A 59801-nucleotide genomic window follows, 5' to 3' on the forward strand; every position below is an offset into this window, starting at 1 on the left:
GGCCACCTACTTCATCACAAAAATCAACACAATCAGGTCTGAGCTCCCCAAAATCACCCCTCTGCCTCTCCCCTCCCCCCCACCAACCCTCTCCCCTACTTTCCCATCCTTCGCTGCAGTATCCTCAGAGGAGATCTCCTCCCTCCTCGCAAGTGCCACCCCCTCCACCTGCACCTCGGACCCCATTCCCTCTCACCTTATTAAAACCATCGTCCCTGCCCTCCTCCCTTCCTTAACTTCTATTTTTAACCACTCAATCTCCAATGGCTCCTTCCCCGCTACCTTCAAACATGCCCACGTCTCCCCATCCTAAAAAAACCCACTCTTGACCCCACTTCCCCCTCCAGTTATCACCCTATCTCCCTACTACCCTTCCTTTCCAAAATCCTAGAACGAGTCGTCTACAATCGATGCTTAGAATTCCTTAACTCCCATTCTCTCCTAGACCCCCTCCAATCTGGCTTCCACCCCCTCCACTCTACCGAGACTGCTCTCTCTAAGGTAACCCGTGACCTCCTTCTTGCCAAATCCAATGGCTCCTACTCCATTCTTATCCTCCTTGACCTCTCTGCTGCCTTTGACACTGTCGACCATCCCCTCCTCCTCCATACCTTATCTCATCTTGGCTTCACGGACTCCGTCCTCTCCCGGTTCTCCTCTTACCTCTCTGGCTGGTCATTCTCGGTCTCCTTCGCTGGAGCCTCCTCCCCCTCCCATCCTTTAACTGTTGGAGTTCCTCAAGGGTCAGTTCTTGGCCCTCTTCTGTTCTCCATTTACACTCACTCCCTTGGTGAACTCATTCGCTCTCACGGCTTCGACTACCATCTCTACGCAGATGACATGCAGATCTACATCTCCGCCCCTGTCCTCTCCCCCTCCCTTCGGGCTCTCATCTCCTCCTGCCTCTGGGATGTCGGCCCACCACCTAAAACTCAACATGAGCGAGACCGAGCTCCTCATCTTCCCTCCCAAACCCGGTCCTCTCCCAGACTTCTCTATCACCGTGGATGGCACGACCGTCCTTCCCGTCTCTCGGGCCCGCGATCTCGGTGTCATCCTTGACTCGTCTCTCTCGTTCACCCCACACATCCTATCCGTTACCGAGACCTGCCGGTTTCACCTCTACGATATCGCCAAGATCCGCCCTTTCCTCTCCACCCAGACGGCTACCTTACTGCTACGGGCTCTCGTTATATCCCGGCTAGACTACTGTGTCAGCCTTCTCTCTGACCTCCCTTCCTCCTCTCTTGCCCCGCTCCAGTCTATTCTTCACTGCGCTGCCCGGCTCATCTTCCTGCAGAAATGATCTGGGCATGTCACTCCCCTTCTTAAACAACTCCAGTGGTTGCCTATCGACCTCCGCTCCAAACAAAAACTCCTCACTCTAGGCTTCGAGGCTCTCCATCACCTCGCCCCTTCCTACCTCTCCTCCCTTCTCTCTTTCTACCGCCCACCCCGCACGCTCCGCTCCTCTGCCGCCCACCTCCTCACCGTCCCTCGGTCTCGCCTATCCCGCCGTCGACCCCCGGGCCACGTCCTCCCGCGGTCCCGGAACACCCTCCCTCCTCACCTCCGCCAAACTGATTCTCTTCCCCTCTTCAAAACCCTACTTAAAACTCACCTCCTCCAAGAGGCCTTCCCAGACTGAGCTCCTCTTCTCCCTCTACTCCCTCTACCACCCCCGCTTCACCTCTCTGCAGCTAAACCCTCTTTTCCCCCTTTTCCCTCTGCTCCTCCCCCTCTCCCTTCCCATCCCCTCAGCACTGTACTCGTCCGCTCAACTGTATATATTTCCATTACCCTATTTATTTTGTTAATGAATTGTACATTGCCTTGATTCTATTTAGTTGCCATTGTTTTTACGAGATGTTCTTCCCCTCGACTCTATTTATTGCCATCGTTCTTGTCTGTCCGTCTCCCCCGATTAGACTGTAAGCCCGTCAAACGGCAGGGACTGTCTCTATCTGTTGCCGACTTGTTCATTCCAAGCGCTTAGTACAGTGCTCTGCACATAGTAAGCGCTCAATAAATACTATTGAATGAATGAATGAACATAGTAAGTGCCATGGGAAAAAGAAGAGTCAATGCCACGGGAGAGGGACAGAGAGCCGCAGCCTGACAGAACCATGCCCTAGTACCAAAGAGCTCGGGCTTGGGAGTCAGAGGACCTGGGTTCTAATCCCGACTCTGCCCTTTGTCTTCCGTGTGACCTTGGGCAAGCTTCTTAACTTCTCTGTGCCTCAGTGACCTCATCTTTAAAATGGGGATTAAGACCGTGAGCCCCACATGAGACAACCTGATTACGTTGTAAACACCCCGTCATTTAGAACAGTGCTTGGCACATAGTAAGTGCTTGACAAATCCCGTAATTATTATTACCACCTTGGGGCGATAGAGGAGGGCAGCCTCCCAGACCAACGCCTGATGCCAAGAGGGAATGAAAGAGGCACAGCTTCGCAGAACAATGGCTAGTACCACCATGGGGAGGTAGGGAGGAGCGGCAACCCAGAACAGGTCTACGGAGGATGGTTCTGGTTCCAGGGGCCAGGAGAATCTCTCCATAACAACTGCTCAGTGCTTCTCCTTGGCCTTGAAGATCATCCCTCTATCAGTGGGGGCACATTCAACTCCCAGATTTACCCCACTACTGACTGGGCTGTATTGCCACCCCAAAGGGAAGAGTGCGTGTGTATGTGTGTGACTAATATGGTGAGAAGAGTGATGAGGCAGCTGCCTCTTATGGGAGAAAAGAGACTGGGGCTTTGTGCAGGAAGCTAGTTCTGTCTGATTTGACTGTGGAACTGAAAAGACCCAGGGCCCTTAATTCTATAGAGACGTCAAGCACAGCCTCGGGCCCCAGAGAAGGGACCTTTCTGGGCTCAACGCAGAAGCCTGTGGGATCTAATAATGTCAGGAGGAGGACAGATTGACTATCAGTATCTCTACCCTATTTTTAACTGAGAAGCAGAGTGTACAGACTCCTGCCGGAGAGCACTAATAATAATAATGATATTTGTTAAGCTCTTACTATGTGCCAAGCACTGTTCTAAGTGCTGGGGTAGATACAAGGTAATCAGGTCATCCCACATAGGGCTCACAGTTTTAATCCCCATTTTACAGATGAGGTCACTGAGGCACAGAGAAGTTAAGCAGCTTGCCCAAAGTCACACAGCAGAGAAATGACAGAGCCGGGATTAGAACCCATGTCGTTTGACTCCCAAGCCCGGGCTCTTTTCATTAAGCCAGGCTGCTTCAACAAGAGTACGGGCTGGGAGGACAGAAGGCAGGTATTGTACTAGAAACTGCATTTTATCCAATATGCACTTCTGCACCTTCAATCAATCAGTCGGGTTGATGGAGCACTTGCTGTGTGCAGAGCGCTGTACTAAGCACTTGGGAGAGTACAGTATGACCGACACATCCCCTGCCCACAACAAGCTTACAGTCTAGGGGGAACTCTACAATATCGCCAAGATCCGCCCTTTCCTCTCCACCCAAACGGCTACTTTACTATTACGGGCTCTCGTTATATCCCGGCTAGACTACTGTGTCAGCCTTCTCTCTGACCTCCCTTCCTCCTCTCTCGCCCCGCTCCAGTCTATTCTTCACTCCGCTGCCCGGCTCATCTTCCTGCAGAAACGATCTGGGCATGTCACTCCCCTTCTTAAACAACTCCAGTGGTTGCCTATCGACCTCCGCTCCAAACAAAAACTCCTCACTCTAGGCTTCAAGGCTCTCCATCACCTTGCCCCTTCCTACCTCTCCTCCCTTCTCTCTTTCTACCGCCCACCCCGCACGCTCTGCTCCTCCGCTGCCCACCTCCTCGCCGTCCCTCGGTCTCGCCCATCCCGCCGTCGACCCCTGGGTCACGTCCTCCCGCGGTCCTGGAACACCCTCCCTCCTCACCTCCGCCAAACTGATTCTCTTTCCCTCTTCAAAACCCTACTTAAAAATCACCTCCTCCAAGAGGCGTTCCCAGACTGAGCTCCTCTTCCCCCTCTACTCCCTCTGCCATCCCCCCTTTACCTCTCCGCAGCTAAAGCCTCATTTTCCCCTTTTCCCTCTGCTCCTCCACCTCTCCCTTCCCATCCCCACAGCACTGAACTCGTCCGCTCAACTGTATATATTTTCATTACCCTATTTATTTTGTTAATGAATTGTACATCGCCTTGATTCTATTTAGTTGCCATTGTTTTTACGAGATGTTCTTCCCCTTGACGCTGTTTATTGCCATTGTTCTTGTCTGTCCGTCTCCCCCGATTAGACTGTAAGCCCGTCAAATGGCAGGGACTGTCTCTATCTGTTGCCGACTTGTTCATCCCAAGCGCTTAGTACAGTGCTCTGCACATAGTAAGCGCTCAATAAATACTATTGAATGAATGAATGAATGAACTGGAGTTCCTGGAGTTACAGAATTGGGGGTGCAGGTGGGAGGACAAAGCAACCCTTTTTACTAGAAACTGAATTCTCTACAGTGTGTAATAATAATAATGATGATAGTATTTGTTAAGCGCTCACTGTGTGTCAAGCACTGTTCTAACCGCTGGGGTAGATACAACCTAATCAGGTCAGACACAGTCCCTGTCCCACATGGGGCTCACAGTCTTAATCGCTATTTTATAGATGAGATAACTGAGGCCCAGAAAAGTGAAATGACCTGCCCAAGCAGACAAGCGGTAGAGCCAGGATTAGAACCCGTGACCTTCTGACTCCCAGGCCTGGGCTCTATCCACTACTCCATGCTGCTTCTCTACTGCTTCATTCTCTAGAGAGCAAGCCCCTTCTGGGGATCCGAGGAGGGGATGGGCAAGCATTTGTAGGGCAGAGTGTGGCCGTGAGCTTAGCTTAGAGAGCTAAGTCAGTTTAGTCAGCTTAGAGAAGCACCGTGACTCAGTGGAAAGAGCACGGGCTTGGGAGTCCGAGGTCAGGCGCCAGATCTCACGACGCCAGGTGTGCTTCGGCCGGCACGGCCCGAGAAGCTTCGGTGCCGCCCCACTGCCGTCGGCTGCCCCGTCCCAATCCCCGTCGTCCATGTCCGGCTAAACTCTGAGACCCTGGCGGGAACACCACAGCCCTCCTTCCCCTGGCAGTGCCCAGCTCAGGGCTGGGTGACCAAGGGGCAAATCCGACCGTCTCCTCCTCTCTAAGGAGACCGCTTGATGCGTCTCCCCGGCCGGAGGACCTATTTCCCAGTGAGGTGTGTCCCCGGACCTGCCCTGCTGCAGACAGATGGAGTCACCTGCCATGTGAAAGGGAAGGTGGTGTCTGCTTCTGTTTGCGTAAAAGATGGGGTTACCCTAAGGGGGAAGAGAGTGAGGAGGGGGATGTCGCTCTTGGCAAGCAAGCTGGTTCTGGAAATAAGAGTTGGGGGTCTGTGCAGGAAACTGGTTCTGTCTGAATTGACTGTGGGTACAAGAAGGTTTGAATTGGGGGTTCGGTGCTTCTCTGTCCCACAGTCAATTCAGACAGAACCAGTTTCCTGCACAGACCCCCAACTCTTATTTCCAGAACCAGCTTGCTTGCCAAGAGCGACATCCCACCGAACCCCCAATTCAAACCTTCTTGTACCCACACTCTAGTCTGCACAGCCTCAATCCTCCTGTCTCTCCCCACTCCGGTCCATACTTCACTCTGCTGCCTACATCATTTTTCTACAGAAATATTCAGGCCATGTTTCCCCACTCCTCAAGAATCTCCAGTGGTTGCTCATCCACCTCCGCATCAAACAGAAACTCCTCACCGTAGGCTTTAAAGCACTCAATTTCCTTGTCACCTCCTACCTCACCTCGCTACTCTCCTACTCTAACCCAGCCCACACCCTTCAACTCTCTAGTACCAGCTTTCTCAATGTACCTCGACCTCGTCTATCTCTCCTCTGACGTCTTGCCCACATCCTGCCTCTGGCCTGGAACGCCCTCCCTCTGATCTGACAGACAATGACTCTGCCCCACCACAGAGCCTTATTGAAGGCACGTCTCCTCCCAGAGGCCTTCCCTGACTAACCCTCTTTTCCTCTTCTTTCATTCAATAGTATTTATTGAGCGCTTACTATGCGCAGAGCACTGTACTAAGCGCTTGGAGTGTACAAATCGGTAACAGATAGAGACAGTCCCTGCCCTTTGACGGGCTTACAGTCTAATCGATGGGCTTACATTCACTTCTGTGTCGCCCTGACTTGCTCCCTTTATTTGTCCCCCCTCTCAGCCCCACAGCACTTAGGTAAGCTCATTTTGGGCAGGGGATGTGTCTGTCTATTGTTGTATTGTACTCTCCCCAGCACCTAGTACAGTGCTCTGCACAGAGTAAGCACTCAGTACATATGAATGACTGATTGACTGGAGAAGGGACCTTTCTCCATCTGATCCGGGCCCACGGAGAACGGAGGGGTCGGTCATCCCGCCAGTGCCTTGGCCTCCCCACGTGGGTGGGAGGCCACCCTGGTCCGGCTTTCCTCTCTCTCCCCGGGTCGGGTTCGTCGCCGAGTCCAGGCTGAAGGACTTGACTCACCCCATGCCCTTGATTTTCATCAAAGTCATACCTAGGGTCGAGCAAGCGGGACTCTCGGGGAACATACCCCTGTCCCATTTCCAGAACCCGCCAGTGTGGCCCCACCTACGCCTGGACATTGCTCCTAAGAATGAAAGAAGTTGTTTCTAAATGGGTGCTGGCCGGGGCGACCTGGCTTCTGCAGGTGTAGCCGGGACCGATGGCCGTTAGGCCAAGGAGGGCTTGGTCGTTGGGAACCTTTCATTCATTCATTCAATCGTATTTATTGAGCACTAACTGCGCAGAGCACTGTACTAAGTGCTTGGAAAGTACAATTCAACAACAAATAGAGGCAATCCCTGCCCACAGTGGGCTCACAGTCTAGAAGCGGGGAGACAAACATCAAAACAAGTCAACAGGCATTAATGGCATCAATATAAGTAAATGGAATTATAGATATATACACACCATTAATAAAATAAATAGAATTATAAATATGTACATATATACACACAAGTGTTGCAGGGCAGGGAGGGACATGGGGCAGAGGGAGCAAGTGGGGGTGATGGAGGGGGAACTGAGGAAAAGGGGGGGCTTAGTCTGGGAAGGCCTCCTGGAGGAGGTGAGCTTTCAGAAGGGCTTTGAAGGGGGGAAGTGAGCTAGTTTGGCGGATTTGAGGAGGGAGGGCATTACAGGCCAGGGATAGGACGTGGGCCAGGGGGCAATGGCAGGACAGGCGAGAACGAGGCACAGTGAGAAGGTTAGCAGCAGAGGAGTGGAGTGTGCGGGCTGCGCTGTAGAAGACGAGAAGGGAGGTGAGGTTGGTTTCCCAGAGGCCTGGGGTTTGGGTCAGGAGCCGTGGGACCTGCTGCCCACGTTGCTTCCGGATGGGGAGAACTCTGGACCGTTGGGTGATGCCAGAGTCCCCCAAGGCTCTGATGGAGGGCCGGCCTGGAATGGGTAGCGCTTTAGCTTTAGGAGGGAAGGGGGCCAGGGTGGAGGGTTCGTGTTCTCCCTGTTCCAGGGAGCGAATATCCCCGTGCTCCTCGTCTCTTGACATCCCCGGTGAAGCTTAGGGCCCGGCTGGACGACACGGAGGGGTGGCGGCCGACGGGCCAGAGAGCAGAGAGCTGAATGAAGGGGACCATTTCTTAATAAAGTGATGCATTCTTTGACATCTGTTGGAGGAAATGTGCCTCTTCAGGCCAGGGACATTGGACCCTGTGACCTAAGTGGGAGAAGCCTAGCCAGTGGGGAGGAGATGGAGGAAAGGGGACAGGCGGCCCACCGTTCGGGCCCTAATTTTCCCTTCTGCTCCCGTTAGCTCTGGGCTGAGGCCCTGCTTCTTCTGCGCTAATCCCTGTCCTCAGCCCCAGCCTAAGCCTCCCCGGTTTCCACCCCTGAGCCCTTATCTTCGACGTCCCCTTTCTCGGGACCGAGAGTGGTCGAGCTTTGGTCCCGGTCTGCCCCACCCAGGTTTGTCCCTGCGATAGCTTCAGCTCCCAACCGGGGCTGCTACTTATTGAAATTCCCGTTAACCGCAAAGTGAAAGATGGGCCTGAAACACAGCCAGCGAGGGTGAGAGGAAGTGGGCCACAGGCCCGGACTCCCCGGGGAGATGGCGCCGTCTCCCACTTGAGGAGTTGAGAGACTGGAACGGAGGCCCGGATGGGGTCAGACGGAGGAGAGGAAGTCTTGCGGAGAGGTGGCGGCCCAAAGCTGCAGGGCGAGACGTGATTCTCGCTGGAGCCCGACACCCACCCCTGCCCGAGCCCTCACCGGAGCCTGGCCTCCGATACTCCTGGAGCAAAGACTGAGTTCTCTGCTGGAGCCCGGCCCGATCCCCAAGACCCCTGAGACCTCACTGGAGATTGACCCCCAAGGCCTCTGCTGAAGCAACCCCTAGAATCCCACCAGCACGTGATTCTCCAAGACCCCCTCGGCTCCTGCCCCTTGAGACCCGCGTTGGACCCCCATCCTGCCTTTGGCCTGTAACACCCTCCATCCTCATATCTGACAGACAATGACTCTCCCCCTCTACAAGGCCAAAAATGAGGGGAGGCAGGAAGAAGCAGGGAGGCTGGGTCTAGGCCATGGCCCTGGGGTTTCCTTTGCTGACCCTGGACTGAGTCACCGGAGCCCGTCGCGATATCAGGGTTGCCCGCCGGCCTTCCGTAGCCCCAGCTGTCAGTCAGTCGTATTTATTGAGCGTTTCCCGTGTGCTGAGCACCGTACTAAATCCTTGGGAAAGTACAATGCAATAGAGTTGATAGTCATAATCCCTGCCCTTAAAGAGCTTACAGTCTTCAGGGGAAGGCAGACACTGGGAATAAGTTAGAGAGAGGAGAAATGGCCACGTGAGACTAGCAGTTGCTTAGAGGGGTACCATTCAAGTGCATAGGCCATGTAGAAGGGAGAACAAATAGAGGAAATGAGGGCTTAGTTGGGGAAGACTTCTTGGAGGAGATAATAACGATGATAAAAATTATGGTATTTTTTAAGTGCTTGCTATGTGCCAAGCACTGTTCTAAGCACTAGGGTAGATACAAGGTACTCATGTTGTCCCGTGTGGGGCTCACAATCTTAATCTTAATAACCATTTCACAGATGAGGTAACTGAGGCACAGAGAATAATAATAATAATGGTATTTGTTAAGTGCTTATTATGTGCCAAGCCCTGTTCTAAGCACTGGGGTAGATACAAGCAAATCAGATTGGACACAAGGGGTTCACAGTCTCAACCCATATTTTACAGATGAGGTAACTGAGGCACAGAGAAGTAAAGTGACTTGCCCAAGGTCACACAGCAGACAAGTGGCAGAGCTGGGATTATAACCCACGTCCTCTGACTCCCAGGCCCGTGCTCTAACCATTACACCACGCTGAAATGACTTGCCCAAAGTCACATGGCAGACAAGTGGTGGAGTCAGGATTAGAATCCACATCCTCTGACTCCCAAGTCCGTCAACTTTCCACTCAGCCACGCTGTTTAAATGCGATTTTAAGAGAGCTCTGAAAGTGGGGAGAGTGGTGGTCTGTCTGATTTGAAGAGCCAGGCTTCCCTGGCCGTCCCTTGGGTCCGGTGTCAGCGGCCTGGATGTGGGGTCTGTGAGGAGGGAACTGAGACGAGACAGGAAGTGGGGGTGGAGGTCAGGCTGGAGGTGAGACTCACTGGAGAGCTGTTTGGAATTTGTGTTTTTCTGGACAAACCCTTTCATGCTGGAGATACTAACCTATCCTATCCTACCCTATCTTTTCCACATCTATACCCTCATCCAGTGATGCAGCTGGGCCTTCCCTCAGGGACTCCTGATTTCTACCCCAGCTGCTTCCAATCAGAGGGATTAGTGAGCCCCTACTCCCCAGGCTTGCCCTATATAAGCCTAAAGGGCCTCATTCTTTTCAAGGATAGGTTTGGATTAGTGTGATTTTCTGGTCTAGTGAATTTAAGAGAAGAAGGGGGTTGTGGAAGGAGGTGCTGATTTTCTGGGGAGCCTTGAATCTGCTTTTTGGCTTGGTAGCTGGAGGTTCTTCTAGGCCAGATGATTTTCCCAAGGGTCTCCCTGTAGGGCTGTTTTGTGGGAGTAACTTCCCTTGCCTCTCTTCACCTTATTCATGTCTGGGTGACAGGTGGGTAGTGGGTTGAAGGGCCTAACACTATCTTAGAAGGCTTCCTGATCATTCATTCTGCCTCTCTTTTCTCCAACTTCTCTCTGTGCCTATGGAAGGTCTAAGGGATACTTTGCTCCTGTAGTCAATCAGTGGCACTGTACTAAGTGTTTGGGAGAATACAATACAACAGATTAAGCAGACATATTTCCTGCAGCCCTGCCTCATGCCTTCAGCACACCTGTCCTTACTTCTCTGCTGTCATTATGGTGTTGCCTTCCCTTACACCTTGTCTTTCTTGCACATCCAGATATAATGTTGGTATTTAAGTGCTTTCTAGGTGCAGAGCACTGTTCTAGGCACTGGGGTAGATACAGGGTAATCAGTTTGCCCAATGTGAGGCTCACAGTTAATTCCCATTTTACAGATAAGGTAACTGAGGCACAGAGAAGTTAAGTGACTTGCCCACAGTCACACAGCTGACAAGTGGCAGAGCAGGGAGTCGAACCCATGACCTCTGACTCCGAAGCCCAGGCTCTTTCCACTGTGCCACGCTGCTTCCCTGATATAGTTCTCTTTCAATCTTATAGGTCCAGCACCAGTTTAATGGGTGGGGTGGGGGGCTGTTCCAGATGATACAATTCAGGTAAGGGAAGGATCTGAGTAAAAAGGTACTTAAATGCTGTGGGGTGAATACTTCAGTTGCTTAATAGGTGGGATTAAGTGCATGGGTGAGCAGGAAGGGAAAATCAGGTGTGTGTTTGTGAGGGAGAGGGGGATCTTCAGGGTAAGGGAAGGCTTGTTGGATAAGAAACAATTTCAGTAGGGCTTTTAAAGATGTGGGAGATGGCTGCTATGCCCACTGGGTGGGATGGGGTTGGAAGTGTCAGGTGAGAAGTTTTGTGGGTTGGGTTGAGAGTGGATGTGGTTCAAGTGAGGCATAATGAGCAAGCTGGAGCTTTCAGGGAATCCCAGTTTAGAGCTGTCTAGTTGTGGATGTCCGAGGGGTCCTGTTGACCGAAGAGATGGACCACCTCATTTCCCCTCCCAGAAGCTTCTCAGCACCCTTCCTGGCCATGAGGACTGCTGTCCCTTCAGTGAGGATCCAGAGCAGCTGATCCCCAGGGAGAGGAAAAATCAGGAGGTGAGTTTCCATCTCTAAGGGAAGGTGAAGGGGGCATGTGTGTATGACTAGGTGTTACTGCCGGAGGAGGACAAGGTGAGCAGAGGGATCTGTCACTCTCAGTATTGGGGATGGTTCTACTCCTGGGGCTAAGGTTCTGTGGAGGGAACTGGCTCTGTTTGACTTGACCGTGGGACTGAGAAGACCCAGGGCCTTTAATTCTATAGATGGGTCAATCCAACTTGAATCCCCAGTCCTGTCCACAGTCACCCTGCACAGCCTCAGCATCTCCTGGGCTGGAACCTCTCTTCTCCTCAAAGTGAATGCCTCTGAGGGAGTTGCTGGGAGAGGAGGGGGCAGTGACTACTTTAAGAGTATAGCTGTCTCGATGCTTTCTAACTGGCTAGCTGGGAGTTTTTCTAGGCCAGAAAATTTCCCCAAGGGCCTCCCTGCAGGGCTGTTCTGTGGGGGCATCATCTTTCACCTATCCTGACCTCATTCATGCCCGGGTGGGAGTTGGATAGTGGGTTAAAATGGAGTACCACTCCATTTTAGAAGACTTCATGGCCACTCAAACCACCTCTTTGTTCTCCAGCTCATCTCTGTGGCTGTGGAAGTTCTAAGGGACACTTGGCTCCTGCAGTCAATCAAGGGTATTCGAGTGCTTATTATATGCAGAGCACTGTACTAAGTGCTTTGGAGAGTATAATGCAACAGAATAAGCAGGCACATTCCCTACAGCCCTGACACCACCTCAGCACACCTGTCCCTATTTGTTCTCATTAGGATGTCTCCTTCCCTTACACCTTCAGATAGACTTGTCTTCCATATTGTAACATAGTTCCCTTTCAATCTTATAGGTCCAGCATCACTTTAATGGAGGGTCCCAGTACAGATAAGGAAAGAATCTGAGTATGAGGATACATACCTAATTGCTATGGGTTGACTGCTTCAGGACTTAGTGGGTGGGACTAAGTGGATGGGTGAGTTGGAAGGGAAAATAAAACGTGTGTGTGTGTGTGTGAGGGTCACTCTGTCCACCATCTTCTCCGGGGGGAAGGAATCCTTCTGTGACTGCTGGTGGCTTCTGGCAATGTAGTGGTTAGGTGGAGGTTAGTGTATATCAGTGTGAAAACCCCATTCCTCACCAAGAAGATTTGAGTTGTCTCCATGGAGTCATCAGTGGTGCAGGTGGGAGGCTAAAGCAGGTATTAGAAAATTATCCCATGTGTAGCTGTGCTGGACTTTAAGCCATTTCTGGAGTAACTCAGTTGGATCTGAGACACAGGTAGTTATTTAGTGTAAAGTGAAGCAGCCTGCTCAAGCAGGGTCTGGTTATACATCTCTCCATGTTAGGGCCATTGTCTTGAGGGGGATGGAGGGTTCAGTGCTTGCAAAAAAAACTAGGTTGCCTGCAAACCCCCACTGCTCATTCTCTAGCTGAGACCCCTGGCTGTTGATAGGCAGGATGCCACACACACCCCTTCCCCCCAGCACACACCACCCCTCAACACTGAAGCAACATGGCTTAGTAGAAAGAGCACAGGCTTGGCAGTCAGAGGTCATGGGTTCTAATCCCAGCTCCATCACTTGTCCACTATGTGACTTTGGGCAAGTCACTTAACTTCTCTGTGCCTCAGTTACCTCATCTTTAAAATGAGGATTAAGACTGAGCCCCAACTTGTATCCACCCGGTGCTTAGAACGGTGCTTGGCACATAGTAAGGGCTTAACAAATACCGCTATTATTATTATGACTAATTCAGGTGCAGCTTTCAAGACCGGGTTCCACAGCTCCAGACAGACATCATTTGAGATGAGGGCTTAGTGTGGTAAGGTCTCTGAGAGGAGATGTGCCTTCATTAAGGATTTGAAGGGTGGGGAGAGTATTTGCCTGTCAGCTATGAGGAGGAAGGGACTTACAGGCCAGAGGCGGGTCATGGGTGAAATGTCAGTGGCGAGATAGATGAGATCATGGTACAGTGAGAAGATTACCATTAGCGGAGCCAAGTGTGTGCACTGGATTGTAGTAGGAGAATAGTGAGGTAAGGTAGGAGGCAAGGTGATTGAGTACTTGAGAGTATGTAGCATTCACGGGTGAACAGGGTGGTCCATGGTGTCAGATGCAGCTGAGCTGTCGAGAAAGACAAGACAGAACAGCATCCTCACAGGTTTTGGGAGCAGGAGGATGACGACGACAACGAGGTAATCTGTAGACTCAAAGGACTGGAGTTCCATCGTAGAGGGATTGAGGAGGAGGTTAAAAAGGAAGTAGAGGCACATGGTACGTGACCCATTCTGGGGTTTTGGACAGGAATAGTATGAAGGGCATGGAGTGAGCAATGGGTGGGATTGTGGGGTACAGAGCAGTTTTGTGTTTTTTTTAATGAAGTGTGGGCGTGTTTGAAAGCAGCAGGAAAGGAATTGATTTGGCACAGAGGAGCTGGTTGAAGAGGGTTATCAGGAAGGGAAGAAAAGTGTTCAGGGTTCAGGCAGTGTGAAGGAAGAGCCATCAGAGGAAAAGTTTGAAGGGACTGATTTTGAAATCAGGTGGAAGTGAGATAGCTGGGAAGGATGAGGGTGGATGTGAAGTGGGTGAGGAAGATTTGGGGACAGGGCAAATCCAGTGACTTCAGTGTTGCTAGAGTCTTTGGTAGTAGTGATTAGATACTTTCTAAATGCAGAGCATGGTATTAAGCACTGGTTGTAGCTTCAGTGACAAGGAGGGAGTTGAAGGACCTGGGGATTTAAGGCAAGAGTTAAAACTTTAGAACAGATGGTGAAAGCATTAAGCACTGGGAGAGGAATCATTGTTACGGAGCACAAGAGAACAAAGTTAAATTATTTCTCACTGGTTGATGTGGCCTAATGCCTAGATTCCCCACCCCCCCACCCCGCCCCCGACCAGACCCAGCAACACTTCATGGTATGAGTGGTCTGATGATGCTCCTGAAAGTTAAGAAGGAAATGGGTGGAGATGCAAACAATTCAGTTTTTCCAAAATAGAGACATTTCCCCAAATCCACTTATTGTTCAACAGGCATAAAGGAACAGCCACCAACATCTTGGATTCTCCACTCTTCCCTACACCTGCCTTTGGATCCCAGGACTCCCAGGCTGGAAGAAACCTGGATTCAAAGGGCAAGAAGCCTCCAGGGCAACAGTTGACTAAACAAGAGAGTGTTAAGACTTGAAGTACCTGGGAACAAAACTTTCTTTGCTCTCTAATAAGATTTAGAATGGAGGCTACAAGACTCCAGAGAAAAATGGGTGGGGACACACATACACTCAATCTGGATGCTGACCTCCTACTTCCCTGGGAACAACCCCTAGCAGATATGGACAGGTCCTTCTAGTGGGAGCTAGAGATGTGCAAGGCTGTTGCAGTAAAGGGACTGTTCACTATCCTGCTCTTCACACTGGACCAGTCTCTACCACAAAAAGTCCTCCCCACCCCTACAAGTAGCAGGCCTATAAGTCTGGTATTCCTGGGTCCTGGCATCTGTATATTGGACAGAAGTCAATTTCTATTTGCGTATCTGTAGTTTCAGCTCCCCAGCCTGTAGGCTTCACTCTCAAGGCAACTTCTCAACTGCACTTCATTGTATCTCTTATCATTGACATCCAACTCCTATTAGAAACTCCTTCACTCAATTTCTCAGAAGAGGATAAAGCAGACAGTGACAATCCCTGCCTTACTCCTGTCAAAACATCACCTACCAGGCTTCCCCAGAAGCCCATGTGAGAAACAGAAAAGTCCCTTCTTTGGGGACTGAGGATGTGCAGGGTGACTCTGAAGGCAGGACTGTGACCCGTCTATAGAATTAAGACCCCAGGGCCTCAGTCCCACAGTCAAGTCAAACAACCAGTGCTGTGCACAGAGCTTCAGACAAGTTTTCCAGAACCAGCTTGTGTGTCAACACGGGCATCTGCTTCTGCATGGTTCTGTCCCCTCAACCCAGCTAACCACCCCCCATCATTCACTCACTCACTCACTCACTCACTCACTCACTCACTCACTCACACACACACACACACACACACACACCCCCGCCCACCCCCACCCCCCAACACCTTCTCTTTGAGATAGCAGTGGAGCCCATGCTGCATCTCAATTGCAGGCCAAGTCTGAGAATTCACAGTCCAAACTACAGAGGGATGGTCTTCAAGGCTGGGGAAATGTCTTGAGCTACCTCTGAAGGGAGAGTAATAGCTACTCAGAGTCCCTTTTCTCTATCAAACCCTACCCCTCCCCACCACAACCTGGGCAATGCTAGATGTTGAGGCTGCAGGACTTCCTTCCAGGACTCAGAGCCATTGAGACCAGGAACTAGGGAGGCTCACTGCCGAGGCCTCCTCTGGCCACACGGTCCAGGGCCCCAGACCATAGGTGCGATGGAGGTGGGATGTAGTTGGAGCTCGTCTGCTGGTCCTGGTCACATCTAAAACCTTGGCAGGGATACCTGGATTAGTCATCTTGAAAGTTTGGGTTTCTCACCATATCCTCTGGCCACAGTTGAGGACTACATCTAAATCACCAGGCACTAGTTTCTCCCGGAGAATCATTGGTCTAGAAGCTGGAGAGAGAGAAGGTTTCAGATGTCTTTTTTTTTTTAGCAAGCATTTCAATTCTCCCTCCTCCCAGTGACCCCAACACCAGGAGAAATGAGGTTTATAGACACAATGAGTCACATGTAAGCTGAATGCAAAAGTCTGCTCTACTAATATTTAACCAAATCTGTTAGTCCAGGAGGGGTTTGTACTCCAGGAACTGGAGGTCCAAACCCAAACTGGACAAAAAATTTAGTTTTGAGGATGATACCTGCCTTCCATGCTCCCATTCCATACCTTGACAGGTCCATTCTTTCACTGATTCTATCGTAGTTGAGCACTTGCTATGTGCATAGCACTGTACTAAGTGCTTGGGAGAATACAATGCAACTATAAACAGACACATCCCCTGCCCACACTCCATCTCAGAATTCCACTTTTCAGAGACAAAGAGAATAGACAGGCTGATAATTTTCCTGCCTGATTCTGGACACTAGCCTCCCAGAAGCCACCAAAGGCAGACTCAGACAGGTTCCTTTCTCCAGGGCCCAAGATGTGCAGATTGACCCTGCAGACAGGACTGTGGGTACAGGGAGGTTTGAGCAATCTATAGAATTAGGAGCCCCGGGTCTTCTCAGGTCCACAGTCGAGTCAGACAGAACTAGTTCCCTGCACAGAGCCCCAGACCCAGTTTCTAGAACCAGCCACCATACCAAGAGTGCCTTTCGTAACTACCCTTCCCCCAAAACTAACACCATTATTCATATTCTCTGTCTGTCTCTGTCTGTCGCTGTCTGTCTCTGTCTCTCACACACACACACACACAAATATCCTTCCCTTTGTGGTGGCAACAGTTCAATCATATTTATTGAGCTCTCACTATGTGCAGAGCACTGTACTAAGCGCTTGGGAGAGCATAATTCAGCAACAAATAGAGAAAATCCCTACCCAACAATGGACTCAGTCTAGAAGAGGGGAGACAGACATCAAAACAAGTAAACAGGCATCAATAGCATCGATATAAATAGAATTATAGATCTATGCACATCATTAATAAAGAGAATAATAAATATGTACATATATACATAAGTGTTGTTGGGTGGGGAGGGGGGTAGAGCAGAGGGAGGGAGTCAGGGCAATGGGGAGGAGGAGTAGAGGAAGGGGGGGCTTAGTCTGGGAAGACTTCCTGGAGGAGGTGAGCCTCTCACTGGTGGGGTAAGATTGACTTGCCTGTGCCCACACTGCACGGGGATGGTCCTCAAGTTCAGTGTGTTGCATTGAACACTGTTTGGAGAGAAATACCTGGTGAGATTCTGCCCTTGGTCACATTACCCCAAGCTGTGCATTGCAGGGCTTCTTTCTGGGTCTGAGGTGGCAAGACATGGAGCTGGTAGGGGTGTGGGGCAAAACCTTGGGACTTACCACTAAGATCTCCTCCGGGTGCCCGGTGGAGGAGCCTGGAGCGTCGGTCTCATGGAAGTCAATTGTTACTGGAGCTTTTCTGTCAGTCTTGGCTGAAAACCACATGGGGTTGAGAAAACTGGCTTCAGTAAACACATGTGGATCAGTTATCTTGAGTGGCCAGGTTCCCCCATCCTGCCTTCTGAGGTGCTCATCTGTTGCCAAACACATCAGTCTGCCCCCTATCCTGCTCCTGACACTAGATTCCCAGAAGCTACTATGGCCAGGCCTAGTGTTCTGGGTTTGTTTTTTCTCCCCTGAGGCAGAGGATGTGCAGGTTGGCCCACTAGACAGGACTGTGAGTGCAAGGAGGTTGGATCCAGGAGGTGGACCTGAAGAAGGACCAAGATGAAGACCAGGATCAGGAGGAGGAACAGGACCAGGACAAGGAGGAAGACCAGGAAGAGGAGGAGGACCAGGACCAGGCCAGAATTAGGAGGAGGATCACGAGGACCAGGAAGAAGACTGGGACTAGGACCAGGACCAGGAGGAGGTCCACAGTCAGGACAAGGAGGAGGAGCAGGACTTGAACCAGGACAAGGAGGTGGAAAAGAGCCAGGAGGAGGAGCGCCAGGACCAGGCCATGGAGGAGTGCCAGGACGAGGCAGAGGAGGTTGACCAGTAACAGGACCAGGTGGAGGAGGAGGGCGGCCAGGACCAGGCAGAGGAGAAGGGTAGCCAGGACCAGGAGGTGAAGAAAGGCCAGGACTGGATGGAGGAAGAGGGCCAGAACCAGACGGAGGAGGAGGGCCAGGACCAGGTGGAGGTGGATGGCCAGGACCAAGTCAGGGAGGAGGAAATGGACCAGTTGGAGGCCTAGTGGAGAAGCAGTGTGACATTGTCCAACCCGATTTCCTTGCTTCCACCGCAGCACTTAATACAGTCCCTGGTCCATAGTAAGCACTAAACAAATACCCAAATTATTGTTACTATTATTATAACAATAACAAATACAATTGATTAATGATATTGCTGAGTTCTTTTTGTAGGTCAGCACCCTGCAAGACAGCAGGATGGCCCATAGGATAGAACAGGGGCCAGGGAGTCAGAAGGATCTGTGTTCTAATCCCGGCTCTGCCTCTTGTCTACTGTGTGACCTCGGGCAAATCACTTAACTCCTCTGGGCCCCAGTTCCCTCATCTGTCCCTATGGGACAGGGACTGTGTCCAACCCGATTAGCTTTTATCTACCCAGCACATAGAAAAGTGCTTGACACATAGTAAGCGCTTAACAGATACCGTCCTTATCAACCACGAACCACAGCATACTGGATTATTTAGTAGAACGATATTACAGGGAAAGACGGACCTCGGTTTGCTCGAGTCTTACAACTCAAGAAAACCCAGAATTGCCGGTCAGTATATCCCCCTCAGGTGTTAAGTAAACGTGTTGGGAGAAGAGGAGGAGGGCCTTCTTCCCAACTTCAGCTAGATGGAGAAAAGTTATTGAATAAATGCATGAGACTGGAGTGCCCCCTTGTGCTTGCATGAGCGTGCAGAGTTAAGGTTTAGGTTGTAATGGAATGGCAGTTAATAACTGTTTTGGGGGTGGTTCCATAGGATGGGCCTTGTGGACTCACTTGCAGCAGCATGAGAAATCATCTGCTAATTGCCGCGAATCTGTGACTGAGGCAGAGAAGCCATGAATCCAAAATTTGGGTCTTGATACAGGTTATTTGTTTAAGGGAAAGTGCCTCATTGAAACCAATCTTTAAATTATTTATTGTCAATTGACTTTTACAGGTTAGGGAAGTCTGTAGGGTTTTCGACTCTTTTGCCTGCAGAGGAGAAGCAGGCTGATCGAATGCAAAGAGCACGGGACTGGGAGTCAGAAGACCTGGGCTCTAACACTGGCTCTGCCACTCATCTGCTGGGTGATCTTGGGTAAGTCACTTTATTTCTCTGTGCCTCAGTTACCTCATATGTAAAACGGGGGATAATTTTCTGAGTTCCATGTGGGAAATGGACTGTGTAACTACCCTAGTGATTAATGCAGTGCCTGGCACATAGTAAGCGTTTAACAAATACCATTAAAAAAAAAGATAACTCTCACCCTCCACTGTTTCATTCTGGGACACGCCTTCAAGTGATGGATAAATGAGGTAAAAGAACCTAGGAAATTTGTGTTAGACACAGGAGGCCTGCCATGTCATGTGAATTCAACTGGAAAAAGAGAGATTAAGAAAAACTTTTGGTGAGAGAGGAAATTTGGGTAGATGAACACAAAGCGTGTTTACCATTGTGTATAGGGATGTGTCTGTTGTACTTTCCCAAGGTCTTAGTTTGGTGCTCTGCACAAGGTAAGTGCTCAATAAATACGACTGATTGATTTGGGTAATAGAAACAAAGACTTTGAACAATGCCTCCAGGGAGAAAGGTACACTCTACTGTTTAGAAATTCAGCATGATCTGTGGGTTCTTCCATGAGGATCTTCCATGAGGGAGTTAAGTGTCCCCCACCCCCTACTCTACCCCAAGAGACAGGGGCCGGTTCTAATTCCCACTTGCATATTCTTTCCCAGAACTTAATATAAGGCTCTGCAGACAGTAAACTGAAATATAAATGATAAATTCTGTCACTGCTACAACTGAGAATTTTTGCGTATTCCATGACCGGGGAATCTGCGATCTTATCACGAGCAGGATTTATGGGACCTTGACTTTGAGGGTTTGTGTGTGTGTGGATGGGGGATATTTATGACCAGTGTTTGGGGAACAGGGTGGGATAAAGAGAGAGGTACCTAAGCAACCCTTTTCATGGTCCCTACTGCGATGCTCTTACTTGCTCTGACATTCTTCTCTCTCCCATCCCCACAGCACATGTTTATATATCTGTCATTTACTTATTTATATATCTATTTATTTCTATCAGTGTCTGTCTCCCCCTCTAGTCTAAGAGCTCGTTATGGGCAGAAATGTGTCTACTTGTTGTTATACTGTACTCTCCCAAGCGCTTAGTACAGTGCTTTACACACAGTAAGCGCTCAATAAATACGATTGAATGGATGAATGGTGTTTCGGTTTCCAAGTAATTAACCTGGTTCAGGATCCCCTCTGGCAGAATAGATGTTGGTTGGATTAAATCTCTCTGTGGCTGTATCATTTTAAGGCATGCAAGAGCTCACTATTAAATACTTTAGAACTGCTTTATCGATCTCCTAATGGTTTGTGCTCTTCTTGTTACTATCCCAGAGTTGGGGTGGGGGAAGTGATTATAACATAATCAGAGCAAGCAGATTTTCCCACCAACCAGGTCTGGTTTGGGGGAATAAGTAAGTGAAGACAGTGGCAGGGTGTGGGAGGGCAGATTGTAAACTAATGCCTGGATTTGGTGGAATATGAATAATGAACGGTGGCCAAAAGTCTCTCATTTCCAAGGTAGACACCCCCGATGTGAGCTGAGCCCCAAAAGTGCACCCCTCAAAGACATTGGTGGGGATTGGACAGGCAATTTTGCATCTCGCCACCAGGTGACAGGAGCAATCAATCAATCAATCTGGTATTTATTGAGCGCTCACTGTGTGCAGAGCACTGTACCAAGTGCTTGGGAGAGTATAATGCAAAAGAGTTGATAGACACTTTCCCTTCCCACAAGGAGCTTACAGTCTGGGGGGGAGAAAGACATTAATATCAATCATTAAATAGCGGGTATGTACGTAAGTGCTGTAGGACTGAAGAGGGGGTGTATATCAAGTTATTGAATCAATCATTAGATCACTCATATTTATTGGGCACTTACTAGGTGCAAAGTATTCTTACTAGGTGCTGGGGAAAGTACAATACACTAGAGTTGGTAGACATGATCACTGTATTTAAGGAGTTTATAATCTGAGTGAAAGAGACATCAAAATAAATTAAAGATGAGAGAGTATAAGAATATGAACCGCAGTGTTATGGGGCTGTGGGTGGGGTGAGTATCAAAGTGCTTAAGGGGTATAGGTTCATAGGTGATGCAGAAGGGAGGGCAAATGAGGTGTGGAAATGAGAGGTTAATCAGGGAAGGGTCCTTGGAAGAGATATCTTAGGAGAACATAGAAGATGAGGAGAGTGATGTTCTGATGGAGAGTGAGTTCCAGACAGGAGGAAGGATGTGAGCGAGGGGCTGATGAGATCAAGGTACAGGAAGTATGCTGGTGTTATGAGGAGGAAAGCATGCAAGCCAGGTTGAGGTGGGAGAGAAGCAAGATTAGGTGAAGAGGAGAGCTGATAGGGTGCTGAAAAGCCACTGGTAAGCTGATTCTGTTAATTCTGAGGTAGATGGGCAACCAACTGGGCTTTTTGAGGCGTGGGGAGACATGCAGAATTTTTTTTTCAAAAAATGATCCAGGCATCAGAGAGAAGTATGGACTGGAGAGGGAAGTGGATAGGGAAGTCAGTGAGAGGACGCTTCACGCAATAGTCATGGCAGGAACTGGCAATTACTTAAACCAGTGTGGTGGCATTTCAGGTGGAGTGGAATGGACAAACTCTGGAGATGTTCTGAAGGTAGAGCCAAAGGATTGGGTGACACACTGAATATGTGGGCTGAATGACAGAGATGAGTTGAAGATAATGCCAGAAGTCAGAGCTTGTGAGACAGGGCAGATGGTGCTGTGGTCTATGGCGTTGGTGGTGTTGGTGTATGGTGTTGGGAAAAAGATGGGGAGCAGAAAGTTTTGGTGTAAAGATATGGAGGTCTATTGAAGACATGTCAAGTTTGAGATGTTGGCAGGACATCCAAGCAGAGATGCCCTGAAGGCAGGAGGAAATGCAAGCCTGCAGAGGAGAGGGATCAAAGTAGAGCTGGGAATCATCCACATAGAGATGGTAGTTGAAGCCATGGGAGTTAAAGAGTTCTCTAAGGGAGATGGAGAATAGAAAGGGACGCCGAACTGAGCCTTGAAGCACCAACCCAGTTAGGGGGTGAGAGGCAGAAGAAGAGTTGGTGAAAGAGGCCGAGAAGGAGCAGATAGAAGGAAAACTACAAGGGGACAGTGTCAGTGAGGGCAAAGTTAGAAAGTCTTTCTAGGAGAAGGGAGCGGTTGACAATGTCAAAGGCAGCAGAGAGGTCTGGGAGGATTAGGATGGAGTAGAGTCCATTGACTTTGGCAAGAAGGGGGTCATTAGTTTCACTCTGACTCTGTTCTCAGTTTGGTCCCCAACGGTTTCTTTGCTTCTCACTGATTTCATATCTTTTAATAGTATTTAAGTACTTTTACTATGTGCCAGGCAACATACTAAGCACTGAGAAGCAGCGTGGCTCAGTGGAAAGAGCATGGGCTTTGGAGTCAGGGCTCATGAGTTCGAATCCCAGCTCTGCCACTTGTCGGCTGTGTGACTGTGGGCAAGTCACTTAACTTCTCTGTGCCTCAGTTCCCTCATCTGTAAAATGGGGATTAAGACTGTGAGCCCCACGTGGGACAACCTGATTCCCCTATGTCTACCCCAGCGCTTAGAACAGTGCTCGGCACATAGTAAGCGCTTAACAAATACCAACATTATTATTTATTATTACACAGTCCCTGCCCCACAAAGGAGTCAGTCTTAATCCCCATTTTCTAGATGGGATAACTGAGGCGCAGAGAAGTTAAGTGACTTGCCCAAGGTCACGCAGAAGACAAGTGACCACGAAGCAACATAGTCTAGTTGGTAGAGCACAGGCCTGGGAGTCAGAAGGATCTGGCTTCTAATCCCGACTCTGCCACCTGCCTGCTGTGTGACCACGGACAAGTCACTTAATTTCTCTGTGCCTCAGTTAGCTCATCTGTAAAATGGGGATTGTGAGTCCCCTGTGGGGCAGGGACTGTGTACATCCTGATTTGCTTGTATCCACCCCAGCACTTAGAACGGTGCCTGGCATATAATAAGCACTTAACAAAGACCACAATTATTATTTTTGAGTGGCAGAGCCGGGATCAGAACCCAGATCCTTCTGACTCCCGGGCCTGTGGGCAGGGAATGTGTCTGCTTATTGTTGTATCATACTCTCCAAGTGCTTAGAACAGTGGTCTGCAAACAGTAAGTGCTCAATAGATGAATGCAGACCTGGATTTTTATTACTTTGCCCATTTACATATTTCCTGTCCCAATCAGGCACATCATGGTTGCTGGGTCATCAATCCACTCCTGTAGCCAGTTGGTGGTCACCGCCATGAGAGTCTGCTCCTCCTCGGGGGGAAGGGAGTGATGGGGGAGAGGTGGACCAGTTCCTTCCATCCTGGATTTGTTGCCACAACATGGGCTTGAGGACTGGGTGGAGTCGAGCCATCGGGGCTGGATCCGCGCCGGACTCCAGAGTACAGGGGACGGGTCCCAGAAGGCGATGAGGAAGGGAGAGGGAGAAGGGGAAATGAGGGCTGAGTCAGGGAAGGCCTCTTGGAGGAGATGTGCCTCAGTAAGGCTTTGCAGATGGTCATGGGTTCTAATCCTGGCTCTGCCACATGTCTGCTGTGTGACCGTGGGCAAGTCACTTCAATTCTCCATGCCCCAGCTACCTCATCTGCAAAATGGGGGTTGAGACTGTGAGCCCCACGTGGGGCAGCTGCTACTGGGTTCAACTCGATTTGCTTGTATCCACCACAGTGTCTGGCACGTAGTAAGCGCTTAACAAATACCATCATTATTATTATTATTATCTAAGTCCTTACTTCCCCCATTTGCTCTCTCTTCTGTATCGCTCATGCATTTGGGTCTATAACTCTTAGGCATGTTGATTTTTCATCCCATTCCCATTGCGCTAATGTACTTAACCATCTGTAATTTATTTTAAGGTCTGTCTGTAAACTTTTTGTGGGCAGAGATCACTCTATTGTACTGTACTCTCCCAAGTGCTTAGTACAGTGTTCTGCACACAGTGAGTTCTCAGGAAATGCCACTGATTGGCTTTTATGTTTACCTTTCCTTACGTGTCTGTTGCCAACCCCCATCCCCTTCTCTTTCTTGCCACCATGTCTAAATTTCATCCATGGATTTATTTCTATTTCTACTGAAGTAAGACACAGTTTAGGGGTTTGAGTTGAGGAGTGAAGGGGAGGATTGGTTGGTGAAAATTAAGGGATATTTGCTAAATTGGAAGTGTATATTTCCAAATAGCAATGCCCTCATTCACATCTCTTGGACCCACGCAAGTGAACCCCAGAACCAGGCCCGTCAGGAGGCAATAAGCCTTAATTTCCGTCCACAAGGAGCTTATATCCCATCATCATCCATGCTAGGCCATGGATCCTCATTCACGATCAATTTCAAACCAGACAGAGAGGTAAAAGGCCTGGCTAACATTAGGAAATTGGCTCTTAAAGAAAGAAATGTTCTCTTTCAATCAGCCAGTTTTCCACCTTCATTTTTCTTATTTTCAAATAAGATGTCTCAGTGATTACCTGCTAATGAACCAGGATCAATGCTTTTCTTAAACAGATGCAGTTTCGCTTGACATTTTTTGGACAAAAGGAAATCGATGTATTTTACTTTACAAGAATGGATGGCAGAATATTTTCCACTCCCTCCAAACCTTGATCATTTTTGCTTTTATTGTCACTGTGTACCGAGATGCATTCATTTGTCTTCGTAGAGGATTTCATCGATTCTCATATCATTCTCATCCACCGGCACGGAGTCGCAGATTTGCTCTTTAAAAGCCAAAGCAACGGTGTGGGGTTTGACTTGGGAATGCTGAAAACATCGTCTCAGATAGGAATCGTAATAGCCTTTCCCCCTGCCCAGCCGGTTGCCTTGTTTGTCAAATCCAAGTCCTGGCATGAAGATGAGATCGAGGCCTCCTGTAGGAAAAGAAACCAACATTTAACCAGTCTCCTGTTTTCATGAGAGATTACGGTGCGGTCACAGTGGAATGCCATCTCAATTCTGGAGAACAGACTCTTTCCTCACACTCTCCACAGGGCTAAGGTTGTGGTTGCTTCATACCCAGACCCTCCCAGGGAGCATCAGTGGAACTAGATGCAGTGTGGCCTAGTGGAAAGGGCACAAGCCTGGGCATCTGAGGTCCTGGGTCTGTCATTTCCCTGTGGCGTGACTTTGGGCAAGTTTCAAAACTTCTCTGTGTCTCCGTTTTCTCATCTGTAACATGAGGATTCAATACCTCTTCTTCATCCTACACAGAATCTGAGCCCCATGTACGACAGGGATTGGGTCTGAATTAATTGTCTTCTATCTACCCCAGCACTTACTAATAATGATGTTGGCATTTGTTAAGCACTTACTATGTGCCAAGCACTGTTCTAAGCGCTGGGGTAGATAGAGGGTAATCAGGTTGTCTCACGTGAGGCTCACAGTCTTAGTCCCCATTTTACAGATGAGGTAACTGAGGCACAGAGAAGTGAAGTGACTTGCCCAAAGTCACACAGCTGACAGGTGGCGGAGCCAGGATTAGAACTCATGACTTCTGACTCCTAAGCCCGTGCTCTTTCCACTGAGCCACACTGCTTCTCTACAGAAGTATTACAATATGTAATACATATTAAGCACTTTAAAAACACCATAATTAGCACGTACTGACTTGGACTACCACTCCTCCCTGGAAACCTCTCCAAAGGGAAGGGGTGACTCTGGTGGAAGAGGAAGAATCAAACCTCATTCATTCCTTTCATCCTGAAACCCCTCTAGGAGGAAAGTTTTGGTTGGACAATTCTTTTGGCGCTTTTCACACAACTGCGAAGACATCGATGTGTTATTTTCATAGAAGATATTTTCAGAGAAGCAGCGTGGCTCAGTGGAAAGAGCATGGGCTTTGGAGTCAGGGCTCAAGAGTTCGAATCCCAGCTCTGCCACTTGTCGGCTGTGTGACTGTGGGCAAGTCACTTAACTTCTCTGTGCCTCGGTTCCCTCATCTGTAAAATGGGGATTAAGACCGTGAGCCCCACGTGGGACAACCTGATTCCCCTATGTCTACCCCAGTGCTTAGAACAGTGCTCGGCACATAGTAAGCGCTTAACAAATACCAACATTATTATTATTATTATAACTACAGGTACCCTGGTTTCCAGAAAGCCCAGTTGATTCCCAGGAAAAGTGCCATGTTCCAAGAATGCAAATCACATTAGAAATCATTCAATCAAATAGTATTTACTGAGTTATTACTGTCTGCGGAGGAGAGAAGCAGCTTGGTCTAGCGGTTAGAGCCCAGGCGTGGGAGTCAGAAGGACCTGGCCTCTAATCCCAGCTCTGCCACTTTTCTTCTGCGTGACCTCAGGCAAGTCACTTCACTTCTTTATGCCTCAGTTACCTTTAAAATGGGGATTAAGATTGTGAGCCCTGTATGGGACATGAACGTATATCTAACCTGATTAGCTTGTATCAACTCCAGCCCTTAATATAGTGTCTGGCACTTAGTAAGCCCTTAACAAATATCATTTAAAAAAAAAAGAGCGATATTCTTAGAGGTTGGGAACAGAACCATAGAAATAGTAGACTTGGTTGCTGTCCTCAAGCAGCTAGAACAGTGCACTAAACCAAGTGTGCACTCAAAAATGCTGCTATTTCTACAATAACCGAGTGGGGAAGACAGACATTAAAATACATTACAGGCTCACAGTAAGGGGAATCCAAGAACAAGAAGTCTTAAATGGAAAAGTCATTCCCTTTATTCATGCTTTCATTCAACTGTATTTATTGAGCACTTACTGTGTGCAGAGCACTGTACTAACCGCTTGGAAAGTTCAATTTGGAAACAGGTAGAGACATTCCCTACCCAACAACTGGCTCACACTCTAAAAGGGGGAGGCAGACAACAAAACAAAACAAGTAGACAGGCATCACTATCATCCAAATAGATAAATAGAACCATAGATAAATGCACATCATTAATAAAATAGAGCAATAAACATGTACAAATATATAAAAGTGCTGTGGGGAGGGGAAGAGGGTAGAGTAGAGGGAGGGAGTAGGGACGATGGGGAGGGGAGGAGGAGCAGAGGGAAAGGGAGGGCTCAGTCTGGGAAGGCGTCCAGGAGGAGATGAGCTCTCAGTAGGGCTTTGAAGTGGGGAAGAGAGTTTGGTAGATGTGAGGAGGGAGGGCATTCCAGGTCAGAGGTAGGACATGGGCCAGGGGTCGACAGCGGGACAGGTGGGAATGAGCACAGTGAGGAGGATAGTGACAGAGGAGTGGAGTGTATGGTCTGGGCTGTAGGAGGACAAGAGGGAGGTGAGGTAGGAGTGGGCAAGGTGATGGAGAGCTTTGAAGCCAACAGTAGTTTTTGCTTCATGCGAAGGTTGATAGGTAACCGCTAGAGATTTTTGAGGACTTTACAGAACTGTTCCCCATTTCTATCGGACAGCCTCCACCTCTACCCACCGGCACCAACCCTGCTCGACCCACTTAACTGATGTCACGGAGAATTCTGCTGAAAGCAGGCCACTGTCCACTTCCTGCTCTGGATGTCTATTTCTGTCAGATATGTCAGACAATTTCTGGGAACCCTGAACTGGAGAGTGAGCTGCTTTAAACGTGGGGGTGGCTTGAGGTGGGGGGGACCAGTCAACCAGACCTAACCTTCCTGAGACATCATCTCTGAAACACGGAAGACATGTCAACTCACCTGCCCACCTTTATGGGGCCAGAATTCTCAGTCTTCAACATCCTCCCTCCCCCCGACTCCTCACAAGTATTGTCTGGAGGGCAGCCCCAGTACCCCAGTACCTCAATCATCCCTTCCCTCAGCCTAGGAAGATAAAAAGCTGGCCTCTACCAGGAAAGCCCCTGCTGGTATGTGGCATTAACGAAAGGGAATCCCCTTTTGCAGGGGAAACTTCTGGTAAGCCCAAGAGTCAGAGCTGAAAACTGATTCAAGCACTAGAAATAGCAATAGCGGGGAAAGACCAGGACCATCTTTGCATCTTTCAGTTTCATCGGGCTGCACTGCCTTGAGCAAGTGCATGTCAGGGCCTTCCAAAAGTCCCTGTAGGCTGTAAGCTCATTGTAGGCAGGGGATGTGACTGTTTGTTGTTATACTGTACTCTCCCAAACGAACACAGTAAGGGCTCAATAAATACGACCGACTGACTAAAAGCCTGGTCTTTCTGCCAGAAGATGGGTTTTAACTAGGGAATTTGGCTAGAACACGGCAGGGGAACTGGGGAGGATTCCTTCAAAGTAGGGAGTCTATGAGCCGTTGGTGTCAACTGACCTCTTCTTTGATTGCTGTGGGTGCCCTTTGGTTCCGAGGCTGAATATTCATGCTGTTCTAGGGCAGTGAGTAAGATGGAGGTTAAAAACAACCCAAGAAAGGTCCCCAAGAGCAACACTCCAGGCGAGGGAGAAGTCGGCCACATTTTGTGCGATTTTGGGCTTCCTCTGACCTCACACTCTCCCCCTTCAACCTACCCTACACATTGCTGCACGGATCATCTTCCTAAAGCACAGCTTAGCCTACGTCTCTCCTCCCTCAAAACCCTCCAATGCCTCCCTGCTTCTTTTCACTTCAGAAAAAAACTCTTCTGTGCCCTTCACTCCACAGAAAATGCTCTCTCAAAGGTCACCAATGATCTCCTTTTTGCCATATCCAACAGCCTCAGGAATAATGAGGAATAAGGCAAAATCCAGGGCCTCTCCTCCTGACCTGCAGCGATGACTTGCTCAGGACAGATGGATAATCCCAATTTTCCAAGTCTTTTGGATCCTTAGTTTTTGATTTCATGAGTTTCCTTGTTAGAGAAGCAGCATGGCTCAGTGGAAAGAGCCAGGGCTTGGGAGTCAGAGGTCATGGGTTTGAATCCTGGCTCTGCCACTTGTCAGCTGTGTGACTGTGGGCAAGTCACTCAACTTCTCTGTGCCTGTTACCTCACCTGTAAAATGGGGATTAACTGTGAGCCTCACGTAGGTCAACTTGATTACCCTGTATCTACCCCAGCACTTAGAACAGTGCACTGCACATAGTAAGCGCTTAACAAATACCAACATTATTATTAAGAGTCAATTGATGCCTGACTTCCCATCATGGGACACTTTCTTGAGACAATTTGCAAAGAAATCCAATTGTTGTACCTCTCTATCCATGTGCCTCTGTTTAAAACTCATTCCTGATCCTTACACACTGGCTTGCTGTTAGATAAAGCCAGGCCTATCCCAGTTCAAATGCAGTGGGAAAAGAATTTCAGTTCTGAACTGTGACATCACACATGCAGACAGATGATTAAATAAATAATGAAAAAAAACCCCATGTGATCTAACCCTAAACTATTAAACCATCTCAAAGAATTCTTTTTTAAGATCTAAGGTGATTATTCTAACCAGGATGGGGGCATCTTTCAGACACAGGAAGGGACTAAAGCCAGGCCTGAGATAAAATATGCTTGTGGCCTAGTGGAAATGCAGTCTCACATTTCTTCCTGCCTTCAAGACATTTCTACTTGGATGTCCTCCCATCACCTCAAGCTTAACATGTCCAAAACAGAACTCCTTATCTTCCCACCCAAACCCTGTCCTCCCTGCCTTTCCCATCCCTGCAGATGGCACCACCTTTCCTGTCTCCTGGCTCGTAACCTTGGCATCATCCTTGATTCCTCTCACTCATTCAATCCACATATTCAATCCAGCACTAAATCCTGTGGGTCCCACCTTCACATCATCACTAAAATCCGCCCTTTCCTCTCCATCCAAACTGCTACCATTTTAATGTAATCACTCATCCTATCCTGCCTCATTTACTGCATCAGCCTCCTTGCTGACCTCCCAGCCTCCTGCCTCTCCCCACTCCAGCCCATACTTCACTCCGCTGCCCATTTTTCTACAAAAACTTTCAGTCCATGTTTCCCCACTCCTCAAGAACCTCCAGTGGTTGCCCATCCGCCTATGCATCTAACAAAATCTCCTCACCATTGGCTTCACTCCATCACCTTGCCCCCTCCTACCTCACCTCACTACTCTTCTACTACAACCCAGCCCACACACTTCACTCCTGTACTGCCAACCTTCTCATTATGCCTTGATCTCATCTATCTTGCCTCCAACACTTCACCCATGCCCTCCCTCCTCAAATCCAACACACAATGACTCTCCTCACCTTCAAAGACTTAATGAAGGCCCATCTCCTCCAAGAGGCCTTCCCTGACTTCTTCTCTTTCTTCTTCTCCCTCTCCCTTCTGCATCATCCTGACTTGCTACCTCTGTTCATCCCCCTTCCCAGCCCCACAGCACTAATGTACACATCAGTCATTGATTTATTTATATTAGTGACTGTCTCCTCCTATTCTATACTGTAAACTCACTGTGGGCAGGGAATGTGAATGTGTCTATTTACTGTTGTATTTTACTCTCCCAAGTGCTTAGAACAGCACTCTGCACACAGTAAGTCTACAATAATTACAGATGAATGAATAAAAGAGCACAGGTCTGGGAGTCAGAGGACTTGGGTCTAATCCTGGCTCTGCCACTCACCTGCTGTGTGACCTTGGGCAAGTAAGTTAACTTCTCTGTGCCTTGGTTGCCTCACCTGCAGAATGGGGATTTAATACCTGTGCTTCCTCCTTCTTAGAATGTGAATCCCAAATGGGACCTGATTATCTTGTAATAGTAATAATAATAATGATTTTGGCACTCGTTAAATGCTTACTATATTCTATGCGCTGGTGTAGGTAAAGTTAATTAGGTAGGACACATTCCCTGCCCCCAATAAGGCTCACAGTCTAAGTAGGAGGGAGTAGGATTTAATCCCCATTTTACAGATGAAGTAACTTTACATATGAGGGAGAGAAAAGTTAAGTGACTTGCCCAAGGTCGCGCAGCCAACAAATGGCAGAGCCTGAATTAGAACCCAAGTCCTGTAACTCCCAGGTCCATGCTCTTTCCACGGCATCATGCTGCTTAATATGATCCATACCCTCAAGAAGCTTTTAGTATAATAACAGAAGAGAACAGATGGACAAAGGAACCATAATTAATATGTATACTCTCTATATTATATATCAACAATTGTATTTATTGATCACTATGTGCAAAGCACTGTACCCAGAACCTCAGAGAGTACAAGACAAAAGAGTGGTAGACACATTCCCTGACCACAGTGAGCTTACCGTAATATCATCTTGATAGCGATGTTACTTATGATGAGATTTTGTCAGTGCTTCCAGTTGCGGCTCAGACCCTGTGTGACTTACAGTCCCTTTCCCTTCATTATGTTGCAGAGATCAACCCTTGCTGCTGTTCTTTTTGTTACCCACAGTGCCTCCTGCGGATTTTGTTTGACCCTCTTGGTACTGAGAATCTTCTCGAAGCATCTATTTGAAGACAGTTTCCCCTTTCTACCTGTGGCATACCAGCTAACCGGTCTTTGCTGTCTCTCAGGTATGTATGACTATACCACATCATTTGAGGTTTGTCTTTATTATTACTATGATAATTGTTAAGTGCATCCTATGTATTCTAAGCACTGTTCTTCTGACCACCCTATTTACGGTCATCCCGTTTCTGATCACTGGAGAGCAGCAATTTGGGTATCCTGCTGTTTACCATTCTCTTTCCATGTCTTGCTCAACAACGGTGTGATATGTTTTGATGCTACTGGACAATCAGTACCAGGACATTCTTGTCTGGGACTTCGTCTAGTTCAGGGTCATCTGCATGAGTCTTTGGGGGTGTGGTTCCAGAGCACAATCATCCAAATAGAAGAGTACCTGTATGAATGAACTGAGGACTTTCGGGGAGATCAGATGTGCACTGGACAGACAGCAGAAAAACAGGGTGGCCCAAACAGTTGCCTTTTGCCTTTCTGAAACCCCGTTAACTCGAGGATCTGTTCCCAGTGGCAGGAGGCGGTCAGCTAGTGAGCAGAAAGTGACAGAAAAATTTCCTGGATCTCCCAGGGCAAACTCGTCAATGCAGGAGCTTGAAGTACTAAGAGCCTGGGGCACACACATTGGGAACTTCAACGCTCACAAACGAGATGCAGCGGGGCCTAGTGGAAAGCGCATAAACCTTGGAAGTCCGTGGATGTGGAGTTCTAATTCTGGCTCTGCCATCTACCTGCTGTATGACCTTGGACAAATCACTCTACCTCTCTGGGACTCAGTACCTGTCCTCTCTCCTACTTAGACTGTGAGCTCCATGTGGAAAAGGTACTTTATATCTCAGCTCAGCCCCTGCACCTAATTCAGTGTCTGGCACATAGCATGTAATAATAATAATAATGTTGGTATTTATTAAGCGCTTACTATGTGCTGAGCACTGTTCTAAGCGCTGGGGCAGACACAGGGGAATCAGGTTGTCCCACGTGGGGCTCACAGTCTTAATCCCCATTTTACAGATGAGGGAACTGAGGCACCGAGAAGTTAAGTGACTTGCCCACAGTCACACAGCCGACAAGTGGCAGAGCTGGGATTCGAACTCATGAGCCCTGACTCCAAAGCCCGTGCTCTTTCCACTGAGCCACGCTGCTTCTCCATCCCAGTCACTAACAAATACCTAATGTTGCAAACCTGGACCCAGGAGCCAGAAGCAGCCATCTATTAGAGCAATAGATTCAGCAACTAATAATGTTTATTGCGTGCTTTGCTCTGTTTAGAACAATCAGTCAGTAGTATTTACTGAGCACTTACTAGGTACAGTTCTTGGGAGGGTGCACTACAACAGAATTAATAGACACATTTCTCCCCCATAACAATCTTACTGGCTAGGTGGGGACTTACAGTCTAGAATGCTGAACTAAGTTCTTGGGGAGAGTATAATAGAATTAGCAGATAAAATCCTTGCCATCAAGCTCACAATCTAGCTGGGGAGACAGACAGCAAAACAAATGACAGGCAGAGGGAATGATCTCCAGATACAGTTGGGGGACATCTCCCAAAGGTCTTATGGCTCAAGAAGCGGAATGCACCATTATTTTTTTCATCAAGTAACTAGAGAACCGACATGCCAGTATAGGAACGCATATCAGCATTTAATAGCTAAATATCCTAAATTGACATTAACTGACTGAAATGTAATAGATTGAATGTAGGCCATTAAGATGAGACTTACTGAAAAGGGAATTGGCATAACTAGACACAAACTGTTTGGAGTCAACAGAAAAGCAAAGAGGTCCTTGATTTAATGAATCAAATTGGAGAGCCACCCGTCATCATTAACGACAGCGACGGTATTTATAGAGCACAGTAGCAACCACTTGAGAGAGCGTTCAGAAGTGGTAAAATCTATGATCTCTGCCCTTACAGTGAGAATCTGACAAGGGGAGAAAGGCAAAATTGTTAGTTAGGATGAAGTAGATACAATGAATCAAACTGAGGGAATGGAAAGACAGATAAGTGAAGAAATAAGGGTTCAGACTGTAAAGTAGATTTTGGGAACTCATATGTAGCTAGCAATGTGGGTAGCAGTGAGTATGTAAATGCTGAGAACTTAAGTTTTCCTACTACAAGCCAACCTCTCCTCCTACAACCCAGACCACACATTCTGTTCCTCTAAAGCCAACCTACTCCTTGAACTTTGATCTCAACTCTTTCACCGCCAACCTCTTGCCCACGTCCTGCCTCTAGCGTGGAACGTCCTCCCTTTCCATATCCGACAGACGATTACTCTCCCTGCCTTCAAAATCTTATTGAAGGCCCATCTCCTCCAAGAGGCCTTCCCTGACTAAGCCTTCTTTTCTTTCTCTTCCACTCCCTTCTGCATCACCCCGACGTGCTCCCTTTATTCATTCCCCCATCCCAGCCCCACGACCCTTATGTACATATCCATAATTTATTTATATTAATGCCTGTCTCCCCCTCTAGACTGTAAGCTCATGGAGGGCAGGGAGTGTGTCTACCAAGTCTGTTGTATTGCACTTCTTCTGCTCAGTGCTCTGCACACAGTAACATCTTCCCCAGTGCTTAGTACAGTGCTTGCCACACAGCAAGTGCTTAATGAATACCATCATTATTATTAGTAATAATAATTAGATAGGCAGCATGGCATAGTGGAGAGAGCACGGAACTGGGAGTCAGAAGGTCAAGATTCTTTCTAATTCTGGCCCCGTCACTTGTCTGCTGTGTGATCTTGGACAAGTCACTTCCTTTCTCTGTGCCTCAGTTACCTCATCTGTAAAATGGGCACTGAGACTTTGAGCCCCACATGAAACAGGGACTGTATCCAACTCGATTTGTATCCACTCCAGAACTTACTACAGTGCCTGGCACTGTATAATAATGCAAATATATAATATACTTATATATATATATAATAAGTGTATAATAAGCACTTAACAAATATCATATTTTTGTTAGTTTTATATGCTGGCACAAATACCAAAGGATTGAAGCTGTAGGAGATGTTAAATGTGGAAAATAACAGATTCCCAAGTTCCAAGTTTAACAAAATGGATTTGCAGGCTGTCTTTGTCCATCATGCAAGACATGACCCAGATAAACCATTTAAAAATATTGGTTCTTCTCTCAGCCCTCTCTCCCTTTTCCCCTATTCTCAACTCACCAGGTGCAATCCAGATCTTCATACACTTCTTCTCCAGCTGACCCATGAAGCTTGGGAATAAATTCTGAATTAGACTGGTCTCCTGAAGAAGAGCTCAGTTTGGTTTCCTTTTTTCCCTAAAAAGGTGGCAAACACCTCTTCACTGGTCTACCTTTTCTGGGCCATACTTCACTCAGTTGCCTGGATTATTTTTCTCAAATGTCACCTCCCCCTCCTCAAAACCATCTCTGATTACCCATTCTTTTTCTTTATCAAGCAGAAACTCCTGTACATTTCCTCTAAGTACACAATCAGCTTTCCCATTCTTCTTTTTCACTCTCTTTTCCCACCATCCCCGAGCTTGCATACTTTGTTCCCCTTGAGCTAAATTCATCACTTGTCCTTGAATCTCCCACCTCTGGCCCCTAGCTCTTCCTACTGCTGGGAACTCCTTTCTCCTTCAAATCCAATCTGACCATCCTCATCTCGCCCTTATCTTCAAAGCCCTTTTCAAATCCCACCTCTTCCAAGAGGTTTCTGCTGAGGACCGTCTTTGCAACTGTAACTTCACACTTTGGCACCAAGGACATACTCACAAGCACCCTTAACACTTCTGCACATATCTCCACATATACACTCTATTATTTAAACAACTACTCATCCACATATCTGCCTTTCTATGCCTTTCTTCCTCCTTGTAATTTTTTTGTGTCCAGGTCCCCAACTAGATTGTGAGCTTTCGTGGGGTCGTGATAATGTCTTCTAACTCTACTGTACTTTCCCAAGCACTTTGTTCCATGATTTCTTCAGAGTTGGTGCTCAATAAATACTGCTGACTGATTAACGGAAGAGAGAAAAACCAATTACGTGAATAATTCCTAGCCCTCGACTCCTAATACTCGATCCAGAACGTCTTAAGGCCCAGCTGAGGGGTTCCAGTTGGAGATGACATTTGCTCCTTTATGCTGTCTGAATGTCCCATTTAGCACATTCGTTGCCAGTGGAAAATGTAAATGTAAATGATAGAACTCACCTGTACTCAATGCTTCCTCCCTCTCATCCTCCTCATCAGGCTGAAGAATATTCCAAGAAGTTTTAGGAAGTGAAGAAATTTCTTCAAAGGAAACTAATTTGACCATATCCATGTGGTTACTCTGGAACTTGTATCGTGGGATGAAACACGTCTTGCCTCGTTGAAAAATATCCCTGATAATCTCACAGGTCTCAATTTCATCCGGCATGCTCAGGAAGACAGACACCCTTTGAGCCTCTTGGTACTTCTTGTGGGCAACCACCTAAGTGGAAAATGATTGAAATTCCATTTTTACAGCCTTTTGACAAAATGATAAAATTGATATCCCTTTCTCATTAACCGCTCGCTATGTGTGTCAAGTACTGTTCTCCGCGCTGAAGTAGATACAAATCCATCTGGTAGGACACAGTCCAGGTCCCACGTGGGGCTCCTAGTCAAAACAGGAGAGAGAACAGGTACTAAATCCTCATTTTACAATTGAGGAAACTGGGGCACAGAGAACTTGCTTTTTCCACTAAATCAGGCTGTTTTCCTTCTCCCGTCCCACTGTCTCATAGCCCTTGGACCAACTCTCAAGCTTCCTGCTAGTCCGGGCCACAAAGTGCAACTGGGGGCAAGGCCTTACTGCCAGCTATACTTCCATAAGCCACCTGGCTAACAATTATTATTATTATTATTATTGTGGTATTTGTTAAGAGCTTAGTATGTGCCAGGCACTTTACTAAGCATAGGGATAGATACAAGTTTTTAAATAATAATAATTGTGACCTTTGTTAAGCACTAGGTGCCAGGCACTGTACTAAGCACTCGGGAGAACATAAGCAAATCAGCTTGGACACAGTCCCTGTCCCACATCGGACTCACAGTAGAAGCAGTGTGGCTCAGTGGCAAGAGCCCAGGCTTGGGAGTCAGAGGTCGTAGGTTCTAATCCCGGCTCCGCCACTTATCAGCTCTGTGACTTTGGGCAAGTCACTTCACTTTTCCTGGGCCTCAGTTACCTCATCTGCAAAATGGAGATTAAGACTCTGAGCCCCACAAGGGACAACCTCATTACCTTGCATCTTCCCCCGTACTTAGAACAGTGCTTGGCACATAATAAGTGCTTAATAAATGCCATCATCATTATTATTATTTTCCAGATGAGGTAACTGAGGCACAGAGAAGTGACTTGCCTGAGGTCACAAAGCAGACAAGTGGCAGGGCCAGGACTAGAACCCATGACCTGCTGACTCCTAGGCCTGTGCTCTAGCCACTAAGCCATGCTGTGCACTGGGAATACGAGGGTGAAATGTCAGCTTTTGGGCAGCTTTCTTCTTCAGCTCAGGGGCACAGCTGGCTCTGGACGGTGTGTCTGACCAAAACACTGGTCTGTTCCGAACCCTTGGGATTGGGAGTGGGCAAAATTGCAGATTCCCAGCTGCTTGGATCCAAGGACGAGGGGCCCTGTCAGTTGGCTTCCATTCTATTTCCATTCTATTCTCTTGCATATTATATTCCAGTATTGTAAGGATACTTCACATTGAAGGTGCCTTACCATTGAGATCCTTCACTGCTCCAACATCTTTACCAAGTATTAGTACTAGCCAGGGGAAACTGAGGCTAGAGTGGTGTAATGGCATGCAAGCAACAAGGCAGTGGTAAAGCAAGGATCGGAAGTAAGATCCCCAGGATTTACAAAATCTGCTCCTCCAAGGAAAGGGATCGTGTCTGCTAACCTGTACTCTCCCAGCCATGTACACGGCTAGTGCTCAATAAACACGATTGATCGATAGGTTCCTGAGAATAAGGGAGTATTAATAATAATAATGATAATAATGGTATTTGTTAAATGTTCACTATGTGCCAGGCTCTGTTCTAAGAGCTGGGGTAGATAAAATAATCTGGTTGTACACAGTCCCTGTCCCACAAAGGTCTTAATCTTAGAGAGATGAGGGAACTGAGGCCCAGAGAAGTTAAGTGACTTACCCAAGGTCACACAGCAGACAGGTGGAGGAACCGGGATTAGAACCCATGACCTCTGACTCCCAAGCTTGGGCTCTATCCATTAGGGCATCCAGCTTCAGGTCTGGCCTTGGCTATCTCCCCACCAGCGCCACCCAATGACCTACTTTGACCTCGCTCACATTCTCATCACCAAAGGTGGGTCTTGCTGATGCCTTGAAGCCCTCAGTTTCCCCTCCCTCCAATCACCACGTAACTGCCACCGGGGGACCCTCCATTCACAACTTTAGACTACTGGGAAGCCATTCCCTCTCAGATCTCTCAGCTGACTCTCCCCTCCTACCTTACCTTGCTGATCTCAAACAACCACGCTGAGAAGCAGTGAGGCCTAGTGGGTAGAACACAGGCTTAGGAGTCACAAGGACCTGGGTTCTGGTCCCACCTCCGTCACTTGTCTGCTGTGTGATCTTGGGCGAGTCACTTAACTTGTGGGCTTCAGTTGCTTGATCTGTAAAATGGGGACTAAGACGGTGAGCCCCACGTGGGACAGGGACTGTGTGTGACCTGATTACCGTGTATCTTCCTCAGAGCTTAGAAAGGTGTGTGGTGAGCCCACACCAAGCTGCCTTTTTAGTGACCGTTTGTGATGCCGCGAACAACAAGGAAGAGACTTTGCAAAGGCACTGATGGGCTCTACCTGATGCAGGTGATTGCGGGTTTGTGGGAATGGAGCATGGAGGGAGGTCGGGCTTTCTCTCCTTGTTCTACCCAGTAACAGGCCTGGACCAATCACTGAGTGACTGCCACTTAGGGTCACAGCTGCCAGGTCTAAGGCAGATAAAAGGCGGTCATTTGGAATAGTGAGTGGGGTACATACAGAACAAGGAGTAGTACTTGGAAGCAGAAAGAAGAAACACTGGCAGAATGGGCTCCTTGGACCACAGACTGGGAGTGGTGGAGTGAGCGAGTGTGTCTCTATGTGTCACTACCTTGCATGTTGGTAAAACTAAGTAAAAAACTTTTCACAGTAAGGCTGGTGATCACTGGTGTGGTTTTATTTCTACTACGTGTCACCAAGGCTCCCCCGGTCCAGGAAGATCCCGGTTGGTACGAGGGGGTGGCTTGCAACACAGTGCCTGGCAAGTAGTAAGCGCTTAACAAATACCATAAAAAAAACCTATCAATAATAGTAATAATGTTGGTATTTGTTAAGTGCTTACTATGTGCCGAGCACTGTTCTAAGCGCTGGGGTAGACATAGGGGAATCGGGTTGACCCACGTAGGGGTTAAAGTCTTAATCCCCATTTTACAGATGAGGGAACTGAGGCACAGAGAAGTTAAGTGACTTGCCCACAGTCACACAGCCGACAAGTGGCAGAGCTGGGATTCGAACTCATGAGCCCTGACTCCAAAGCCCATGCTCTTTCCACTGAGCCACGCTGCTTCTCAAATAGTATTTATGTGTTTACTGCGTGCAGAGCAGTGGGTAGGTGTAGCTCCTACAGCAACCCAACCCATGAAACTCGCTCCTCTAATACCAACCTTCTCACTAGATCTCAATCTCACCTGCCTCATCCCTTGAACACATTCGCCTTTTGGTTCAGAACTTCCTCCTGCTTCATATCCAACAGACTGCTATTCTATTTATGTTCAAAAAACTCCTTAGAAACAAACCTCCAAGAGATCTTCCCCAACTAATTCAGAAGGTTCTAAGCCCGGCTCTGCCATGTGTCTGCTGTGTGACCTTGGACAAGTCACTTCACTTCTCTGTACCTGTTACTTCATCCTTAAATTGGGATTTAAGATTGTGAAGCCTATGTGGGACAGGAATTATGTCCAGGCTGGGAATAAAAGTTCCTGCCATGCATTCTCATTCATTCAATTGTATTTATTGAGCACTTACTGTGTGCAGAGCACTGTACTAAGCACCTAGGAGAGTACAATATAACACTTAATGGATACATTCCCTGCCCACAATGAGCTTACAGTCCAGAGGGGGAGATAGACATTAATATAAATAAATAACTTACAGATATGTACATAAGTGCTGTGGGGTTGGGAGGGGGGATGAATAAAGGGAGCCAGTCAGGGTGACACAGATGGGAGTGGGAAAAAAGGAAAGGAGGGCTTAGTCAGGGAGGGCCTCTTGGAGGAAACATACTTTCAAAAAGGCTTTGAAGTGGGGAGAGAAGAATTGTCTGTCAGATTTGAGGACAGAGAGCATTCCAGGCCAGAGGCAGGACGTGGGCTAAGGGTCAATGGTGAGACAAATGAGATTGAGGCACAGTGAGAAGGTTACCATTAGAGGAGTGACGTGTGTGGGCTGGGCTGTAGTAGAAAAGTTGCGAGGTGAGGTAGGATGGGGCAAGGTGATTGAGTGCTTCAGAGCCAGTGGTGAGGAGTTTTTGTCTGATGCAGAGGTGGAGGGGCAACCACTGGAGTTTTTTGAGGAGTGGGGAATCAAGTCCTGAATGTTTTTGTAGAAAAATGATCCAGGCAGCAGAGTGAAGTATGGACTGGAGTGAGGAGAAACAGGAGGCTTGGGAGGTCAGCAAGGAGGCTGACAGAGTAATCAAGGTGGCATAGGATAAGTGATAGCATTAATAGTAATAATAACAATTATGGTATTTGTTAAGCGCTCACTACGTGCCGAGCACTGTTCTAAGAGCTGGGATAGATACAGGGTAATCAGGTTGTCCCACATGGGGCTCACACTTTTAATCCCCATTTTAGAGAAGAGGTAACTGAGGCACAGAGAAGGTAAGTGACTTGCCCAAAGTTACACAGCAGACAAGTGGCGGAGGGGGGATTAGAACCCACATCCTCTGACTCCCAAGCCCGGGCTCTTTCCGCTTAGTCACGCTGCTTCTCATTAATGTGGTAGGCATTTGGATGGAGAGGAAAGGGTGGATTTTAACAATGTTGTGAAGGTGGAGCCGACAAGATTTAATGATAAGACCCTCCATCTCTGCCAAGAAGAATACCATGGTAGAGTGCCACCTTCCCTCCTGCTGTGGAGAGTCTCTGCTCCAAATGGCATGCTCTGAATGCACCAGTCTGGGGAAAAAGGCAGCTGCCGAGCAATTCCCAAAGCCCTTGAAGAAGGTGGTCAGGGAGGGAAGCAAGGAGGGAGCAGTTGCTTTGAGGTGAGAAGAGATGGGGTCAGAAGCACGGTGGAGGATGTAGAATTGGTATCCAGGTTGATACCATTGATTGATGTCAGAAATAACTCTATCTGGTCTCCTGTGAGAGATATGGACGGTATCCAATTTTACTGTCTTATACTTAGAGCAGTACTCAGCACCTTGCTATTGCCTGTAGTAATGCTTCAGAAATACCAGAATGAAATAGACGTCGTATAAACAATTCTGGATTCTTGCCAATTCATCCAGAAGAAGAATGTTTTTCTTTCTCCTACTCCAAAGCCTAATCAAGGATTTTCCCCTTTATTAACACTTTGAAAAGAGGTCAAAGCCCATGACTGTGGCAGGGTAAGGAACATGTGGCATGTGAATCAGGTATCTTAATAATAAATAATAATAATATTGACATTTGTTAAGCGCTATGTGCCAAGCACTATACTAAGCACTGGGGTAGATACAAGATAATCAGGACAGGAATTGAATTTCTATTTTGCAGATTGTGGGAACTGAGGCCCAGAGAAGTTGTGACTTGCCTCCGATCACCCAGCAAGTAATTGGCAGAGCCAGGGTTAGATCCCTCTCTCTCCCAGGCCCAAGCTCTTTCTACTCGGTCACACTGCTTTTTTCTGACCCTATCGGTTTAGTTCTAGAGAACATCTCTTCCAGGGCACACTATTAAGCTCAGTGGATAGAAAAACAAAGCACAGAAATCAATGCTTGCCACATAGAGATCTAAAGTTGCGTTTGGGGGGGCGGTGTTTAGTATTAAATCAATAAAAAATCTGAGGCTCCAAAACATCCATATTAATAACTGCAGCACAAATCAGGGCTAATACTCTCCAGAAGTCTGAAACTGCATTTATTCTAGAAGATGGGTAGCATATACAGGACGTGGTACCTGTCTGGAGGAGTCAGGAATGATGTTTTGGCTTATTTTCAAGAGCTAAAATGCTCATACTTGTTAAAAAAATTAGTTAAAACCCCAAATGGTTGTGAATCCCCCTCTCACTAGTTCCCGAAACCCCTGAAGCTCAAAATGTCATGGCTTTAAAGACTGAGTTTCAGAGTTTGGAGGCAAAACGTGTGTAGGCGATGCTGAGGAAAAACCAAACCACAGAGTGATGAAACATACCCGGAAAACCAAACCACGGAGTGATGAAACATACCCGTTTCACCTTGCCTCCACTGTTTTGCATTGCTCCGTTTCTTACTCCTTTGACAACAAAGTTCTCAAGAAAAACACGTACCCGAACCATAGCAGATTACTTGATGGCCGTTGCCTATTCCCCTCCACCTCCGCAATGTAAATTTTGAGCATTCAAAGATTTACAAATGAGTATACTTCAACATTCATTCATTCAATCAATTGTATTGAAGGCATACTGTGTGCAAAGCACTGTACTAAGGGCTCGGGAGAGAACAGTAGAAAAATAAACAGACACATTCCCTGCCCCAAGTGAGCTTACAGTCTAGAGAGGAAGGCTGCCCTCAAAATAGCTTTCGGCAAGGGCTGGAAAGGTGAGGGTGGGGATTGATAGCTAGCTACTGTTTAAGGTCCTTTCCACTGGGAGGATTCTATAAGTACGTTAACCACAGCTGTGAAGAAAAAACACCTTGAACTTTATATTTTACCGAAGGGATTTTACAACACATATGAAATCCACATTTATTTAATCATGAAATTGACAAACTTCCTTCTGTTGAATTCAAACAGAAATGCTTAACCCCGGCAGTCAAGATGTTCCACTGGCTAACTCTTACCTTTCTGCTCTCTTCACCCACTCCACCCTAGTTGGAAATTTTGGATGATGATAATATTTCATTTGGTTGCATTTATTGAGCGCTCTGTTAAAAGCTAACTATAATAATGATAACTCTGGTATTTAAGTGCTTACTATGTGCCAAGCACTGTTCTAAGCCCTGGGGTAGATCCAAGATAATCAAGTTAGACACAGTCCCTGTTCCACATGGGACTCACAGTCTTAATCAGATGAGGTGGCTGTGGCACAGAGGAGTCAAGTGACTTGGCCAAGATCACACAGCAGACACATGGCGGAGCTGGGATTAGAACCCACATCTCTGACTACCAGGCCCATGCTCTTTCCACTAAGCCGTGCTGCTTCCCTACTGTGTTCCAAGCACTGTGCTAGCATTGGGGTTATTGAGCGCTGCACGCTCATTCTCAATCTCTTTTGTGGGCTCCTCCTCTGCCTCCCACCCCCAAACTGTGGAAGTTCCTCTTGGCTCAATTCTGGGTCTTCTATTCACCATCAACACCACCTCCCTTGGAGAACTCACTTGCTCCCATGGCTGCAACTACCATCTGTATGCGAATGATTCTTAAATCGAAATCTCCAACCCTGACTTCTCTCCTTCTCCACAGTCCTCCTGCATTTCCATGAAGGCATTTCTACTTGGATATCCTCCTGACACCTCAAACTTAACACGTCCAGAACAGAACTCCTCATCTTCACACCCAAACCCTGTCCTCAGACTTTCCCATCACTGTAGACAGTACCACCATCCTCCCTGTCTCACAAGCCCATAACCCTGGCATTATCCTTGACTCAGTTCTCTCATTCAACCCATATAATTCAATCTGATACCAAATCCTTCTGGTTCAGTCTTCATAACATCACTAAAATCTGCCCTTTCCTCTCCATCCAAAGGGCTACCATGTTAATCCACCCACTTATCCTATCCCACCTTGATTACTGTATCAGCCTCCTTCTTGACCTACCTGGCCTCCTATCTCTCCCTGTTCCAGTCCATACTTCACTCTGCTGCCTGGGTCGATTTTCTACAAAATCATTCAGTCCACGTTTCACCACTCCTCAAGAAGGACCTGTGGTTGCCCATCTACCTCCACATCAAATAAAAACTCCTCACCATTGGCTTTAAAACACTTAATCCTCTCACCCTCTTCTCTCTTGCCTCCCTGCTTTCCTACTACAATCCAGTCCACACACTTCGCTCCTCTAATGCCATCCTACTCGTTGTACCCGATCTTGTCTATCTTGCTGCTGACCTCTCGTCCACATCTGGCTTCTGGCCTGGAATGCCCTCCCTCTTCATAACTGACAGACGATCACTCCCTCCACTGTCAAAGCCTTATTACCAGTACATCTCTTCCAAGAGGCCTTCCCCGACTAAACCCTCATTTCCTCTTCTCCCACCCACTTCTGTGTCATCGTTGTACTTTGATATGCACCCTTTATTCACCACTCCTTCAGCTCCACAGCACTTATTATTATATACATATCTGTAATTTATCTTAATGTCTGTATCCCCCTCTAGACTGTAAGATCATCACGGGCAGGGAACCGTGTCTACCAACTCTGTTATACTGTACTCTCCCCAGTGCTTAGTACAGTGCTCTGCACCGAGAAAGAGCTCAATAAATTGTTACCTGTCTGTGGTATGACCTTGGGAAAGTCATTTAACTCCTTTGTGCCTCAGTTACCTCATCTGAAAAATGAGGATTAAGACTGTTAGCCCCATGTGGGACATGGGCTATGTCCAACCTGAGTATCCAGTGCTTAGTACTACAGTGCCTGGCACATAGTAAGCACTTAATGCCAAAAAAAAAAAAGACTAAATATGGTTCATTCAGTTGCAATTATTGAGCACTTATTGTGTGCAAAGCATTGTACTAAGCTTGGGAGAGTACAATAAACAGACATATTCCCTGCCCACAATGAGCTCACAGCCTAAAGGGGGAAACAGACATTAATATACATACATAAATACATTACACATATATACATGCGTGCTCAGGGGATGGGAGGGAGGATGGATGAAGGGAGCAAGTCGGGGCAACGCAGGAGGAGTAGGAGAAGAGAAGTGGGCTTAGGGAAGGTTGTTGGAGGAGATGTGCCTTGATGGCTTGCTGGGGTAGATAAAGAATAATTAGATTGGACACACTTTCTGCCCCATATGGGGCTTACAACCTAAAAGGGGTTTAAGAGGTACGAGCTAATCTCCTAATTGTCCCTTATTCTCGATTCACCCGTCTCCAATCCCATGATGTACTTCTTTCCCTGTGTATGGAACTCCACCACCACCAAATCTGCCAAAACAAAACCTTCTAGAAGACCACTGTCTCCAGAAGGCAGTCCCCACCTAATTCCCATGTCCCTTAACATACTGTCCTATCATCATCTTAGCATTTATGCGGTTATCAGTTGATTTATTATAATTTGATTACAAAAATCATTTTTCCCCTTTTGCTCCCATGAGAAAACCCTTGTTATCAGAGAACACCTGGTTCTCATTCATTCAAATCATATTTATTGAGCGCTTACTGGGTGCAGAGCACTGAACTAAGCACTTGGGAAGTACAATTCAGCAACAGAGACAATCCCAGCCCACACTGGGCTCACAGTCTAAAAGCGGGGAGACAGACATCAAAATAAGTAAACAGGCATCAGTAGCATCATTCTAAAAATAGAATTATATCATTAATAAAAAAATTATAAATATGTAACACAAGTGCTATGGGGCAGGGACGGGGTAGAGCAAAGGGAGCGGGCTGGGGCAATGGGGAGGGTAGGGGAGCAGAGAAAAAGGGTTTAGAGAATGCCCACGTTAAGGTCCCACCCCAGGTCCGGTACCACACTGCACTGTGAGAAGCAGTGTGGCCTAGGGGAAAGACCACAGGCTTGGGAGTCAGAAGGATCTGGTTCTAATCCCGATTCTGCCACCTGAGTGCTGGGTGACCATGGGCAATTCACTTCACTTCTCTGGGCCTCAGTTACCTCATCTGGAAAATGGGGAATTAGATTCTGAGCACCATGTAGGACAGGGACTGTGTCCAACCTGATCACTTTGCATGTACCCAGCACTTAGTACAGTGCCTGGCACATAGTAGGCATTTAACAAATACCATTTAAAAAAAACAACAACCTACATCTAGGAAGACACAGGTTACCAGAAGAAGTTGCCATTGTGTTCTACGTAAAATGCACAGTGACATGAAGCATTCTGGCAGAACTGAGTGCATATTCTCTCTGTCTGCCTATCTCCCCTACGAAACTGTAGGCTCCTGAAGGACAAGGACTGTGAGTTCTACTCTTATTGTAGGCTCCTAAACATCTAGTACAGAGTCTGTACACAAGCTTTGGTGCTAATGATGAGAAAGATGATGAATAACTGGACATCTTTCCTTGGCCAAATTCCTCGAACAATGTTGGCACATATTGCATTCCATCATCTAAGAAACATATTTTCTTGGCTCCTCTCACTAAAAGAAAAAAATATATATGTAATTCATGCATGGGAAGTAAGGCAGAAGGGTTATGCATAAACGAAGAGTGCTCGTTTTAGGCAGGGAATGTGTCTGCTAATTCTGTTGTACTTTACTATCCCAAGCACTCAGTACATAGCATATCTGCACATAGCAAGTGCTTAATAAACACCACTGATTGATCGATTGAGTAAAGTAATGGAGAGAAAGCTGTTCAACCTAGAATGAAAGAGAAGGTAACCAGAGGGGAAGTCATTGAGGGCCAAAATGAGAGAGGTGTTCACAGTTGGCAAATGAGATGATCAAAGATCATAGGATAGGGATGGTGATCCACAGCCATGGGGAAAAAGAGGGAATAAAGCATAAAAACTGGGAAGATGGGATTTGGAACTAAGGAGTGAGAACCAAGCAGGGAGAAGTCAGAATTATGGGGAAGAAGAAGGAGTCGGGCAGAGGGCTAGGTCTCACAGAAAGAGACCACCCACAAAGTAATCTGAGAATTGGCCAATGATCTATCCAAGCCTGGATTTCTCTCCAGTGTAACACTAAACAACGTTTGTGATTGTTGCCTTCCTGCCATCCACCCCCAGATAGTAGAGGGTTTGGATATGTTCATGGATCAACAGCCTATAATGATGTATCAGAGGGAAAATGTAGGGTTGTGAAACATCCCATTCCTAACCAGGAGGCCGAGTTAGGTCCTGGTGGCACTGTTTTAGACTGAATCCTGGTCTAGTTGGATCACTGGTCTAACCAGTAATGATATTTCTTATGTTTTTATGGTATGAGAATCTGTCACCTCGTCTTCTTCTTCCTTACCTCCCTAATTTCCTGCTACAACCCAGCCCACACACTTTGCACCTCTAATGCCAACCTACCTCGATCTCGTCTATCTCGCCGCCGACCTCTCGCCCACATCCTGCCTCTGAAATGGAATGCCCTCGGTCTTCATAATCGACAATTACCCTCCCCGCCTTCAAAGCCTCAATGAAGGTAAATCTCCTCCAAAATCTCCCTGAGCCCTCATTTCCTCTTCTCCCACTTCCTTCTGCATTTCTCTTGCACTTGGATTCATCCATTTATCCACCTCTCCCTCAGCCCCGCAGCACTTATGCACGTATCCGTAATTTGTTTATTCATATAATTTGTCTGTCTTCCTTTCTAAATTGTATGCTTGTTGTGGGCAGGGACCCTGTCTACCAACTCTGATATACTGTACTCTCCCAAGTGCTTAGAACGGTGCTCTGCACACAATAAGCTCTCAATAAATACGACTGTTTGACTGATGATACCTTCTTGGATTTCCTCTAAATAACCATTCTGGGGATAAAAGAGACTAGAGAATAAAGCGGTATTGGAAGATACAGTACAGGGAACAAATGTCATCTTTCTCTGGGGGTGATGGAGGCTATCCCTTTTAAATAGTGCCCTGATGTTCCATGATGTGATGGCTATTTCCTATCTATACATTCGTTTCCTTCTCATGATAGCACTGCAAGATTCAAGTTAGATTCAAAGCTCTAACGACGGATATCCTGGGGAGCTTATTCGTTCATTCATTCCATCGTATTTATTGCGTGCTTACTGTGTGCAGAGCGCTGTACTATGTGCTCGCCCTACTGAGGGCTCACCTCCTCCAAGAGGCCTTCCCAGACTGAGCTCCTCCCTTTACCCTCTGCTCTCCCTCCACCCTATGCTCCTCCCTCTTCCCCCTTCCCCTCCCCTCAGCTGAGCCCCCTTTCTCTCTGCTCCCCCTCCCCTCTTCTCCCCACCCTCTGCTCCTCCCCCCTTCCCTTCCCCTCAGCACTGTGCTCATTTGTATATATTATTTATTACCCTATTTATTTTGTTGATGAGGTGTACATCCCCTGATTCTATTTATCGTGATAATGTTGTCTTGTTTTTGTTTTGTTCTGTTTTGCTCTGCCGTTTGTCTCCCCCGATTACATTGTGAGCCCGTGCTTGGGCAGGGATTGTCTCTATCTGTTGCTGAATTGTACATTCCAAGCACTTAGTACAGTACTCTGCACATAGTAAGCGTTCAATAAATATTATTGAATGAATGAATGAAATACAATTCAGCAAAAGAGAGACAATCCCTGCCTACAGACTTAGACTTAGATTAGACTTAGATTTAGACTGTGAGCCCCATGTGGGACAGGAACTGTGTCCAACCTGATTAACTTGAATCTCCCCTAGGCTTAGAACAGTGCTTGGCACAGAGTAAGCACTTAATATAGTCATCATCACCAGAATACGCACATGAGTTGTTCTTCCAGTTGTGGGGATGGTTTGAGTTAAGACAACCATACTCTCTTGCCTGGTTTCCCAGTGAGCAGCAGTAGGTATTCTGAGGTGGCTAAAGAGAATTAAGGGGTGCTATCTAAAGCCATGAATCCTCTGCAGCAGAAACCACTAATAAAAATGAATAAATAAATAATTTGGTATTTAAGCGCTTACTATGTGCCAAGCATTGTTCTAAGCACTGGTAGATACGAGGTAAACAGGTTGTCCCATGTGGGGCTCACAGTTTTAATTCCCATTTTCCAGATGAGGTAACTGAGGCACAGAGAAGTGAAGTGACGTGCCCAAAGTCACACAGCTGACAAGTGGCGGAGTCGGAATTAGAACCCACGACCTCTGACTCCCAAGCCCATGCTCTATCCACTGAGCCACGCTGTTTCTCTGTTCTCTGCTTCATAATAATGACTGTGGTATTTTAATAATAATAATTACGGTATTTGTTAAGCACTTACTATGTGACAGGCACTGTACTAAGCGCTGGTGTGAATACAAGCAAATTGGGTTGGACCCAATCTCCAACTTCTACTTCTTGGAAGATCTGGCCATGGGGGAAAAAGAGGGAATCGAGCATAGAAAATTGGGAAGCTGGAGTCCGGAGCTTAAGAGACAGTAATAAAGGAATGAACGTAGCTTCCGGTGACAGAGTGAAGGACACCAGATTCCAACCTAGTTCATTCATTCAATAGTATTTGTTGAGTGCTTACTATGTGCAGAGCACTGTACAAAGCGCCTGGAATGTACGATTCGGCCTACAGATCTGTAGGGGTGTCCAAGGCTGGGAGACGTGGCCTGTCCCAGAAAGAGCATCCAGCTTCTTGAGCAATTTCACCAGCGGTCTCCACAAACCATACATAACATCAAATGGTAGGTCAAGGTTACCCACACTGAGGTCCTGGGGTGGGTCAGCTCAGCGCCACTCAAGTCCAGCAACACAACTACACTGGGCAGACCATATGAGGAGAATGTCTCACCCTCTATACCGTACGCTCGTTGTGGGCAGGGAATGTGTCTGCTTATTGTTATATTGTACTCTCCCGAGTGGTTTCCCCACTCCTTTAGTGGTTGCCCATCCACCTCTGCAACAAACAAAAATTCCTCACCATTGGCTTTAAGGCATTCGATCACCTCAGCCTCTTCTATCTCACCTCACTACTCTCCTACTACATCCCTGCCCGCACACTTCGCTCCTCTAATGCCAGCCTTCTCACTGGACTTCTAATCTCATCTATCTTGCTGCCGAGCTCTCGCCTACGTCGTGCCTCTGGCCTACAATATCATCCCTCCTTATATCAGACAGACATTCTTCCCATTCTTCAAAGTCTTCCTGAAGGCACATCTCCTCCAAGAGGATAGAGTGGATACATTAGTATTCCCTATTCATTCATTCAGTTGTATTTATTGAGCGCTTACTGTGGGCAGAGCACTTTACTAAGCACTTGGAAAGTACAATTCAGCAACAAATAGAGACCATCCCTGCCCACACCAGGCTTACAGTCTAAAAGGGGGGAGATGGACATCAAAACAAGTAAACAGGCATCAATATAAATAAATAGAATTATAGATATATACACATCAGAACAAACAAACAGGCATTAATATAAACAGAATTATAGCTATGTACATATATACACAAGTGCTGTGGGGCGGGGAGAGGGATAATGTTGGTATTTGTTAAGCGCTTACTATGCGCAGAGCACTGTTCTAAGCGCTGGGGTAGACACAGGGGAATCAGGTTGTCCCACGTGGGGTTCACAGTCTTAATGCCCATTTTACAGATGAGGTAACTGAGGGATAGAACAAAGGGAGCGAGTCGGGGTGACAGGAAGGGGAGGGAGAGCAGAGGAAAAGGGGGCTTAGTCTGGAAAGGCCTCTTGGAGGAGGTGAACCCTTCACTAGGGCTTTGAAGGGGGGAAGTGTTTGTTTGGCGCATTTGAGGAGGGAGGGCATTTAGGCCAGAGGTAGGACGTGGGCCAGGGGAGAACGAGGCACAGTGAGGAGGTTAGCGGCGGCAGAGGAGCGGAGTGTGTGGGCTGGAATGTGGAAGGAGAGAAGGGAGGTGAGGTAGGAGGGGGCCAGGTGATGGACAGCTTTGAAGACAATAGTGAGTTTTTGCTTGATATGGAGGTTGATAGGCAATCACCGGAGATTTTCCACATCTCCCTGGTTATGGTGCCACATCGGCCACCCTAAGCCTTCAAGTTTATATTTGTGTATACCAAAGTTTACTTATTCATCCAGTTTTTGCCTACTTTTGTTTTTAGCAGATGTGTCTGCTTTAACTCTTATCCCCACTGTTTGTCGACAATTTATGCCTTCCTGTCTCACTCATGACATTGTAAGCCTTTTGAGGACAGAAACCTATTTTCTGCATCTACTGATGTTTCCAAGAGCGAGCCTGGTATAGATCTCTGTTGTGGGCTAGTGGATAGAGCAAAGGCCTGGAGTCAGAAAGACCAGGGCTCTAATCCCGACTCTGTCACTTGTCTGCTGTGTGACCTTGGACAAGTCATTTAATTTATCTGTGCCTCGGTTTCCTCATCTAGAAAATGGGGATTAAGACTGGAGCCCCATGTGGGACAGGGACTGTGTCCAACCTGATTAGCTTGTATCTACCCCAGTGCTTAGTACAATACAGTTAATACAATCACTCATCCTATACCACCTAGATTACTGCATCAGCCTCCTTGCTGACCTCCCTGCCTCCTGCCTCTCCCCACTCCAGCCCATCCTTCGCTCCGCTGCCCGAACCATCTTTCTACAGAAACATTCAGGACTTGTCAGCCCCCTCCTCCAAAATCTCTAGTGATTGCCCATCCACCTCCAGATCAAACAAAAACTCTTCACAAATGGCGTTAAAGCACTCCATCACCTCGCTTCTCTCCTTCAACCCAGCCCGCAGACTTCGCTCCTCTGGTGCTAACCTTCTCACTATGCCTCGATCTCACCTGTCTTGCCTCTGACCCCTGGCCCATATCCTATCTCTGGCCTGGAATGCCCTCCCTCCTCAAATCCACCAGACAATGACTCTCCCCCCTTCAAAGCCTTAATGAAGGCACATCTCCTCCAAGAGGCCTTCCCAGGCTAAGCCCCTCCTTTCCTCATCTCCCACTCCCTCCTGGGTCGCCCTGACTTGCTCCCTTTGCTCTTCCCCCCTCTCAATCATTCAATTGTATTTATTGAGCACTTACTGTGTGCTCTCCCCACCCCACAGCACTTATGTATACATCTGTAATTTTATTTATTTATATTGATATCTGTTTATTTGTATTGATGTCTGTCTCCCCCTTCTAGACAGTGAGCTTGTTGTGGGCAGGGATTGTCACTCTTTATTGCTGTATTGTACTTTCCCAAGCGCTTAGTACAGTGTTCTGCAAACAGTAAGTGCTTAATAAATACAACTGAATGACTGAATGGACGAATACAGTGCCCGGCACAAGGTAAGTGCTTAACATATACCATAAAAAAGGCAGTCGCTGGTGATAATGACTGGCTTCCCACTGTCTGTCTATCTCATCTTCTTCCTCCTCTTCCCCTTGTCCACATTTGCCCAGCTCTTTGAGCGATAAAGCTTTAAGGGAGCAGGGATTCCACATCTTTAATGGAAACAATGTAGCTACTAATATATGTGATGGATATATATGCAGTCACAGCAAAAAGTTAGTGGGAAACATTGATTTGGATGTTTTTTCTATATTCTGCCTGTGGCAATCACATCACATTTGGTGGGAATGACATCCCTCGAGACCCTGGGGTCAGGTGCCGCACTGGAATTCCACTTGCTTAGAGTCAGTGGGTCCTGAGTCATGGTACTGAAAAACCTTTGCAGATGCTGGCAGAATCTCCCCCCATGTTAGAATATACTTGGCGGCTCACGTGAACAGAACGAATACGGGTCTAAAAGTTTGAAAGACTGTAGGTCTTGCCATATGGGCCGAGATTAGTTATATAGGCAGGTTTAAAAAGGATTAAGCTTCATCTCTGGACAGTAAACTCAACTGCCTTATAGGAGATAAAAAGTCTCCCCCCTCTAGACTGTAAGCTTGTTGTGGAAAGGGAATGTGTCGGTTTACTGTTGTACTGTACTATCCCAAGTGCTTAGTACAGTGCTCTGCACACAGTAAGCGCTCAAGAACTACAATTGACTGACTGACCAGCCGCCTGATTAGTAATGCTGTCGTTCATGACCTTTGTGGTTCTATTGGGAAGCAGCGTGGCTCAGTGGAAAGAGCCTGGGCTTCGGAGTCAGAGGTCATGGGTTCGACTCCCGGCCCTGCCACTTGTCAGCTGTGTGACCGTGGGCAAGTCACTTCACTTCTCTGTGCCTGTTACCTCATCTGGAAAATGGGGTTTGAGACTGTGAGCCTCACGTGGGACAACCTGATTACCCTGTTTCTACCCCTGCTCTTAGAACAGTGCTCTGCACATAGCTCTTAACAAATACCAACATTATTTATTACAATCTGATTACCCTTTATCTACCCCAGCCTCTGCTCCTCCTCCCCTCCCCATTCCCCCCCACCCTCTGCTCTTCCCCCTTCCCCTCCCCACAGCACTGTGCATATTTGTATAGATTATCTGTTACTCTATTTATGTTGTTAATGATGGGTATATATATCTATGATTCTATTTATCCTGATGCTATTGATGCCTTGTTTTGTTTTCTGTCTCCCCCATTTAGACTGTGAGCCCGTCGTTGGGCAGGGATTGCCTCCATCTGTTGCCGAACTTTACATTCTAAGGGCTTAGTACAGTGTCCTGCATATAGTGAGCGCTCAATAAATACGACTGAGGGAGTGCTCGGCACATAGCAAGCGCTTAACAAATACCAACACTATTATCAGATGGTACCTCAAGGGTTTCCCTCGGGCGCCATTAGTGCCCTGGCCCGCTGGAGGCCGAGGCCGGCGGGAGCGCGCACGCCCGGCGGGAGCGTGATGACGCAAGGGCGCGCGCGCGCCCGGAGGCAGGAGCGGCCGCCCACGCCCGGGGGGAAGGGGCGGGAGCGTGCGCGCCCCCGGGGGGTAATGGCGGCCGCCCCCGCTGAGGGAGGGCGGGAGCGCGCGCCCGGCGAGCGAATGGCGGTCGCCTGCCAGGAGGCCCCGGTCCCTCCGCGGGCCGCCCCGGCCTGGGCACGCTCACCTTCTCGGTCAGCAGCCGCGATTGGCGGAGCCGCTCCTCCGCGCTCAGCGCCCGCAGCCGCTGCTTCAGCTCGGCCCGCAGGGCCCGCTTGGCGGAGCCCGCCGCCATGTTGGGGTGCGCGGCCCCGCCCCCGGCCGTGTGGGGAGCTACCGCCCTCAGGCCCGGCCTGCTCTGCCCTCATTCATTCAGTCGTATTGATGGAGCGCTTACTATGTGCGCAGCACTGTACTGAGCGCTTGGAATGGACCATGGGGCACCAGATAGAGACCATCCCTGCCCAATAACGGGCTCACAGTCCAAACGGGGGAGGCAGACAGCAAAGCAAGAGGGAACAAAACAAGCAGTCTGTTGTTGGGCAGGGATGGGCTCTATCTGGTGCCCCGTTGGACGTCCCAAGCGCTTAGCACGGTGCTCTGCACATAGTAAGCGCTCAGTAAATATGAATGAACCACTCGTCTGTCTCACCACCCACACACCTTTCCACCCGGAACTTCCTCCTCACAACCGACCCAACCGCTGCCTCCCCCATCTTCTGGGCCCTCCCGAAATCCCGTCTCTTCCAGGAAGCCTCCCCTCCTTCATTTATTCATTCAGTCGATTTGATTGAGCGCTCACCGGGTGCACAGCACTGTACTAAGCACTTAGAAAGTACAGTTCGGCAACAGATAGAGACAATCCCTACCCAACAACAGGCTCACAGTCTAGCACTTCTTCCTCACAACTGGCCCAACCGCTGCCTTCCCCATCTTCTGGGCCCTTCCGAAATCCCATCTCTTCCAGGAAGCCTCCCCTCCTTCATTTATTCATTCGGTCGTATTGATTGAGGGCTTACGGTGTGCAGAGCACTATAATAAGCACTTAGAAAGTACAATATGGCAACAGATAGAGCCGATCCCTACCCAACAGGGAGCTCACAGTCTAGAACTTCCTCCTCACAACTGGCCAAACTGCTGCCTTCCCCATCTTCTGGGCCCTCCCGAAATCCCATCTCGTCCAGGGAGCCTCCCCTCTTTCATTTATTCATTCAGTCGTATTGATTGAGTGCTCACCGGGTGCACAGCACTGTACTAAGCACTTAGAAAGTACAGTTCGGCAACAGATAGAGACAATCCCTACCCAACAACAGGCTCACAGTCTAGAACTTCCTCCTCACAACTAGCCAAACCGCTGCCTTCCCCATCTGGGCCCTCCCGAAATCCCATCTCTTCCAGGAAGCCTCCCCTCCTTCGTTTATTCATTCAGTCTTACTGTACTAAGCGCTTGGAAAGTCCAACTGGGCAACAGATAGAGACAATCCCTATCCTACAACGGGCTCAGAGTCTAGAACTTCCTCCTCACAACAGGCCCAACCCTGACTGGGCCATCCCACTTCCAGGTTGGGGTGTACTGATTGACGTATTTTGATTTCAGTACTATTTGAGGGGATTGGGTTTGATTTGTGTAAATACACCTTGGGTGCCCATGTATTTCCCTGCAGCCGGGGTCTATGCCAAACGCTTGTAGAGATGGGAGGAGCAAATCAATGAGTCAGATGTAATTGTTGAGCCCTTACTTTGAGCAGAGCACTTAGGAGAGCATAATCGACTACGTAGACATGAGAAGCCACGTGGCCTAGTGGAAAGAGCACAGGCCTACCCCCATTCGGAAGATAGACATGAAACAGTGTAAAACTAGAGCAATCCATCAATCGATAGCATTTACTGAGGGCCTACTATATGCAGAGCCCTTTCTCAAGCAGTTGAGGGGACACAATAGAAAAAAACCCCCAAAATTCCTGCCCACGAGGAGCTTATAGTCTAAAAGGAGAGACAAAGCACTGTTACAAATAGGAGAAAGTGCTCAAATACTAGAGTGTACAAAATGTGTACAAAAGCAATAAGAACTAGCGAGTATAAAAGTGCTAAATAGTTGCAAAAGTAAGGGACTGATAGGGAAGTTGTGAAATGGGGAAGAGAAAAATTCATGGGGGAAGGCCTCCCGGAAGAAGTGGGATTTCAGATGGGTTTTGAAGACAGGGAGGGCCGGAGTGCGAGGGGCTTGAAGGGAAAGGGAAGCTGGAGGCACAGGAGAGGGGCAAAGTGAGAAGGTAAAATCTGGAGGAATGGAAGATGCAAGTGGGGATTTAGAAGAAGGAAGTGGATAGAGAGAGGGAAAGAGCTGATGATAAGGAGTTCTCCCTCCTCTTGCCCCCTCTTCAACTCTCCCACTTTTCCCGGCAGCGTCTCCCGGTGGGGAGGATCTGGAAGAAGGTGCAGTGGTTTTTCTCAGGATCCAGGAGGGGCTAGATCCCCAGGGGGTCCCTGACTCCTTCATTCAGTCGTATTTAGATCCTCCCTTAGAACTCCTGCTAAACAGGGGAGCCATCAACTGACTCGGATTCAAGCAGGGAAGAAGAGTTTGTGACTGTTCTAGATTGTAAGCTTGTTATGGGCAGGGAACCAGTCTGCTAACTCTACCGTATAGGACTCACCCAAGGCTTACTCCAATGCTCTGCACACAGTAAGTGCTCAATAACTACCACTGATTGATTGTTTCCCTCTCTAGACCGTAGGCTCGTCATGGGCAGGGAACATGTTCTCCAATTCTGTTGTATTTAACAGTAATAACAATAATAATAATTACGGTATTGGTTAAGCACTTACTATGTGCCAGGCACTGTACTAAGCGCTGGGGTGGATACAAGCAAATTGGGTTGGACTCAGTCCCTGTCCCACACGGGCCTCACAGTCTTAATCTCCATTTTTCAGATGAGGTAACCGGGGCACAGAGAAGTTAAGCGACTTGCCCAAGGTCCCACAGCAGACAGGTGGCGGAGCCGGGATGAGAATCCATGACCTTCCCCACTCCCAGGCCCGGACTCTATCCACTAGGCCATGCTGCTTCCCTTCTCTCCCCAGTGCTATTAAACAGTGACTCTGCAAATAGTAAGCGCTCGATAAATATCCTGGATCGATTGAACGTGGTGCTGAAAGAAGAGGGGAAGTTTGGGGCAGGTCAGTCTGAGTGAGCTTAGTCACCGCCCACTTTGGCCTGTACCGGTCGGTTTGTCACGATATCAGATCGCATCGGCCTCCCCTTCCGTGCTGGAAGTTTGGACCCTAAACTAAGGACGGGTGGGCATTCTATGCAAACGGACACCTACGCCCGTTCGGCAAGCTTTCCTCGGCAGCGTCCCGATGTTACCTGATCGATCTTCTGAGCAGGTGTTCCTGCCCGGAGTGGAGGCAGGAAGGGTCTCAGACTCACCAGAAAAAAAAACCAAGTGACAGATGGCACCATCCAACCCTCCCCAAGGGGCATGTGCCCTCTGGGACATGGCATCCTTCTTGCCCCTATGCTGTGGAATCTGGCAGGGTACAACTCTGTCCCTGACTCATCCCAAAGGAAGGTGACCTTTGGTGAGAAAGGGAATGGGGCAAAGGATTTGGGAAACTCAGGCCTAGGACCCCAGTCCCACAGTGTTTTGAACTAAATTAGGGCAGTAGATTGTTACGGTAATCCCTGTGGTTAATAATTAATGTATTTATTTGTTAAGGGCTTACTATGTGCCAGGCACTGTTCATTCACTCATTCAATCGTATTTATTGAGCGCTTACTGTGCGCAGAGCACTGTACTAAGCAGTCCGGAAGTACAATTCGACTGTTCTAAGTGCCGAGGTTGATAGGAGGTAATCAGATTGTCCCAGGTGGGGCTCAAAGTCTTAATCCCCATTTTACAGATTAGCTAACTGAGGCACAGAAAAGTTAAGTGGCTTGCCCTAGGTCACACAGCAGACAAGTGGTGGAGCCAAAATTAGAATCCATGACCATCTAACTCCCGGGCTGGTGCTCTATCCACTATGCCACGCTGCTTCATGTCCACTAATTCTGTTGGATTGTCCTCTCCCAAGCATTTAATACAGTGCTCTGCACCTGGTAAGCGCTCAATAAATACAATTGATTGATTGATCATAATAATAATGATATTGGTATTTGCTCAGCGCTTACTATGATGATGATATTTGTTGAGCGTTCACTATGTGCCAATCGCTGTTCTAAGCACTGGGTAGATGCAAGGTAATTAACTTGTCCCACGTGGGGCTCTCAGTCTTAATCCCCATTCTACAGATGAGGTAACTGAGGCACAGAGAAGTTAAGTGACTTGCCCAAAGTCACGCAGCTGATGAGTGGCAGAGCTGGGATTAGAACCCACAACCTCTGACTCCCAAGCCCCTGCTCTTCCCACTGAGCCTCGCTGCTTCATCACTTCCCTGCTGACTGAGCACCACATTGCTCTTTGTGGTGATAATAATAATAATGGCGGCGGTATCTGTTAAGCACTTACTATGTGCCAAGCACTGGGGTGGATACAAGCAAATCGAGTTGGACACGGTCCCTTTCCCATGAGGGGCTCACGGTCTCAATCCCCATTTTATAGATGAGGTGACTGAGGCACAGAGAAGTGAAGTGACCTGCCCAAGGTCACACAGCAGAGAAGCGTCAGAGCCAGGCTGAGAACCCGTGACCTTCTGATTCCCAGGCCTGTGCTCCAGCCACTTGGCCAGGCTGCCGAGACTGTTTGCACCCCCTATTTTCCCATGAAATGATGTCCCTCTTTGGATTGAGAGATTGGCTGGGTCCTTCCATTTCCCACCCGGGGCAGGGAACATGTCCACTAATTCTGTTATATCACACACTCCCAAGTGCTTAGCACATAGAAAGTGCTCAATAAATACCATTGATTGATGGATTGACAGATTGCTGCCTAAGAGAATTAGCAACGTGGCCTAATGGATAGAGCACAGGCCTGGAAGTCAGAAGGACTCTAGACTGTAAGCTCGTTGTGGGCAAGGAATATGTCCGTTACATTGTTATTTTGTCGTCTCCCAAGTGCTCTGCACACAGTAAGCACTCAGTAAATACGAGTGACTGACAAATGCAATTGATTGACAGATCTGGGTTCTAATCCTGACCCTGCCACTCGTGTGCGGTATGACCTTGGACATGTCACTTAATGTCTCTATACCTCCATTTCATCTCTAAAATGGGGGTTAAGCCTATGAGCCCCATGAGGGACATGGATTGTGTCCCACCTGATTACTTTGTATCTATCCCAGCGCTTAGAACAGTGCCTGGCACATGGTAAGCCCTTAACAAATACCATAAAAGAAGTAGCAGGGTGGCCTAGTGAAAAGAGCACAGGACTGGGAATCAGGGAATCTGGGTTCTCACCCTGCCCCTATGACTTTCAAGCTGGGTAACCTTGGGCAGGTTACTTAGCTTCTCCGTGCCTCAGTTTCCTCACCTATAAAATGGGAATTAAATACTTGCTCTCCCTCCCCCTTCGACTGATAGCCCAGACTGAGCTCCCCCTTTTCCCTCTGCTCCCTCTGCTCCCCCTCCCCCCACTCAGCTAAGCCCTCTTTTCCCCCCTTTCCCTCTGCTCCCCCCCATCCCTTCCCCTCCCCTCAGCACTGTACTCGTCCGCTCAACTGTATATGTTTTCATTACCCTATTTATTTTGTTAATGAGATGTACATCACCTTGATTCTATTTATTTGCTATTGTTTTAATGAGATGTTCATCCCCTTGATTCTATTTATTGCTATTGTTTTTGTCTGTCCGTCTCCCCCGATTAGAGTGTAAGTCTGTCAGGGGACAGGGACTGTCTCTATCTGTTACCAATTTGTACATTCCAAGCGCTTAGTACAGTGCTCTGCACATAGTAAGCGCTTAATAAATACTATTGAATGAATGAATAAATACTATTGAATGAATGAATGATAGCCCCATCTTGGACAGAGACTGCCTGAGTGATTATCTTGAATCTACCTCCTGTCTTTGGCAAAGAATAAGTGGTTAACAAATAATCACAGTAACAATGATTGTGGTATTTGTTAAGCGCTTACTCTGTGCCACGCACTGTTCTAAGCACTGGGGTGAATACAAGGTAGTCAGGTTGGACACAGTCCCTGTCCCACATGGGGCTCACTGTTTTAATACCCATTTTACAAGCGAAGAAACTGAGGCTCAGAGAAGTGCAGTGACTTGTCCAAGGTCACTCGGCAGACATCGGAATTAGAACCCAGGTCCTTTGACTCCCAAGCCCGGGCTCTTTCCACGAGGCCCCGCTGCTTCTCGTGCAGGAGTGAGGCTCGACCCTCCCTCCTTGTTATTATCATCATCGTCTCCGCTCTACCCACCTGCTCTAAGCCACAGGATCCCCACAACTCTCCAGACTTCCAGAACATAATCGCTTCCTAAGGCCTGGGCATTTCTGCCTTCCCATCTGGATGCCATCTGCTGAAGGAGAGGAGATTTAAACTCCTATCCTCAGATGATGGTTGGCGAGAGAAAAGAGAGACTTTGAATTTCTCTTTTGAATGAATTGCGCGGGATCAACTGGATTCCAAAGCGT

General features: G+C 47.8%; 1 protein-coding gene and 1 long non-coding RNA gene across 3 annotated transcripts; one reads left to right on the top strand and one right to left on the bottom strand.

The window, feature by feature from the left end:
• The first annotated feature begins 10704 nt into the window (after positions 1–10704).
• Positions 10705–19107, top strand: LOC114812210. The gene is made up of 3 exons (XR_003759859.2): positions 10705–10741; positions 11147–11239; positions 18972–19107. It is a non-coding gene; the product is annotated as an uncharacterized LOC114812210 (long non-coding RNA).
• Positions 19108–24638: 5531 nt separating this feature from the next.
• MTHFS (methenyltetrahydrofolate synthetase) lies at positions 24639–53528 on the bottom strand. Of its 2 annotated transcripts, none has more exons than XM_029066102.2 (3): positions 53405–53528; positions 35633–35894; positions 24639–24982 (listed from the first exon to the last, which is right to left on the bottom strand). In XM_029066102.2, exons 1-3 carry the CDS (start codon positions 53510–53512, stop codon positions 24759–24761), a joined length of 594 nt encoding a protein of 197 aa, XP_028921935.1. In that variant the 5' UTR covers positions 53513–53528; the 3' UTR covers positions 24639–24758. The 2 variants fall into 2 exon arrangements, with proteins under 2 accessions (XP_028921935.1, XP_028921937.1); XM_029066104.2 differs by lacking the exon at positions 53405–53528 and adding an exon at positions 53114–53163.
• Between the last annotated feature and the right edge of the window lie 6273 nt (positions 53529–59801).

This window comes from Ornithorhynchus anatinus, chromosome 5 (assembly GCF_004115215.2).
Source record: "Ornithorhynchus anatinus isolate Pmale09 chromosome 5, mOrnAna1.pri.v4, whole genome shotgun sequence".
NCBI lineage: Eukaryota > Metazoa > Chordata > Mammalia > Monotremata > Ornithorhynchidae > Ornithorhynchus > Ornithorhynchus anatinus.

What these genes read in the sequence shown, in the direction of transcription:
- MTHFS (XM_029066102.2), bottom strand. Translation starts at nt 53,512, where the DNA reads ATGGCGGCGGGCTCCGCCAAGCGGGCCCTGCGGGCCGAGCTGAAGCAG. An exon ending in CGCGGCTGCTGACCGAGAAG is followed by an intron (nt 35,895 to 53,404) that starts GTGAGCGTGCCC and finishes TTTTCCACTTAG; the next exon opens with GTGGTTGCCCACAAGAAGTA. An exon ending in GGAGGAAGCATTGAGTACAG is followed by an intron (nt 24,983 to 35,632) that starts GTGAGTTCTATC and finishes CTTTTCCTACAG; the next exon opens with GAGGCCTCGATCTCATCTTC.